The sequence below is a fragment of the Salvelinus sp. IW2-2015 genome, linkage group LG9 (assembly GCF_002910315.2).
Source record: "Salvelinus sp. IW2-2015 linkage group LG9, ASM291031v2, whole genome shotgun sequence".
Classification (NCBI taxonomy): Eukaryota; Metazoa; Chordata; class Actinopteri; order Salmoniformes; family Salmonidae; genus Salvelinus; species Salvelinus sp. IW2-2015.
This window is the reverse complement of record NC_036849.1, coordinates 18,018,065-18,086,038: the sequence shown is the minus strand read 5'-3', so window position 1 is coordinate 18,086,038 and position 67,974 is coordinate 18,018,065. Positions and strand designations below refer to the sequence as shown.

At 43.4% G+C, this 67,974-nt stretch overlaps 5 protein-coding genes and 1 pseudogene across 7 annotated transcripts; 5 read left to right on the top strand and 1 right to left on the bottom strand.

Moving 5' to 3' along the window:
- The first annotated feature begins 9,874 nt into the window (after positions 1 to 9,874).
- Positions 9,875 to 14,942, top strand: LOC111969019 (leucine-rich repeat-containing protein 74A-like). Its single transcript, XM_070445052.1, has 13 exons — positions 9,875 to 10,137; positions 10,295 to 10,470; positions 11,603 to 11,710; positions 11,938 to 12,031; positions 12,137 to 12,186; positions 12,285 to 12,366; positions 12,513 to 12,598; positions 12,701 to 12,895; positions 12,981 to 13,076; positions 13,159 to 13,302; positions 13,534 to 13,638; positions 13,798 to 13,883; positions 14,212 to 14,942. The coding sequence occupies exons 1-13, from the start codon at positions 10,029 to 10,031 to the stop codon at positions 14,825 to 14,827; spliced, it is 1,947 nt and encodes a 648-aa protein (XP_070301153.1). The 5' UTR covers positions 9,875 to 10,028; the 3' UTR covers positions 14,828 to 14,942.
- Positions 14,943 to 15,333: 391 nt separating this feature from the next.
- LOC111969018 (olfactomedin-4-like) lies at positions 15,334 to 16,982 on the top strand (annotated as a pseudogene).
- A 1,262-nt stretch (positions 16,983 to 18,244) lies between these two features.
- On the top strand, positions 18,245 to 21,931 carry LOC111968345 (olfactomedin-4-like). Its single transcript, XM_023993838.1, is given in 6 exon segments — positions 18,245 to 18,378; positions 19,899 to 20,081; positions 20,307 to 20,334; positions 20,337 to 20,518; positions 20,675 to 20,819; positions 20,936 to 21,931. Coding segments are annotated over 6 exon segments (1,386 nt in total). The 5' UTR covers positions 18,245 to 18,324; the 3' UTR covers positions 21,730 to 21,931.
- Positions 21,932 to 22,656: 725 nt separating this feature from the next.
- On the top strand, positions 22,657 to 30,301 carry rps6kl1 (ribosomal protein S6 kinase-like 1). Of its 2 annotated transcripts, XM_023994579.2 has the most exons (12): positions 22,657 to 22,745; positions 23,569 to 23,691; positions 24,066 to 24,239; positions 25,010 to 25,134; positions 25,649 to 25,741; positions 25,999 to 26,046; positions 26,737 to 26,869; positions 27,105 to 28,604; positions 28,722 to 28,811; positions 28,973 to 29,055; positions 29,488 to 29,583; positions 29,736 to 30,301. In XM_023994579.2, exons 3-12 carry the CDS (start codon positions 24,104 to 24,106, stop codon positions 29,844 to 29,846), a joined length of 2,415 nt encoding a protein of 804 aa, XP_023850347.1. In that variant the 5' UTR covers positions 22,657 to 22,745; positions 23,569 to 23,691; positions 24,066 to 24,103; the 3' UTR covers positions 29,847 to 30,301. The 2 variants fall into 2 exon arrangements, with proteins under 2 accessions (XP_023850347.1, XP_070301289.1); XM_070445188.1 differs by lacking the exons at positions 22,657 to 22,745; positions 23,569 to 23,691 and having other exon boundaries at positions 23,999 to 24,239.
- A 1,472-nt stretch (positions 30,302 to 31,773) lies between these two features.
- On the bottom strand, positions 31,774 to 45,139 carry LOC111968739 (dihydrolipoyllysine-residue succinyltransferase component of 2-oxoglutarate dehydrogenase complex, mitochondrial). Of its 2 annotated transcripts, none has more exons than XM_023994577.2 (15): positions 44,994 to 45,139; positions 43,705 to 43,738; positions 41,949 to 42,042; positions 41,767 to 41,828; positions 41,583 to 41,657; positions 41,410 to 41,465; positions 41,144 to 41,252; positions 40,741 to 40,908; positions 39,216 to 39,307; positions 38,903 to 39,000; positions 37,596 to 37,726; positions 34,205 to 34,278; positions 32,606 to 32,689; positions 32,358 to 32,525; positions 31,774 to 32,218 (listed from the first exon to the last, which is right to left on the bottom strand). In XM_023994577.2, exons 1-15 carry the CDS (start codon positions 45,054 to 45,056, stop codon positions 32,084 to 32,086), a joined length of 1,443 nt encoding a protein of 480 aa, XP_023850345.1. In that variant the 5' UTR covers positions 45,057 to 45,139; the 3' UTR covers positions 31,774 to 32,083. The 2 variants fall into 2 exon arrangements, with proteins under 2 accessions (XP_023850345.1, XP_023850346.1); XM_023994578.2 differs by having other exon boundaries at positions 41,949 to 41,988.
- Positions 45,140 to 46,312: 1,173 nt separating this feature from the next.
- LOC111968738 (prospero homeobox protein 1-like) lies at positions 46,313 to 59,052 on the top strand. The gene is made up of 5 exons (XM_023994576.3): positions 46,313 to 46,344; positions 49,098 to 50,734; positions 52,455 to 52,564; positions 53,611 to 53,805; positions 56,735 to 59,052. Exons 2-5 carry the CDS (start codon positions 49,174 to 49,176, stop codon positions 56,900 to 56,902), a joined length of 2,034 nt encoding a protein of 677 aa, XP_023850344.1. The 5' UTR covers positions 46,313 to 46,344; positions 49,098 to 49,173; the 3' UTR covers positions 56,903 to 59,052.
- Positions 59,053 to 67,974: the final 8,922 nt, after the last annotated feature.

Below are 67,974 nucleotides of genomic sequence, written 5' to 3'. Positions count from 1 at the left end.
CGGATTCAGCCGATCCTGGCTGACTGGCGACTCTGGCTGCTCATGGCTGCGGGCTGTCATGGCGGGCGGGCTGCTCGATGGCTGGCGGGCTGCTCTGGCTGGGGGCTGCTCATGGCTGGCGGGCTGCTCATGGCTGGCGGGGCGACTGCTGGGCGCTCCATGGCTGGCGGGCGACTCTGGCCGCTCAGTGCGGGCCTCTGCGCTCATGGCTGCGGGCGACTCTGGCCGCTCATGGTGGCGGGCGACTCTGGCCGCTCATGGCTGGCGGGCGACTCTGGCCGCTCATGGCTGGCGGCGACTCTGGCCGTCATGGCTGCGGGGCGGACTCTGGCCGCTCATGGCTGGCGGGCGCTCTGGCCGCTCATGGCTGGCGGGCGCTCTGGCCGCTCATGGCTGGCGGGGGCTCTGGCCGCTCATGGCTGGCGGGCGCTCTGGCCGCTCATGGCTGGCGGCGGCTCTGGCCGCTCATGGCTGGCGGGCGCTCTGGCGCTCATGGCTGGCGGGGCGCTCTGGCCGCCATGGCTGGCGGGCGCTCTGGCGCTCATGTGGCTGAGGGACTCTGGCCGCTCATGCGGCTGGCGGGCGGCTCTGGCCGCTCATGGCTGGCGGGCGGCTCTGGCCGCTCATGGCTGGCGGGCGGCTCTGGCCGCTCATGGCTGGCGGCGGCTCTGGCCGCTCATGGCTGGCGGGCGGCTCTGGACGCTCGATGCTGCGGGCGGGCTCTGGACGCTCATGGCTGGCGGGCGGCTCTGGACGCTCATTGGCTGGCGGACGGTCTGGACGTCATGCTTGTAAGGGGCTTAATACAGTTGTATTCCAGCCACTAGGGGGTACTCTGGTGAAGCCCATGGGAAATAAAGAAATATAGTTTAAGTGAATTGGGGAGAGGAAGAATAAAAAACTAAAAAACTGCTGTAAACTGCTGTTACATGTGCTGACATGATTAAAAGTGAAGTAAACTGTACCTTTCGCGTTGTAGTTTATATTATAAGCTCATTTAAAAATAAAAATAAATGTATTTCACCTTTATTTAACCAGGTAGGCTAGTTGAGAACAAGTTCTCATTTGCAACTGCGACCTGGCCAAGATAAAGCAAAGCAGTTCGACACATACAACAACACATAATTACACATGGAATAAACAAACATACAATCAATAATACAGTTGAAAAATATATATACAGCATGTGCAAATGAGGTAGGATAAGAGAGGTAAGGCAATAAATAGGCCATGGTGGCGAAGTAATTACAATATAGCAATTAAACCCTGAAATGGTAGGGTGTGCAGAAGATAAATGTGCTGGGGTGCAAAGGGGCAAGATAATTAAGTACAGTATGGGGATGAGGTAGATTGGATGTGCTATTTACAGATGAGCTATGTACAGGTGCAGTGATCTGTGAGCTGCTCTGACAGCTGGTGCTTAAAGCTAGTGAGGGAGGTAAGAGTCTCCAGCTTGAGATTTTTGCAGTTCGTTCCAGTCATTGGCAGCAGAGAACTGGTAAGGAGAGACGGCCAAAAGAAGAATTGGCTTTGGGGGTGGCCAGTGAGATATACCTGCTGGTCGGTAATCTGTTTGTTAACTTGGCTTTCAAAGACCTTAGAAAGGCAGGGTAGAATAGATATAGGTCTGTAGCAGTTTGGGTCTAGAGTGTCACCCCCTTTGAAGATGGGGATGACCGTGGCAGCTTTCCAATCTATGGGAATCTCAGACGATACGAAAGAGAAGTTGAACAGGCTAGTAATAGGGGTTGCAACAATTTCGGCTGATAATTTTAGAAAGAGAAGGTCCAGATGGTCTAGCCTGGCTGATTTGTAGGGGTCCAGATTTTGCAGCTCTTTCAGAACATCAGCTATATGGATTTGGGTGAAGGAGAAGTGGGGGAGGTTTTTGCGAGTTGCAGTGGGGAGCGCAGGGCTGTTGACCAGGGTAGGGGTAGCCAGGTGGAAAGCATGGCCAGCTGTAGAAAAATGCTTATTGAAATTCTCAATTATTGTGGATTTATTGGTGGTGACAGTGTTTCCTAGCCTCAGTGCAGTGTGCAGCTGGGAGGAGGTGCTCTTAATCTCCATGGACTTTACAGTGTCCCAGAACTTTTTTGAGTTTGTACTACAGAATGCAAATTTCCATTTGAAAAAGCTAGCCTTAGCTTTCCTAACTGCCTGTGTAGATTGGTTCCTAACTTCCCTGAAAAGTTGCATATCACGGGGGCTATTCGATGCTAATGCAGTACGCCACAGGATGTTTTTGTGCTGGTCAAGAGCAGACAGGTCTGGAGTGAACCAAGGGCTATATCTGTTCCTGGTTCTAAATTGTTTGAATGGAGCATGCTTATTTAAGATGGTGAGGAAGGCACTTTTAAAGAATAACCAGGCATCCTCTACTGACGGGATGAGGTCAATGTCATTCCAGGATACCCCGGCCAGGTCGATTAGAAAGGCCTGTTCGCTGAAGTGTTTTAGGGAGCGTTTGACAGTGATGAGGGGTGGTCGTTTGACCGCAGACCCATTACGGATGCAGGCAATGAGGCAGTGATTGCTGAGATCTTTGTTGAAAACAGCAGAGGAGTATTTGGAGGGCGAGTTAGTTAGGATGATATCTATGAGGGTGCCCGTGTTTACGGATTTGGGGTTGTACCTGGTAGGTTCATTGATAATTTGTGTGAGATTGAGGGCATCAAGCTTAGATTGTAGGATGGCCGGGGTGTTAAGCATGTCCCAGTTTAGGTCACCTAGCAGCACGAGCTCAGAAGATAGATGGTGGGCAATCAATTCACATATGGTGTCCAGGGCACAGCTGGGGGGCAGAGGGTGGTCTATAGCAAGCGGCAACGGTGAGAGACTTGTTTCTGGAAAGGTGAATTTTTAGAAGTAGAAGCTCAAATTGTTTTGGTACAGACCTGGATAGTAAGATAGAACTCTGCAGGCTATCTCTGCAGTAGATTGCAACACCGCCCCCTTTGGCAGTTTTATCTTGGCGGAAAATGTTATAGTTAGGGATGGAAATTTCAGGGGTTTTGGTGGTTGTCCTAAAAAATTCAGACACGACTAAGACATCCGGGTTGGCAGAATGTGCTAAAGCAGTGAATAAAGCAAACTTAGGGAGTAGGCTTCTAATGTTAACATACATGAAACCAAGGCTTTTACTGTTACAGAAGTCAACAAATAAGAGCACCTGGGGTGTAGGAGTGGAGCTAGGCACTGCAGGTCCTGGATTAACCATAGAAAGGGTAACAAATTTGGAGGCACTGCTGAGATTTCTTTTCATGTGAGCACCGGCCCGTATTCCTGGAACGGACAACGAGTGAGAGACATTGGGAGAGTAGCTAGCTAGCTAACGTTAGCGGGCTAACCACCAAACGGATTGTAGCTATCTTGCCATTTTCTGCATTGTCGTTGTTGCCACGTGAGTAGGACAATATGAGAGAGGGAAATGTTGTTGGATGAAATCGAAGAGTTTATTGACTTTAACTGAGTACAATTTACGGCACTTGTGTGTACTTTGTGGATTAGGAAGTGTAGATGACTGAAGTAAAAAGAAAGAGCCATCGAGCTTTGCGGCGCAAATTGATGGAAGATTACTGTGAGAAGGAGGATTTAATGGAATCAGAGGATGAGGGAATGTCTTGGCTGCTTCAACTGAAAGATGAAATCAAAGGAATATCGGACTCTGAGGATACTGTGAAAAGTCTGCCTACGAGTCCCAGCCAGTCGGTGCCAACGATACAAGTGGACAGCGAACCCAGTAGAGAGACGGGAGCTGCAGCAGAACGAAAAGAAGAGGGAGGGGCTCCTCAGCCCAGCAGAGAAGTGTTCTCAGCTCCAGAAAGGCACCCGCCACAGAGAGAGAATGGAGTGAGTGTGTCCAGTTATAAAGACTTTAAAATCCATGGACAGATAGGAGATCAGAATCAGAAAGATAAGCTCAGCTTCAGCACCCTACAACATCAGATTGAAAATGGAAGGAGAAAAGGGTACCATGAATTAGAAATGATAGAAGCAGTAATCAGAGCTGTGAGCCCAGGGCTTAAGATGGAGGGAAAAACAGACATGACACTCTACACACTAAGGCAAATCTTGAGGACACATTATGCAGAGAAGGATGCTGCTGAACTGTATCACAAGTTGACTAAAGCAACATAAGAGCCGGGAGAGTCTGCCTTGGACTTCCTAGTCCGAGTCTTTGACCTGAGACGGAAAGTGTTGTCAGCCTCAGCTAGTGCCCAATCAGGACTGAAATATGGAACAGAGTTAGTCAAGAGCCAATGCCTGCAGGCCATTGTTACAGGATTAACAAATGATAATGTCAGAGATGAGTGCATCTCCAGAATATTAACACCAGTGATGAACTGTTGCTTGAGAAAATGCTAATTGCCCAGGGCAATGAAAGCGAACGCTTGCAAAAGGCCAGGATTTCACGTAAGTTCACACCCACACGAGTGAACGCAGTACAGAGTGAAGATAACGGGGATAGCGGAGAGAAATGTGCACAGTCAGAGCCCTCACAGACCACAGCCCAAAAACAAAAGAAATACAATCCTCTCCTGAGTAAAATTGATGAGAGCAATGAAGCATTCAAAGAAGTGACCTGTCAGATAGCCTCATTAGTACAGTCAGTGCAGGGTCAGGGTGACAGTTCAGTTAGGAGTCGCTCCAACAGAAAACCAAGTCCAACCAACAGGGAGAAAAGAAAATGCTAAAGTTGTTATGAGACTGGTCAACAGACTTGCCATCATTGCTACAAATGTGGCAGTGATAGCCATTGGGCAGTAGGATGTAGGATCAGGGGCAAGGCACAGCCATCGGGAAACGCCTGGGGGTCACAACCATGGAACGGGGAGTGACCCCCGATACATCTAGTTCCATCCAGTGTTGCAGTGGCTGCAGTGCAAAGGTAGCGAGAACCTCAGAGTTTAAGTTGTGTTCATTGTGTCATAAAGCTGCCTATTGTTCCAAAGTGTGCCAACAGGATCATTGGAAACAGCACCAACCTACATGTAAGACTGACCACAACTCCCCTTGTCCCATGACACAGAGAGAGTGGGGGCCAGCTACCACAGGACATTGTAATATAGCACAGCTCATTGGTAAAACATGTCAAGTGTTGTGTTATATGGAGGGCGTAAAGACCCTAGCACTATGGAACACAGGGGCTCAGGTATCCATCTAAGTGAGGAATGGAGAAAACGTAATCTGCCACGCACACAAATTAGACCACTAATAGAACTCATGGGCAATACAGAGAAACTGGATCTGAGGGTAGCCAATGGCACTGAAATTCCTTTTCTGGGTTGGATGGACATATGTTTTAGTTTGCTTGATTCCAAAGCTGAGGTCATTGCAGGAAAACAGTTGAGGGTTCCGATATTAGTCACAAATGAAAGACTGGAGAAACCAATAATTTAATGTAATTGAAGAAATAGTTAAAACAAAAAGTAACAAGGAGCTCTCAGCGCTGATGTATACATTAAGATGCTTAGAAATTTACTTAAGCTAGGACAGGGAAAGGCAAAGACTACTCACTCTGCTTCAGCACTCAGAGTACACGGAGGAATGCTTGCTTACAGCAGGCAGACGTGACGTTATCATTCCAGGTGGACAAACCAAATTGATTCATCCCTGTATCCCAAGAGAGGTCCCCTTCAATGATGAACTTATGTTATTTGAACCGGACGTGAGAGTGATCTGTGGCCTGGACCTACAAAGTCAGGTTGTGAAAACATCAAAACGGCCATCTCGAAAAGTTGACATTGCAGTAGTGAATACTACCAAACATGACATACTTACCAAGACAAACAGTGATAGGGACATTACAGAGTAGTAGCGTGTCACCCAGTTCCTGTGCCCAGTTTAGAAAAGGTTACTGTAGCACAGGTTCAGGACAGATCCCCACCAGAGCCTGGCCCTGACAACAGTCACATGGAGTGGTGGGACCCACCTGTAGATGTTCAGCACTTGAGCCAAGAACAACAAGAATTAGTCAAACGGATGCTCAGAGAGGAATCAGCTGTTTTTCACCAAAGATGACATGGACATAGGGTGTATTGAAAATCTCAGAGTGGAGATAACATTGACTGATAACATACCAGTGGCAAAGAGATACAACGGTGTGCCACGCCCATTGTATGCTGAGGTGAAAAGCCACCTTCAGGGGCTCCTGAACAAAAACTTCATCAGGAAGTCAACTTCATCATATGCATCACCTCTGGTCGGTGTACGGAAAAAGGATGGGAGTTTAAGACTTTGTGTTGATTACAGGGGATTGAACAAGAAGACTGTTCTGGACAGGCGTCCCATACCCCGTATACAGGAAATACTTGATGGTTTGGGAGGAAACTCATGGTTTACAGTTTTAGATCAAGGAAAGGCTTTGTGGGAGAGGAGTCCAGAAAATACACTGCCTTCAGCACCGCTTGGGCCTTATATGAATGGAATAGAATTCCCTTTGGCTTATCAAACAGTCCCTCGCCTTCCAACAAAGCATGGAGGAAAGTTTAGAGGCTATAAGAGAGAGAATCTGTATACCATATTTGGATGATGTTCTTATTTTTAGTCATTTGAACAACATGTGGAAGATGTCCGTCAGGTACTCAGGCAGCAAAATAAATGGGGTATTAAACTCAGGGCTGATAAGTGTGACCTATTCAAGAATGAGGTCCGTTATTTAGGAAAAATCATTTCTGCTGAGGGTTACAGAATGGATGTTAAAGAAATTGTAGCAGTGCAAGAACTGGTAAACAGGCCACCAACAAACGTGAGAGAGCTGAGGAAACTACTGGGGTTTCTAGGGTACTATAGGGGTTATGTACAAAACTTCTCACAACATGCTAAATGTCTCTGACTTACTAGCAGTGAAGTCGGAGACCCCAGCATCCGGGAAGAGAAGGACCAAGGTAGCTATGCAGTCGGGACAGGCTCTGCCCAACCAGAAAGTTATATAGGAGGATGCTCATTAGAGAGCATTAGAGCACTTGGTGAGTATGTTGACTAATCCACCTGTGCTTGCTTACCCAGATTTCAAGGAGCCTTTTATCCTGCATGTTGATGCCTCTGAAGAGGGATTGGGAGGTGTGTTATACCAACGACAAAGTGGAAAACTGAGAGTCATTGGATATGGCTCCCGCACCCTGACTCGAGCAGAGAGAAACTATCACCTTCACTCTGGGAAACTGGAATTCTTGGCCCTCAAATGGGCAGTGACTATGCTCCCTCTGTGACAGTCTACAGTGATAATAATCCCTTGACATATGTACTAACTACAGCAAGACTCAATGCCACCGGTCATCGCTGGGTGGCGGAGCTGTCTGACTTTAATCTCACACTGAAGTATCGTCCTGGAAAGGTAAACACTGACGCAGACTTTCTGTCACGCTCTCCTTTGCATGCTGAACATTACATGGAAGACTGCACAGAGAAACACTCACTTGAGATGGTAAAAGCAACACTCAATAATGTTCAGACACAACAGAATGACTGTAACTTGGATATCCATGGTCACACTAAGGCCATCAGTGCAAGATGAGCTGTCATGGTGAGGGGGAACAGTTACACACCCACTGTCTCCACACGATCTCATGCAGGCTCAGTTAAAGGATGCCGCTGTATCAAGAATCTTGGAACTGAAAAGTCAAAGAACTAAACCTAAACCAACAGAATGTCAACAAGAGTGAAACTAAGTCAAACAGTTACTGCAAGAGTGGAACAGGCTGCATGTCTCACTAGATGGATTATTACGAAGGAAAACAGCAAAAAGAACACAAGTTATGGTACCAAGTCAGTATAGAAGACTGATTTACAAGTACTTACACAGTGAAATGGCCCAACTAGGAACAGAAAGAGTGTTGAACTTAGCACGAGAACGCTTTTATTGGCCGCGTATGCAACATGACATTGAACACTTTATCACCAAAGTGTGTAAGTGTATCAAACAAAAGAAACCCAGTMTAATAACTAGGGCCCCAATGCAACATGTACGAGCTACAGCTCCTTTCCAGATGATTTCAATTGACTATGTGCATTTGGAGAAAAGCAGAGGGGGCTACGAGTACATTTTTGTTATTTTAGATAACTTTACAAAATTTGCGCAAGCCTACCCCACCAGAAATAAGTCAGGGAAAACTTTAACAAAAAAGCTTTCCGATGATTTTTTGCCCAAAGTTTGGCTTTGTGTCAAAAATCCATCATGATCAGGGAAGACAGTTTGAAAATCAGTTATTCAGAGCCTTGCAGAACTGTACAGGAATAGCCAATTCCAGAACCTCTCCATATCATCCACATGGGAATCCGGTGGAGAGATTTAACCATACAAGGTTGTCAATGTTGCGCACACTAGATGAAGAGAAAAGGGCCAACTGGGGGTGATTATCTGAACAAGGTCATTCATGCATATAATTGTACCACCAGTGATGCTACTGGGTTCTCACTGTATTTCCTGCTCTTTGGAAGGGCTCCACTGCTACCTGTTGACCTTGTCTTTGGGTTACAGATAAAGGAACCGTAGAAATCATACCAGGATTATGCTAAGAAGTGGCAGCAACAGATGGCGGAAGTCTATAACATCGCCATTAGAAACATGGAGAAATCAACAGCAAAGGGAAAAGCCTACTACGATCAGAAGAAAATGAGTTTGGTTCTGATCTCAGGGGATCGTGTACTGGTGAGGAACATGTCAGAACGTGGGGGGCCGGGAAAGATAAGATCACACTGGGAGGACCAAATACACGTGGTGGTAACCAGGAAAGGTGATGACAGCCATGTCTGAGGTCACACCACAAGATTGGTACAGGCAGGGCCCGGATTCTGCATCGCAATATGCTCATGTCATGTAATTCCCTAACATTTGAGGAACCTGTTGAAACACCCAGTAGAGGTCTGTGGAGAAGGGGGTAAATATGGAAACAGCTGAGGGCTCAGAGACTCAATCATCTCATGATGAAGTGGACACTGATTCATTGGGGTCACCCATGACCTTGCCCCGCCGTTCAGCCCGGCAGAGGAGGCCCAGAGACATTAACCTATAACACTTTAGGGCTGCCAAGCTCTTATCAGGATACCAACTAGAGATGTTCAGATGTGTATATTTTCTCTTGTTTACCTTTACTAATCACAGTGTAATAATGTTTAGTGGGGGTTGCGTCTTTGCCCATAAAGGTAGACTGGACATGTCTAGATAGTTATATGGCTGTTAGGCCAGTTCTCAGTTGTTCTCATGACCAGTACTTACATCCTCTGTTTGTTTTGAGGCCAGTGAAATGTTTGGGGAAACATTTAGTTTTTGCAGGGGGGTGTTGTAAGGTGCTTAATACAGTTGTATTCCAGCCACTAGGGGGTACTCTGGTGAAGCCCATGGGAAATAAAGAAATATAGTTCAAGTGAATTGGGGAGAGGAAGAATAAAAAACAAAAAAAGTGCTGTAAACTGCTGTTACATGTGCTGACATGATTAAAAGTGAAGTAAACTGTACCTTTCGCGTTGTAGTTTATATTATATGCTCATAGAAAGGGTAACATTTTTGAAATGGTTAGGTAAGTGTTATGGTTTAGGATAAAAACATCCCAGGGATTCCAGGTAGAACTAACCGTGACTGCTGCAACCACCTCAGTGCCAGATTATCATTTTACTGTAGATTTCAAGATGACAGTGATAACAAATAAAACAAGTTTAACAACAAGAAAGCTGCTCATGTTGGAATATTTGTAGAAGATTGTCATGGTCTGGAACTGGGAATGCAGCATTTTGTTTGTGTGTTGTAGGTAAAAATCTACTAAAAATGATAATACTCAATAGGCCTTCTCTTAGCCCTTCCCTGTGAGTGGTGAATTCTTTATGACACACCATGGTCTCCTTAGGATTGAATTACAGTTTGGGACAACTCAGGTGGGTATTTGATTTCACTGTTGCAACAACAGTTGCTCAGCCCTCACAGATACCAGTGCATAATGTGGGAAGAGCCAAAGTCATAACGGGAAGTAAAATACAAATTCAACAAACATGTTGTAGACCTTGAGTATGTGACTGTTAGGACAGAGAAGATGTCTGTCCTATCTCTCGAGTCCCTCTGCCTAGCAGATAATGACAGTCCATCCTCTGCAGAAGACCTAGACCTGGAGGATAAGTGGGATACAGACCTGGAGATTGATGGTGAGTAGGCTATTATATTGACATTTTATGGATAATAACACATCACCTCACTGTTGTTATTACAATGTATCATTGTTTGTATTGTAAGTTGATTTGTTTGATGCATATCTCACACTGATGGTTGTCTGATAGTGACACCACTTCTTGTCATTGTTAGAGGTGAAAAAGACCAGTAAAGACACATCGACTGCTGAGATATACCTGCAGGCCTGCAAGCTGGTCGGGGTGGTTCCTGTCTCCTACTTCCTCCGGAACCTGGGCACCTCCACCATGAACCTCAACCACCACGGCCTGGGACCTCCAGGGGGCAAGGCACTAGCCATCGCTCTGGTGGTAAGTCTGGTGGACGTCTATTAACATAATATCAACTTCAAGGAATGCTCTTTATGTTCAAGGAATGCTCTTTATGTTCAAGGAACGCTCTTTATGTTCAAGGAATGCTCTTTATGTTCAAGGAACGCTCTTTATGTTCAAGGAACGCTCTTTATGTTCAAGGAACGCTCTTTATGTTTCAAGGAATGCTCTTTATGTTCAAGGAACGCTCTTTATGTTCAAGGAACGCTCTTTATGTTTCAAGGAAGCTCTTTATGTTCAAGGAAGCTCTTTTATGTTCAAGGAACGCTCTTTATGTTCGGAACGCTCTTTATGTTCAAGGAACGCTCTTTATGTTCAAGGAACTCTTTTATGTTCAAGGAACGCTCTTTATGTTCAAGGAACGCTCTTTATGTTAGGAACTCTTATGGTTCAAGGAACGCTCTTTATGTTCAAAGGAACGCTCTTTATGGTTCAAGGAACGCTCTTTAATGTTCAAGGAAACGCTCTTTATGTTCAAGAAACGCTCTTATTGTTCAAGGAACGCTCTTTATGTTCAAGGAACGCTCTTATGTTCAGGAAGTTTTGTCAAGACTGCTCTTTTATGTTCAAGGAACGCTCTTTATGTTAAGGAACGCTCTTTATGTTCAAGAACGCTCTTTATGTTCAAGGAATCTCTTTATGTTCAAGGAACGCTCTTTATGTTCAAGGAACGCTCTTATGTTCAAGGAACGTCTTTATGTTCAAGGAACGCTCTTTATGTTCAAGGAACGTCTTTATGTTCAAGGAATGCTCTTTATGTTCAAGGAACGCTCTCTCTTTATGTTCAAGGAACGCTCTCTCTTTATGTTCAAGGAACGCTCTTTATGTTCAAGGAACGCTCTTTATGTTCAAGGAACGCTCTTTATGTTCAGGAACGCTCTTTATGTTCAAGGAACGCTCTTTATGTTCAAGGAACGCTCTTTATGTTCAAGGAACGCTCTTTATATGTTCAAGGAACGCTCTTTATGTTCAAGGAACGTCTTCTATGTTCAAGGAATGCTCTTTATGTTCAAGGAACGCTCTCTCTTTATGTTCAAGGAACGCTCTTTATGTTCAAGGAACGCTCTTTATGTTCAAGGAACGCTCTTCATGTTCCAATGTTTCTTCTCAGACTGACATGCACATCACCAACCTGGAGTTGGCAGACAACTACCTGCTGGCTGAGGGAGCCAGATACCTTCTAGAGATGTTAAAGGCAAATTTCACCATTCAGCATCTGGTAAGTTTGTATGAGATGGTCTTTAGGCAGCTCTCTGTAAGAAGGTAAAGTAATTGTATCTGGTATCTCTATAACATGTTTATTCAGAAGTGGGATAAGTATGACATGATATGTCCCACAATCTTTGATTTGATTTGAATCTGCCACAAGAGGGCATAAGAGTCTTGCGGGTCATGCTTTCATGGAATTATAGCTCTGTGTTAACATGCCCACTGTTTGTCTCGTAGGATTTGTCCAACAATCACCTACAGTCTGAAGGGGCTGAGTGCATAGCAAAAATGTTGCTCGATAACATTTCCATCAAATCCATCAAACTTTCAGGTAGTACACACAGATTTGAAAATGGAAACAAAAAGAATGGTCTGTTAGATACTATATTTCTCTACTCTATTTCTGAATCTTTTTATATAAACAATTTCTTCACAGGGAATGGATTCATAGAGGACGATGCTAAAAGTTTTGCAGATGCCCTGGCAGTAAGTGAAAAGAAATTACATTCAAACATGCAGGCATATTGATGATATTACTGTCATTGGAGTCTATAGCTAGCTACTTGCAATATCTCTCCCTATAGAACAACTATAGAGTAAAGGAGCTGGACTTGAGCCACAATCAGTTCTGTGGGAGAGGTGGGGAGCATCTGGGCCAGATGTTAGGTAGAGACCATTTCACTTTATGTCTGTATCTCACATCATTACAGCTGAGCAGTCTCATGGAGTATACAGGCAAATGGAGTCATTAAGGTTAGAATCATGCACAATGTGAGTGTTTTACATCTGCTGTCACTGACATAATCCTACAGCAAACAATGAAGCTCTGGAGGTACTAGACTTGAGCTGGAACCATCTGAGAATGAAAGGAGCTGTGGCTTTCTGTGCCGGCCTCAAGGTTTGGATAAACATACTCAACCCAATTCTCACATTTAAGGTGTAAGTTCGTTAAAAAAAAGAGTAAAACAGTATGTGATCAAAATACCTACTATTCACATAGGTGAATGTGACCCTGAAACACCTGGACCTGTCCTGGAATGGCTTTGGGAATGAGGGGGCCTTGGCTTTAGGAGAGGCACTGAAATTCAACAACACTCTGGTGTACCTGGACCTCAACAACAACCGCATCACCAACGAGGGGGTGGGCATGCTGTGCAAGGGGCTGGAGGCCAACGACACTCTCAGAGCACTGATGGTAGGTGCTTGATGGACAGGGCACACACCCATTGACCTGTGTGGTATGAAACTAGTGTGACTTTCTATGTTTTGTGTCCCCGCAGCTGGCTTATAACTCTCTGACAGTGGAGGGGGCGCTGGCTCTTATTACTGTGGTCAAGAACACCCCCAAAACTGCTCTGGAGGAGATCAACATATCCGTGAGCGTTGTTGTTCTCTTCTTGATGTACAGAAGTGTTTTGGTCCCTGCATTTGAACTTAATATTTTGTGTTTGTGTGTAGAATGTGTTGGTGAATGAGAACTTTGTGCAGCTGCTGGATCTGACATGCCAGGAGCATCCCTCTCTAGAGGTGCAGTATGCAGGGGTCGGGGGCTTTATCGCTAAGAAACCACCCAAACGCCTTGACCCAATGAAAGTAATCCAGGTACTGTGGTAGGCTACTGTTACTCATAAAACTATTTTAGTCATGTAGAAAAGTAGTAATCACAAGTGATATCATTGCATACCAGTGCATTGTATTATTTTTTGTTTATGGCTAATTCTACAAACTAAGACCTATTTTATGGCTGTTTTTAAAGACAGTGCAAGATTTGAAATAGGGAGGAATTTTAAGACAAAAAACCCCGTCCCAACTGCTCTATTCTTTTCTTTGAAGGATTATCTGGATGAACGGAAGCTGCGTCTTTGGGACTTCTTTCGGAAAATCGATAAAGATGGGACAATGCGAGTGCCTGTGGCAGACTTCAGGAAGGCTGTGCAGGTCTCAAACTAATTGCTCATTCCATAGTCCCTGACATTTGCCAGGTCTGTTGAGCTAATGCATTTCCAATGCTCCAAGATGTACTTTATATTGAAGTTAGTGGCCAGCTAGCTCATAGTCTTTATTTGTTTACTCTTATGTCTTATGTAACCATTACAGCAATCCAACATCCCCTTGGATCGATACCAGATTGAGGAGTTGATTCAGAGACTGGATCGTGAAAGGACAGGGATGGTAGACTACAGGTGGGCTTTTATCATAAGAACAAACTGCCAGAGTGGGGAGACCATTATGGGTGTGTAAAGAAAACACCTAACATCAGCAATAACCTGAGAACTGAACAGAAACTTGTCATGAACTGTCTACACCTGTTTACCATACAAACAAAACATGAGCAGACCTTTATGGTCAGAGTGTTGAAGTAGGGCAGTCTTAACTATGTGTAATTGCTTGTAGTGCCATGCCAATGTTTTCCCCATTCAAAAGCTGAGAAAGTCCAGTTTACATCTGACTTGAAATTAAATGAGTTTAAGTGAATCATCACATTAAATACATTCTTTGGTTTCTCCTCAGGGGCCTGGCCGACACCAGGAAGCAGATGATGCGGGACCACCGGCGGCAGCTGCGTAAGGTGGAGTCCCGTCAGAAGAAAGAGAAGCAGAAGAGCGAGCGCATCCTGAAGACCTTCCAGAGCGCCGTGGAGGCCAACACCCCCCGCAGCTCCATGGTCATGTCCCCAGGGGGCACCAAGGAGGACTCCAGTGGCCCCCAGCACTTCTCTGCCACCCCACTCAGCTCCTGGCACCACATTGTCATGTCCAACAGCAGCCGCTACTCTGTCACAAACCTGAGCAGTGAGCACATCCACCTCCCCATGCTAGGGGGCAGCACCCACCAACGGCCCACCAGTTCCCCCACCATGCGCTCCTACTCCCAGCCCAACCTGATGGATGACTCCCAACGATACCCCCAATCCAAACCCTCCTCGGCCCAGGGGATGCTCTCTGACTCCAACCCTGATGTTGACCACACCAAGCTGAGCCCCACTGCCAACCACCTGACCAGGTCCAGTCCAGCACTGAACTCCAAGCAGCCAGACACTAAAACCAAAACCACCAATGTGAAGAAAAAGAAGAAACGCGTGGATAAAACTCCACATGAACAGAATCAAACACAATCATCAAAGTGACTAATGCTGCTGTGTCTTACTATGCAGTAACAGCTCCACTGACCCATCGTTATATATTTTTACTGGAAATATTAATAATAAGTATTAATAATTACATAGAGTCCATGTATTACACAAAACCTCAAAATAAATATTATTCCAGTATACATGGCCACGTTTCATGCAAACCTTATTCTTACCCAGCTAAATTAGATGGTATGATTATCTTTAAATGTATCGGGTTAGTTGTTGAATTGATGTGCCTTAGCTCAATACTATGACCTCTTTTATTTAAGATACCATTTAGTACCAGGGTTGGCAAAGATCCTGCTCAGACCATAGCACTTTGCATTATGTCTGGGAAAGTTGCCGAGTGTAGATGCTAAGTGCACACCCATGAATTATCTGTGAAATTCTAATACCCACCACAACATTATATGACATCCCTGCAATAAAAACATCCTGGCAGATAGAATCTGTTTGTCAAAGATCACTGACGTCTCACAGTTGTCTGACTTGTGTCTCTGATGGTGACAGTGTGGGTGTGAAGGCCTATCACTCTCTGATATACACCATAGATTCTGCAATGCGCAACGGTTCTGATGACTATATTTCCTTAACAATAGTTCAGTTTGCCTATGATATGTGACTTAGGTACTTACTGTCTATAAAATATCCTTCCCTCCAGTTTGAGACATATGAGAATAAGCTGACAGTGTGTGCAGAGAATATAGTGACCCTGACGGTGTTGATGGAGCTGATGGAGAAGAACCCTGATGCGTACAGCGAGGCCTAATGCAGGAGGTGAAGGTGCAGAACAAGCAGGTGGAGACTGGTGCAGGAGCTCCTGGGCTCCATACAGACCTCCACTACTGTCTTTGAGTCTTTGCACCAGCAGGTAACTACCCAAGACTGTTCCTAACAACTCATATGGTCATGATACAGCTATGGTCAATGACCATGTCGACTTTTCACTTGAGATATTTCTCTTTTGTAAGATTTACAACTTTTGGTCTTGTGGTTGCTCATCTGTGTTCTCTCTCAGATCTCCTCCATGCTGGTGGTCCTGACCAAGCTGGAGAGGTACGATGAGAACCTGCTGCTGGTGACCCGTCGTGACTACATCAAGATATAGCTCAAACTGGAGGAGTGTGATAGGCACCACAACCAGATCTTCAATCTTCAAAGTCAAAGACCACTTTTAAAATTATACACACCCTTGTCATAAGACTCTTGCACGTTTGATGTCACTGACTGTACCCTCTTTTCTCAGGGTCCTGGGAGCACGGAGGTATAACCACAATTAGCAAGCCCATCGTCATTCAACTGAATGCCCACTTGAATGGTGGCTACAAATTGGGGAGGGTGGGGGAATGATTCTTAGCCTGTGCATGGTTCTGAATCTCAATACTGGTACTCTGGGCAGTGCCTCAATTGTTGACATGAGCTTTTACAGAAAATACAAAAATCTTATTTTGAGAACTCCATTTAAACACCAAAGCTTGTCAAGTAGCTGGTATGGAACTGGTAACAACTTCATTGTTCGTTATAACATCCTGTATTATCAATTTAACAACCCATTTAGCCTGGCCAAACTGAATTGTACTACTATAAAATATGAGCACAGGGTGATTGCAAAGGCTAGCACCAGATTCGTATACAGTCACTCACCCAATCAGAACCTAGACTTTGCTGCTGATGAGAGTGGGCTGTGGGTGACCTATGCCACAGAGGAATCCAAGGGTAAAATGGTAATTGCTCAAATCCATAAACCATCATTTGGTATAGAGGAGTTGTGAGAAACCAGTGTGTGCAAACCATCTGCCTTCATGGCATGTGTGGTTTTCTATGCTGTCAGAACAGTTGACATTCACTGTGAGGAGATATTTTACACTTATGAATACAAGACAAAACAAGAGAACTACATGAGCATTACATTTGAGTGGTTCAAGGACAAGTGTGTCAACCTCGACTTCAACCCACTGAACAGAAACTTGACATGTACAACGATGACTATGTCAACTATCATCTCTGGTTTGACAACCAGGCCACTGTCAACACGACACAACTCTTGGTCTGATAAAAGGCCTATTGCGGCATCTCATATTGAAACTCATTATACTCAAATCAGATTTAATCTCTTTTGTAGTTGCTCTGATTATGTAGAACACCCTGTTTTATGCTCATTGATTTAAAATACATATCTGACTAAGCATTAATGTTCAAGTGTTTACTTTTGACATCTGAAATAGTACTGTCTTCAATGTATTTAAGTATTATGATTCCTTCAGTCTTTAGGCTGAATCAGCACCTATATAATGAGGTGTATTAGTACTTATATAATGATGTGTATCAGCCAAATGAAGGTCAGTTGTGGCTAATAAGCATGACTATATCTTATATAAAATACTTTAATTGTGTTTTTTCCATGCTGATAACAGTCCCTTATGCTGGTAGCAAATTCAGTTCCAAACTTAAAGTTAGAGGAAACGTAGTTTTGGGCTGTAGACTTTGTTAATCTTCATGTACTGTAGGTATCAAACAGTGTCAACAACATTAAAGCGGGGTATTGTGATACTGTATTAGGGGATAATATCTCTCAATATGCAGCACATTGTTAAGAATTAATTAACAATAACCCCCTTCATTCCTGAGTATACTTAGTCTGCTCATTATTGATATCTAACCACATAGAAAATAAAACGTGTTCAATTTAATTTGAAAGTTTACATGTGTAGACTACAGAAAAGTCTTGAAAAACCACATTTTCTTTGTTCCCTTTCTTATCTAAAAAATACTACGATAAAACTATATTGAACATAGACCCAATCCACTTTGGCCATCATTTCCTGTAAATTAAAGAATCATTTACAAAGGCCATTTATTATATTAGCAATTTATTATTATTCAAACATGCATAACAGTATTGATCGGACTATGGAACTCTGCTTGATTGAATTAACTACTAAAATGTGGTTCATGGAAAAACTATGGCAGAATCAAACACATAAACCAGTACTATACTTCTTACCAACATACAATCTAAAGTCCCATGAGGAGAAATAAAGTAATATTTGTGTGCTGGAACTTGCTAGGCTATAAAATTGGAATAAGGATGACAATTCTTTATTATACTATCATATGCTTATGTCAACATGATATCCTGCCACATTGCTGATGACTGACAGTAAGGTTACGCGGTTGATAATATCAGGTACCATCTATAACATGATGTCATCATATGCCCATATGGCCTGTTTCTCATGAACTCTATGTCCACATCATCATTGTGATCAATAAAAGGATAAGAGACAGGTTTCAGAAAATTGTATTTGAGTATTTTATCACAAGCAAACAAGGATGTCTGCATATATTGTGTCAAGAATTGAAGGGAGTCTATTACGCAACAGCAGTAACTTTGGGAAGAAGCAAGATGTTTCTGATGAGCTGATAAGAGGGTCTTTAAAAATACAGAGCGAACAGACAAGGAGACTCACCAGAACAACACTGGAGACAAGATGGCTCCATTTCTACTGCTCCTGACTTTCCTTTGCCCTGCGGTGGCTTGGCTGGTAAGGGACTTTCATTTGTGAAATCAAACTGTCCACTTAGGAAGCAACACTGATTGACAATAAATTTCACATGCTGTTGTGCAAATGGAATAGACAAAAGGTGGAAATTATAGGCAATTAGCAGACACCCCCAATAAAGGAGTGGTTCTGCAGGTGGTGACCACTTCTCAGTTCCTATGCTTCCTGGCTGATGTTTTGGTCACTTTTGAATACTGGCGGTGCGTTCACTCTAGTGGTAGCATGAGACGGAGTCTACAACCCACACAAGTGGCTCAGGTAGTGCAGCTCATCCAGGATGGCACATCAATGCGAGCTGTGGCAAGAAGGTTTGCTGTGTCTGTCAGTGTAGTGTCCAGAGCATGGAGGCGCTACCAGGAGACAGGCCAGTACATCAGGAGACGTGGAGGAGGCCGTAGGAGGGCAACAACCCAGCAGCAAGGACCACTACCCTCCGCCTTTGTGCAAGGAGGAGCACTGCCAAGAGCCTGCAAAAGACTCCAGGCAGGCCACAAATGTGCATGTGTCAGCATATGGTCTCACAAGGGGTCTGAGGATCTCATCTCGGTACCTAATGGCCAGTCAGGCTACCTCTGGCGAGCACATGGAGGGCTGTGCGGCCCCACAAAGAAATGCCACCCCCTCACCATGACTGACCCACCGCCAAACCGGGTCATTTGCTGGAGGATGTTGCAGGCAGCAGAACGTTCTCACAGGCGTCTCCAGAACTCTGTCACGTCTGTCACATGTGCTCATGTGCTCAGTGTGAACCTGCTTTCATCTGTGAAGAGCACAGGGCGCCAGTGGCGAATTTGCCAATCTTGGTGTTCTCTGGCAAATGCCAACGTCCTGCACGGTGTTTAGGCTGTAAGCACAACCCCCACCTGTGGACGTCGGGCCCTCATACCACCCTCATGGGTCTGTTTCTGACCGTTTGAGCAGACACATGCCACATTTGTGGCCTGCTGGAGGTCATTTTGCAGGACTCTGGCAGTGCTCCTCCTTGCACAAAGGCGGAGGTAGCGGTCCTGCTGCTGGGTTTTGCCCTCCTACGGCCTCCTCCACGTCTCCATGATGTACTGGCCTGTTCTCCTGGTAGCGCCTCATGCTCTGGACACTACGCTGACAGACACAGCAAACCTTGCCACAGCTCGCATTGATGTGCCATCCTGGATGAGCTGCACTACCTGGAGGCCACTTGTGTGGGTTGTAGACTCCGTCTCATGCTACCACTAGAGTGAAGACACCGCCAGCATTCAAAAGTGACCAAAAACATCAGCCAGGAAGCATAGGAAAACTGAGAAATGGTCTGTGGTCACCACCTGCAGAACCACTCCTTTATTGGGGGTGTCTTGCTAATTGCCTATAATTTCCACCTTTTGTCTATTCCATTTGCACAACAGCATGTGAAATTTATTGTCAATCAGTGTTTCTTCCTAAGTGGACAGTTTGATTTCACAGAAGTGTGATTGACTTGGAGTTACATTGTGTTGTTTAAGTGTTCCCTTTATTTTTTTGAGCAGTGTATTTTCCTCCAGCCAATGGAGGACTGGGACTCTGGCAATGTGACTGCATCTGTAGGGGAGTCGGGGAAATGCCTTTGTCATGTGTTTCTACTTGACACCACCTTCCCTGCCGACCGTGTGGAACACATGCAGAAAGTCACCAAGGATCTGATGCTGGAAGTGGGAATCCAGATAAATAAGGTACTGTACTGAACACCATGAGGTGTAAGCCCCCTGAACAGGATTACATTTATATTGCATTTACACACCGTGTTTTAGAGTGATGTTAAACGTTGCCTACTCCAGTAAATGGAACGTCTTGTAAACCTCGGAGGAGATGCATGTGTATATTTAACTGAGACCTCATTCACAGTATAGCCTACTAGATATCTTACACCGGGACTAGTACCTGTGTCTCTCTTGCAGCTGGACAGCTACAAGGGCAAGCTTGTGATTTTTTGGCTGAGCTGAGGAACCTGACTATGAGAGTTGAGATTGTGGAGAGCGGCCCTGACAAATACATCCGACTGGACTTCGAGCTTCTCAGGATCGAGCTGAGAGAGTTTGAATTGTTGGTGACACAGCTGAAGGATTCCCTCAACTCCTCCTCGCCTATGTTCGACAGCCTGTACACAGAGGTAAATGTGTGATAGATAGACAAATATATCGGAATGACTATTAATGACTGGCAGTGGCATAATAAATAAGTGACAGGCAATATGATGCAGGAGCAAGAGGAATGTTGCTGTGTGGAACAAATTACTTATTTGTCCTTTGTATACATGCATCCATAGATTCGCAACATGAGCCTGATTGTGAACCAGTTGGAGAGCTATGACAAGAGTAACCTGGAGGTGATCCGTATTGAGTTTGGAAAACTGCAGAAGAAGCTGTAGGAGTGCCAGAAGAACCAAGAAGAGGGCATAAACCCAGATATTGGTAAGGAGCCTCTGTTATGGTAGCATTGTTGACATATTGTATAATTACATCAAAGCAGTAGTTTGTGGATTTGTTTGTCATACATATTATTAATAGCTATTTATATTTCCCCCCAGGCTCCTGCAACCACAAAGGCATCGCCAGTGTAGGGAAGCCAGTGGTCAGCCAACTGAATGCAAACTTGAATGCAGGCTACAGATTTGGGGGGTGGGGGAAAGACTCAAAACCCAATTGTGGCTTTGAATCAATGTATTGGTATGGTGCCTATAGCAGTGCCTCAGTGAATACATTTTATCTTTATTCCAACTATCAAAATCTGGTTTTAAGGAATTCATTTAAACAACATACCTTACCAAATGGATGGCAGGTTACTGGCAACAATTACATTGTTCATGGTAACACCCTGTATTACCAGAAAAACAGCCCATTCAGCATGGCTAAACTGAATTTGACCATATCCAAATATGACTACAGAGTAATTGAAAAGGCCAGTGCAACGTTCTCATACAGTTTCTCAGCCAATCAGAACATGGATTTCTCAGCCGATGAGAATGGACTGTGGGTAACATGTGCCACATATGAATCCAAAGGTAAAATGGTCATTGCCAAAGTAAACGAGGATGAATTTGGTATAGAGGATGTATGGAGTACCGGTGTGTACAAATCATTGGTAGGTAATGCCTTCATGGTGTGTGGTGTTCTCTATGCTACTAGACCAGTCGATGTTCACACAGAGGAGATATTCTACTCCTATGACACCAAAACAGAGCAGGAGAACTACCTCAGCATTCCATTTGAGAAGTTCCAGGATGAAGATTTAAACCTGCACTACAACCCTATTGATCAGAAAATCTACATGTACAACAAGGGCTACTATGTGTCCTATAGTGTCAAGTTTAACAAAGACTAGATTCCCCCTCTGGTCTATCGTATCTTGACTGATGCCACTGATATGACTTTCTGATAGCATGGGGCTTCGCTGAATAGATAGATATTCATTACTTTGTCTGATACATTGACATGCATTTTAAAATCATGTCTCTTGAATTCCTGAAATAAAATAAAACTGAATCATTGAAATAACTGTATGTGTTCTATTTCGGTTCATTTGAAATTGGATTGAAAAATAAAATGTGCATTATTATCATTACTAAAAATACCCAGCCACTGTGTCAGATTCCCTCCCATTACCTAGGCAGTCCAATAAGAAAGAGTATAGGGGTGCAGTATCCCACCCCTTAATTTTCAGTCGAATTTGAGTCAATCCGTATAACTAGCACCTCAATATGACTCATCCCCAGTATGATATCAGACCCCTCCCACCCTAGCTTAGGGCTGATGGGCTGGGCCTCTCCTTTCCTCCCCTCCTTTGGCTCAGGCTGGAGCTTCCACCCGGCTCCTCTGTAAGCAAGCCCTCCCCTGGGTTTGTTCTTTGTACTCCAGTGAGAAGCTGGCTCCATCTGGTACTGAGGACCAAGTCAGAGCTGATTAGACTAACCAGGCAGGGTGAGCCCACATAGCAGCCACCCACTGCATATACAACAATGAACCAGGCACATTATTTTATTCTTACGGTTTCAGGTAATTGTTGAACAAATCCATTGAATCATTCACATTTTCATACAAAAGTACACTATAGCATACTGTAACATATTGCAAAATCTATCTGAAATTGAAAAAAAAAGGTCTGGAGATACAACAAGACAAAAATAGCACTGTCTTTTTAAATCTTGCATCTGTCAGGATGAGAGAGGGGAAGTGAAGGCCTTGTGGCTAATGGTACCCTTAGTGACATCATCGCAAGCCAATAGGCAGCCTCGCTGAGCTCTCTCCTCCTTTCCCTGAGATCCGTGAAGGGAGGGAGGCTGCTGAGGACGCAGGCTGCTACTGGAGCGGTGGGTCCAGGGCATGCTCTGATCACATCAGGTAGGTAGAATATATGTAGTGGTGTTTGTGTGTGTGTAGCAGCACTGATTTCTAGATCTATTCTAGCCTGCCTCCCCCTCTAAGGAGGGCCAGATCAGATATGCTTAAATAGCAGTGTGAGGGAGGATCAAGAGAGACTGCAGATGGCTGTTTCATGACAGTGGCTTATTATATGCTATAGCATCCCTGTCTGTCGTGTGGCGACCATGATGTGTGTATGATGCAAGCAATTATCCATTCGAGACAAACAAATGTGATTATTCCATTGTGAATCTTGCCTCTATTATCACATGATATGTTTGTCATTGGTATCAAGGATGTCGGTGCATGTATCGTGGGAATACTGCAGGAGGCTGACTGCATGTTATTTCTGTGTGGATTCTCAACGACAGACACACTAGGGTGCTGCAGTGCTACTTGGCTTGACTTCCCCTCCTCAGACTGTATGAGAGATGATAATGAATGTATGTGTGTGGGTGTGTATACAACGCTAACCCCATGTCACAATGGTACTGTAGTAAGGCATCAGCACATTTTCATAGTGCACATTTGTGGTATTCTAAGAGCTTCTCTGATTGCAATACATTAGCATTTACAAGTCCCCTGACAACAGGGATCTGCCCACAGCTTTCCTATATGTATTTAGTCTGACATGAGTGAGTGGACATCAGGCAGTTAAGCACTCTGAGTCATCGTTCGATCCTCGGCCACCCCGGCAGCACTGACAGTGTCTGTTCATTCATCACCAATAATACAGGAGCAGCACACTCATAATCACTTCCTGTGCTCTGCTGAAGTTGAACCAAACTCTCTGATTACCCAGGTTCGTATCGTCATGCTCGTCAACAAAGACTTTAACCTTCAAGTGGAGGAGGATAACCCCCCAGTGAGKCGACTGACTGCTGCCAGTGATGAGTTCCACTGCTGATAGGACCAGGGAGCAAATGTGAGACAACTTACTCCACAGGTTTATGATCTGACGCTAGCATGGAGAAGGGGAGAGAAACAGAAACAGTCTGTTATTGATCACATTACTCTCTGTCTCGTGCTTTGCTGTCATGTTTTTCTCAGACAAGTGACTAGATAAGGGATTTACTATAGCCCTGGGGAAATATTGACTCTTGGTTTTCGGCAGTTACCACCTCTGGAGATTTCATCAATCATTCACCGCCAGCATAGGGATTATTCTTAGCCAACTTCCTTTAAAGAGAGGAAAGTCTTAGCGGTGGCTAGTCGTGTTATGATCCCTCCTAGAACATACAGATCAGTGTGATTACATACAGTACACTCCTTTAACCGGGTCTGTTGTGCGGCTTCTAGGCCCGTCTGGACCTCCACAGGGTCGAGCCAGGACAGCCATGGCCAAGAGAGACTACCTGGTGGAGGCAGCCAAGCAGATCCGCATGGCTCTGGACAGGGAGGTCAGTGAAGACTATGAGGCTGCCTTCAGCTACTACAAGAACGGGGTTGACCTGCTGCTCAATGGAGTTCAAGGTACAGCGGTAAATCTACTGTACTGTATTCTGTCAACATGCAGGGTTCTGGTTATGGTGATATTGAGTAGATCAGCTAGTCAACACAGTGAGAACAAGTCACGCGGTATGAAACAGGAACATGTGGATTTGTCGGTCCATGATTCATCCATTGAAAAGCAGAATTAAATAATTGCTATGAAAAACAGGAATTCAGAAAGCCAAAGTCAGAGGAGAGATTTCCATACTGGTAAAGCATGCTGAATTTTATTCTGCTCTCTTTCCTCTGCTGTTTTAGTGAGGTAGGTAAAACAGAAGCTTTTGAATTATATGAGTCAGGGATTGACATTAAAGTCTGAAAGGCACTTGCCCATACGGCAAGTCAGGAGTATTTTTTGGTTGCCCGAAGATTATGATCACTTTGCAGGACTGGAATTCTTTGAATTCGGTAGTTCAGTAAAAAAAACAATTAAGAGCAGGCTCAGCTTCTCTGACTGGCATAATGCCATAAATTCACTTAGGATAAACAATGTGGAGGAATGAGAAAGATCAGTTTTAGGCTACTGGAACTCTTTACAGTTTGGTTGTTTTACTTTTTCTTTTTTTTATCACCTGGCCAATAGGGCAACCTCAGAGCAGGCTCAAGTTGCGCAACTGCTCAGTTCACTTGCCCCGGGCAATAGGGCAACCCTTAATGTCAATCCCTGTGAGTTGATTTCAGTTTAGTCAAGTGAGGTTTCAGTCCCTCTCTGTGTGAGGGTGAGAGAAATCTGAGGTTGGTCTGTCTTCCAGTGGACCCTAACAAGGAGCGCCGGGAGGCAGTGAAGAGGAAGACTACTCAGTATCTAAAGAGGGCAGAGGAAATCTTTATCTCCCACCTGCAGGACAACCTGGGGAAGGGGAACTCTCACTTAGGGGTAAGAAGATGACTTTTTACAGTAAACCCTCCTTCGACACAATTAACATGCCATACTACTGTGCATTCTTATGAATGGTAATCAACCTGGTCTGACCATCTGTGTTACTCAATGATACTGGGCACTCATTTTCCAGATTTTCAGTCCTGTATTGATTTAAATGTCTAGTCTGTTTATTGAAGAGTTGGTTGACATGCTATTTATATGTCCACCTCTGAATCATTTCCTTCTGGGAAAGTCTGAGTCACATCTTCAGAGCAACCAGTCTGTGCTGCTAACAGTCTCTGGAGGTTGGCTACAGAGCAGCACAACATCCCCTCTGTTACACGATCTGCCAGGGTGGCTCGCACTGGGCCGCTGGGCACTCTCTCTTCCCCTCTCTCTTATGTAACATTCTAATATATGTCCTAAGATTGTAACTAATCCCAGAGTAGAAGCACTTTCAGATGTGAATTCAACACAAACACGTGTCCACATTGCTGACATCTGTGCAGTAATCTCTTTTTATCACCAGGGTTACAGTAGTCTGAGATTCCGGCCAATCAGACACCTGAGCTCCCCAGTGGAGGATCTGGAGATGTGTAAAGTGGTGGGGATCATCGATAAGGTAGGGAGGTTTTTACACTCACTGCTCTCAACCAGTATACTTGAACTGTTTGTTCCAGCTGATGATAGTCTCTTGAACAGACATCCTGGCTGTAGTTAACCCTTTATTAGCCACGTCTTATAGATCCAGTGAACCATGATGCTTACCTTTCCAAATATGAACTTGTCCCAAAACTGTCATAACCATCTAATAACATACTACTCAATTTATTCTCAGCTTTATTTAAACTAACATAAAATGTATGTCTTCTCCCCAAGGTCCTGATTGTCCAAAGCCTGATTACCAAGGAGAAATTTGTTGTTAAAGTAAGTACTTATGCTTCAGCACTGCCAATACAGTATGTCAGGGGGGAGGGTGGCAGGGCAGAATGACAGAGTACACATGTAGTGTAGCTATCTAGCAGTGCAGGTAGCCTAGTGGTTGAGAGCGTTGGGCCAGTAACTGAAAGGTTGCTGGTTTGAATCCCCAAGCCGACTTGGTGAAAAATCTGTCTTTGTGCCCTTGAGCAAGGCACTAAACCCTAATTGCTCCTACAAGTTGCTCTGGATAAGAGTGTCTGCTAAATGTAAAATGTCTATCTGTGTAGATGCATATCCAGTGCACAGATGGCTGCTGTACTGTCTGGATCCCTGCCAGCCAGCCAGGGCAGCCCAGTTGATAGGAATATTATCAGCCTTGTCTCCATGAGTATCCTTCTCCATTGATCTGGCTAAAAGCCCTCTACTTTGACCCTCTTAGTGCAAATGCACCTCCCATCTCTGTAACCAGAGAGTTGCTATTGGAACATACTGTTGCAGGGTTGGCTACGGTGTAGGTCTCAGAAAAACTGCTATCTAGGCACTGGTAGAGCGATTTGTTTTTCGATCAATTAACAATAGACTTATTAAGACTAGCCTGAAAATAATGTGTAGTACAGTAGTGATAAGTTGTATTTTGACAAAGGTAATAACAGCATAGTAATATGTGTGTTGATCTGTTGCGCTGTGTCGTCACAGAGCCTGCCCAAGTCGAGCTGGGAGAGCCGGGACCAGCCCACTATCATCCCCCAGGGGGTCCCCTTCATGGTGAAGCTGCTGAGGTACTATGTCAGTGAGGATGCTGTGTACCTGCATCTGGAGCATGTTCAAGGTGAGCTGAACACAGGCGCTGCCTGCCAGCCCTGCAGTATGGGAGATTTAGCTGATGCTCTTATCTAGCCTATAGCCATGCAAAGGCAGTGGACCAACAGTTTTCATTTTTTGCTGATGTCTGCACTTTTCAGCCATTTTGGGTCAAGGATGCCATAGAGAGTAGAAAAGATAGCTGAATTCAAATGAAGAAAAACAACTATTGTCTGATGTGTTGACTTTTCTATGATCTGTAGGTGGGAAGCTTTTCTCCAAACTGCACAAGGTGAGGAACGACCGAGCCAAAGAGCACCCAGAATGCTCCAGTCCCAGCCAGCACAGGATCAAAATGAAGAACAGCTACACCTCCCCTACCATCAGCTCAGACTACCAGCAGAATGACAGAAAGGGCACAGAGAAAACCTCTCTCCTGGAGACGGAGAACGAGGAGAGCCCAGACACAGACTCCCCGGCATTCTGGCTCGAGGCTCAGCATCGTCTAGAAAGCTGTAGGACCCACTCCTACTGCGAGGAGACAGGCTGCCTGCAGAACAACTCCAGGTCTGCAGCGCCACACACTCCGGCGACACAGCCCTCCTTATCTAGGTCAGACACCAGTCCCCATATCCATCCAGCAGGCCTCAGTCAGTGTTTGCACTCTAAAACTCAGGACAAACCTGCTCTCTGTGGTCATCTGTGTATCGATCAGGCCCCTGATGTCACCTCTGAGCCCTCTAGGAAGGCCACTGGAACAGAAAAAATTGAATCCAGTTTGGATTTCAACATTGTGTGGAAGGCTGATCTGACTCGTAACTGTGAAAGTTCAGCCCCCTATGCAGAGACTCGTACTGACTCAGATATAGCTGCAGGTAAATCTGTACCTCAAACAACTCAGACCTCTTCTGGTGGTACAGGGTCAACATTGAACTTCAAGGATCATTCTATCAGTTTATATTCACAGAAAAGTTACGTTCCCACTACATTGCAATTACCCCTCCATAATCAAAGCCAGGTTAGTGAGAGAGCAACTTTGACCTCCAATGGCTCTCACCAAGACAGTGTTTCAGGTAGAGACCTTGAGAACACTGTGACAGACACACACCAGGGTAGAGGGAAGGAGAAGGTAAACCATCACATTACTGAGGAGAGCATGGTGAATTCAGTAACCAGGGACACAGAGACTTCCCAGCCTGGCAGAGCTGTGTGTCCCTCTACAGACAAGCTGAAGCTCATGAGGACATCCTCAGGGAACTCTCACCCCCCCTCAGTCTCTCACTGTCACAGTACTGGGACACAGCTGGGGATCCAGCCAGGCACTTCTCTGGCCCTCACAGGGGTGAAGTATCAGGTGGGGCCTCCTGGCAGAGAGCCAGTGGAGGAGGGCTGGGAGCTGCTGAGCCCTGTGAGTAAGGACCTCCCCCGAGAGAAAGGATCACTATGTTACCCCAACACCCCTGATCCCACAGGGGCCTCCCCACAGTGCCGGAAGGGGGACATGGATGCTTTCCTAAAGTCAGAGGAATCGGATGGACAGGATGAGGATCAAATCATTGAGGTGGATGGCTGGTGCCACCTACCCAAGTTCCCAGCCAAGGCCTCCAGAGGGAGAGACAGGGCCAGGCAAAGTAGCTGGGGGCTGCCTGAGCCAGAGGTGCGTCTGTTGGGGGCTCAGATCCTCCTGGCCCTGGAAAGTCTTCACCAGCAAGGTGTGGTGTGCCGAGACCTCAACCCAAAGAATATCCTGCTCACGAGCAATGGTTAGTCACCTAAATCACTTTAACTTGGTATGGGGTGTCATTGTTGGTCTGTTTTTGGCATGAGTCTTGAAAACTCAACTAACTTTGATTGTGACATAATTTCATGTTTCTCACTAGGAAAGGTCTGCCTGACATTCTTTGGCCAGTGGAGTGAAGTTCAGTCAGAAATCAACTCTAAAGCTATGGACCAGATGTACTGTGCCCCAGGTGAAAATACTCTTTATTCAATAAACTTCAGTCACATGTTACAACCGTTACACATAGGGTTCCTACCCTAGATATAAAGTGCCATCTAGTGGTAAGAATCAGACATTTAGCTTGATCCAACAATAAATCTGTGAATAACAAGTTATTTTGTTGGCCAACAGAGATTGGAGGTGTGTCCAAAATCACAGAGGCTTGTGACTGGTGGAGTCTGGGGGCATTGCTGATTGAACTTCTTACTGGAATGGTAAACAACACTCTATTGAATAATCTGTTTTCCATGGTCTCTATCTGTTTCTTTCCCTATGCTGTAGTAAATCCAAACCTGTATATATTGACACTGCTGCCCACTGGGCCTGTTGATAATGTATATCTGTTGTTGGTACCAGGGGCACAACTTTCACTGGGAACATGTCCCCCTCCCAACATTCTGAAATGGCATGTTTGTCCCCCCCCCGTTTTTATAATTGGAAAGTTATACAAAACCAGGCAACGGTGTGCTTTAGGACCATGCGGACGCCTCCGAGCGGTCGGGTAGGCTGTTTGTAGTGTTTATAAGACGGGGGGAAATATACATTTTATATATGTCCCCCCCAGTTCTAAAACCAAAGTTGCTCCTCTGGTTGGTACCATTATCAAGGCATGGTTGTTTAATGAAACTGTATGCCTGTGCCTCCAGCCCCTGTGGCAGTTCCACCCAGCCGGGGTGCATTCTCACACCCAGCTCCTGATCCCAGACCACCTGAGTACTGCAGCCGCCTCCCTGCTCACTGAGGTAAGAACTACATCCCCCTTACACACCCATGTGGCCTGTACTTTAGGTACCGTAAACATATAAACGCTAGCCTGCTATCACAGAAACACAGAGCCACAAATATTGTACAAACTCATATATTTCTGAATGAGTGACAATTATATGTTCCACAGCTGCTGCAGTTTGATGCTGGTTATCGTTTGGGCTCTGGAGGCGGTGGTGTGAGTGACATCAAGTGTCACCCCTTCTTCAATGGTGTCTCCTGGAAGGCACTGTCAAGTTAACATGCCAACAGACTACCTGTGTGTCTCTGGCCTAAATGCAGCCTGAACTGTTCTGGGCAGCCACTGCCCCCTTGTGGCTAAAATAGTTGAAGCCCCAGCTCTGGTGCTACTTCCTGAGCATCTTACTTCCCAAAGAAAGATGATAGATTGATTAGAAGTGTAATTCAGAGCAGCAGACACACAGCTAACATGTCAACCCTGCAACAACCAACCTCCATGTTTGAATGATAGAGGCTAGTGTAAACCTCACCTGTCCTTTTGACATATGGTAGGGCAAGATGTTTTAAAGATTAAAGTGTACTCTTTATCAGCTGACTTTTGGGGTACTTCTGTTATACAAATGACAAGCAATACTTCTGTTAATATACTGAACAAAAATATAAACGCAACAAAGTGTGGGTCCCATGTTTCATGAGCTGAAATAAAAGACCCCAGAAATGTTCCATAAACACAAATGTATTTCTCTCAAATTTTGTTAAATTGTTTGTTTTTTTACATTCCTGTTAGTGAGCATTTATCCTTTGCCAATATAATCCATCCACCTGACAGGTGTGGTATACCAAGAAGCATGATCATTACACAGGTGCACCTTGTGCTGGGGACAATAAAAGGCTACTCTAAAATGTGTTGCCACAGATGTCACAAGTTTTGAGGGAGCGTGCAATTGCCATGCTGACTGCAGTAATGTCCACGAGAGCTGTTGCCAGAGTATGTAATGTTAATTTCTCTTCCGTAAGCCGCCTCCAACGTCATTTTAGAGAACTTTGCAGTACAGCCAACCACGTGTAACCACACCAGTTCAGGACCTACACATTCTTCTTCACCTACGGGATTGTCTGAGTGTAGCCACCCGGACAGCTGAGGAAACTGTGGGTTTGCACAATCGAGAGCTCTATGCGAAGGAGATGTGTTGTGCTGCATGAGGCAAATGGTGGACACACCAGATACTGACTGGTTTTCTGATCCATGCTGAATTTATTTCCTTATATCAAATTTGATTTGTCACATGCGCTGACTACAACAGGTGTAGGTGAAATGCTTACTGTGAAATGCTTACTTACAAGCCCTTAACCAACAATGCAGTTCAAGAAATAAGAGTTAAGAACAAATTTACTAAATAAACTAAAGTAAGAAATGTAATAAAAAGAAACAATAACGAGGCTATATACAGGGGGTACCGAGTCAACGTGCAAGGATACAGGTTAGTCGACGTAATTTGTACATGTAGGTAGGGGTAAAGTGAACTGTAACTCTGTAAATTCTTGCATGTTGCGTTTATATTTTTGTTCAGTGATTCCATGAATATTATCCTTATCACCAAGCATGAAAAAAAATTTCATTGTCAAACAGTGACTTTTTGGAGGTTAATAAAAAAGAAGCAATGCCTCGTATTTTTGCTTGGTCATCTGTACATAGCCTTCATAACTAAACATTTACCACAGCTCAGACAGTCTACCCACTTCCTGACTTGTGCATGTGAAATTAAAACGTACTTGTGATGTGGCTTGCTTCTTTCAAACTTCTCCATTTCTTTTAGCTTCCAAGCCCTGGCAATAGCTATTTTAAACCACACCAGCCACCTGGTTTCTGAATTATTGTCATCAGTCATTTTGAGAGCATTCTGTAAAAAAGGCAAGTGTCGTTGTAAACAGTAGACAACAAAAAGGATAGTTAAGATTTTGTTTAAAATCTTTTTTTCTTTAAATATTATTATATATATTTTTTACACAACATAAAGATACTTTTCTTAGGGTGTGAATCAGATTTGTTTTTAATGCTTTAAGGACCCACTGTGATTTCAGTGTAACAACGCATAAAAACCTGTCCCATGTACCACATCTTAGCCTATAGTGTTTGCAGTCCATCTTATGATAAGTTACAATTGTTCTTTTCTCAGCAAAAATAAATGAACAATACACAACTAAGATATTTTTTTGGTCATTTATATTACAATTATTTGACAAATATTTATTGTAGGTAGAAAATGGCAAATGGTGCTTTGCGTTGTACAACACCCTCTCCATCTCCAGAGACCCGTTTTAGTGAAACCCCTGCCCCAGACATATAGAACATTTAGCATAAATTCTTTCATCATTTCAGCCCATGCAATAAGTCCAATGCACCTTTCGCTCTGTTCAAGTATCACTGTCTAGTTATTCAACAATAAACGACATCAGGAGGAAGGGTATAGCCACTGTGTGTGAAGGGTGGTTTGTTGTGACTGCCGAGAGGCTGGCTCACATGTCCAGGAGCAGCACTCTGGGGTCTTCTACCACTGCCTTGATCTTACGCAGGAAGGTGACTGCCTCTCTGCCATCGATGAGCCGATGGTCATATGTCAGAGCCACGTACATCATGGGGCGGATCTCCACCTGCAGCAGAGGAGGAGCTTCAGAGACAAACAAATACTGCTTCCTGTCCCTATACCACATCTGATAAGGAGGTCTCCTGAGATGTGAGTCTATATTATTTGGAGTAATTCAAAGTCTACAGAACAGAGCCAACACCCACCTTGCCCCCGATGGCCACTGGCCTGTCGAAGATGCCATGCATGCCAAGGATGGCAGACTGCGGAGGGTTGATGATAGGCGTGCCAAACATTGATCCAAATACGCCACCGTTGCTGATGGTGAAGGTGCCTCCATCCATGTCTTCCACGGCCAGCTCATTCTTACGGGCCTGCAAACAACATCAACTTAGAAAATGCACAACAGTCAAAACAAAGTACAGCAAAACAGCGCATATCCTTGTCCTCCTACTTTCTCCCCCAGCTCGTTGATGGTCTTCTCGATGTCAGCGAAGTTCATTCCCTCCACCCCACGGATCACAGGCACCACCAGGCCCTGGGAGACAGGACGAATGAGATATTCAGAGCTTTGGTTCATGTACACAGTTGAAGTCGGAAGTTTACATATACCTTCGCCAAATACATTTACATTTTCACAATTCCTGACATTTAATCCTAGTAAAAAGTCCTTGTCTTAGGTCAGTTAGGATCACCACTTTATTTTAAGAATGTGAAATGTCAGAATAATAGTAGAGTAGGAATTTATTTATTTCAGCTTTTATTTCTTTCATCACATTCCCAGTTGGTCAGAAGTTTACATACACTCAATTAGTATTTGGTACACACATTTTTTATAGGATTGAGGTCAGGGCTTTGTGATGGCCACTCCAATACCTTGACTTTGTTTTCCTTTAGCCATTTTGCCACAACTTTGGAATTATGCTTGGAGTTATTGTTAATTTGGAAGACCCATTTGCGACCAAGCTTTAACTTCCTGACTGATGTCTTGAGATGTTGCTTCAATATATCCACATAATATTCCTTTCTCATGATGCCATCTATTTTGTGAAATGCACCAGTCCCTCCTGCAGCAAAGCACACCCACAACATGATGCTGCTGCCCCCCCCCCCCGTTTTTCCTCTAAACATAATGATGGTCATTATGGCCAAACAGCTCTATTTTTGTTTCATCAGACCAGAGGACATTTCTCCAAAAAGTACGATCTTTGTCCCCATGTGCAGTTGCAAACCGTAGTCTGGCTTTTTTATGGCGGTTTTGGAGCAGTGGCTTCTTCCTTGCTGAGCGCCTTTCAGGTTATGTCGATATAGGACTCGTTTTACTGTGGATATGAGATACATTTGTACCAGTTTCCTCCAGCATCTTCACAAGGTCCTTTGCTGTTGTTCTGGGATTGATGTGCACTTTTCGCACCAAAGTACGTTCATCTCTAGGAGACAGAACACGTCTCCTTCCTGAGCGGTATGACGGCTGTGTGGTCCCATGGTGTTTATACTTGCGTACTAATTGTTTGTACAGATGAACGTGGTATCTTCAGGCGTTTGGAAATTGCACCCAAGGATGAACCAGACTTGTGGAGGTCTACAATTATTTATTTATTTTGATTTTCCCATGATGTCAAGCAAAGAGGCACTGAGTTTGAAGGTAGGCCTTGAAATACATCCACAAGTACACCTCCAATTGGCTGAAATGACGTCAATTAGCCTATCAGAAGCTTCTAAAGCCAACACATACTTTTCTGGAATTTTACAAGCTGTTTAAAGGCACAGTCAACTTAGTGCATGTAAACTTCTGACCCACTGGAATTGTGATAGTGAGTTATAAGTGAAATAATCGGTCTGTAAACAGTTGTTGGAAAAACTACTTGTGTCATGCACAAAGTAGATGTCCTAACCGACTTGCCAAAACTATAGTTTGTTAACAAGAAATTTGTGGGGTGGTTGAAAAACGAGTTTTAATGACTCCAACCTAAGTGTATGTAAACTTCCGACTTCAGTTGTATTAGCCCTGTTGTAAATGTGTTAACAGTGAGTAGCCAACCATAGGCATTACCTTTGGTGTTGCTACAGCCACACTGATGTCCACGTAGTCCCTGTACACAACCTCTTTGGTGGTGTCATCAATTACTAAAAAGAGAAAAGTTATGAAAATAGGGTTTCAAAGTTTAAATACTGTATTAACCTCTTAAATGTAAAGTCCCTTTATAGTCCCTATAAAATGCAGCCCTCTGAGGAATTTCAAAATCCCGATGTGGCCCTCGAGCCAAAAAGTTTGCCCACCCCTGGTCTAGAACCTTTTATCCATAATGCAAACTATTGCTACCTATCTCAGAGACGAGACACACCGAGCACGCTACATTACATTGTAAACAGATGTCATCGCTTTAGCATAAGATGTGTTCTCAAGGGGGGGAAAAAGGTCAAAACTAAGAATATCGAGCAGGAAGATAAAAAGGCAGCAGCTCTGATTAAGTATACCGACATAGAAGCTTTGAATAAAATACTGGTCGGACTCAGATCAGGGGAGCGATTTGGACGAGTATTTTGACACGGCCGACAAAGATTGCTTTCTAGAAGGATTGGATCCACTTTTAGATCTGTAAGTAAATTATTTTCATTAATTTATAATAGCTAATTTACTATATGTATTATGTTTTTTATAAGTAGTCTGCTTTTTGTGCATTGGATTTAGTTTACATAAGCCTATGTAACAATTCATTTCATGTTATATAATTCCATAGTAGTTATTGTCTGTTTCATATTAGTTCATTGTTTGCTGTTGTAAGTTTCATCCTTGTAACTTTGGAGAGGCCACTAAACTCTCATGGCCATTTTTGCTTTGTGGTTCTCACCTCTGCCTTTGTCTCCAAAATGTTACTGTTTGCATTGTGTGTGTGCTTCACACCTATGTGAGTCACTTTACAGTAATGTGGTTTTGTACATTTTGTCAACTGCAATTATTTTTGCCTTACAACAATATATCTCTTTATTTTATTTGGATGATGACATTTGGGAGCCACCAGTCAAGGTCTTCACCCCCCACTGCTATGTCAATCACCCCGTCTGATGGTTCTACATCCACTTTTCATAGACCTCTTGTAAAAGAAAATAGGACGAATGGTGCCACAAGCCCCTAACAGAATCGGTTTCCTCAAGACCAAGGTAAACGACATGACAAAGACTCCGGAGAGGGGGACCATACATTGAAACAAGCTGCTTTTTGTGAAATGGAAGGACACTAGGGAAGTAACCATGCTCACCACACAGCATAAGGCATTCAATAACAGCCATGTCTCAAGGAGGGTAAAAAAGGAAGAATGTCCCTATTCCTGTTTCTGTGAAGAACTACAATGCCAGCATGGGGGGTGTCGACCTATCTGATGCTCTGATAGGCTACTACCAGGCCCTCCACAAGACCAAAAAGTGGTATAATACTTTTTTTTAACCACTTTGTGGACATTGCTACAGTAAATGCTTTCATTCTCCACAAGCAGATGGCCAAAGCAAAAGGTCAATCCTCTCTCTCCCAGTTGGCCTTCCGAGAGCAGCTGGTGTTGGGAATGGCTGAATTGGGGGCCCAAAGCAACCTCACAACCATCACAAGACCCCCCACTCAAGGTGAGTGCCACTATCCAACACACATGCCAAAAGAAAAAAGGAAGAACTGCAAGCATTGCACAAAACACAGGGGGGTGAAATGCCAGATCTTCTTTCCGAAATGCCAGTTTGCTTTTTGTTTCCTGGCAGAGAGGGACTGCTTCAAAGACTATCGCGACATGCACAAGCTATGGTGAAAGTGAAATCTAATCATCTACACCAGGGATGTAATACGAACACCATTTGTAAATAGTTCAGCTTATTTCAAAAAAAATTTTTTAACCTTTTTTAGTGAAGGACGCGTGTGTAAGCAAGTTTGTGTTTGATAAAAAATGTTTATATTTTTTGTACGTATATCTGTTGCTTTTATATTGTTTTTGTAAACAGTTCATTTGTATGTGGGACCAATACATTGGATATGCCTAGGCTAAATGTTCAGGCACTTTGGAGAGGTTGAAAAAAACAAAAACACTTGGATATCCTCTGACACCACCACAATGTTTGAGAGAGGTTGATGTTGTAGACATGTAGTTTTTATAGTGAACAATAACTTTTAGGCACATCCAGGGTGCAAAAACAGTGCAATTACCATATTCAGACACTTTGGAGAGGTTGAAAGGACTTGAATGTACCCTGGATACCCCATAACACCACCACAATGTTTGAGTGAGGTTGATATGGTAGAAATTGTGTTTTTATACTGAACAAATAGCAGTTAGGGATTGCAAATATGTAATAGCACTGGAATTATCTAATTTACAGACATATGCCACTTTGGAGAGGTTTGGTATTTGGAATTTTATTAGGATCTCCTGCTGCTAAAGCAGCAGCTACTCTTCCCGGGGTCCACACATAATACAGAATGAACATTAATAGACAAGAACAGAACTACATCAATGTTTTAAAAGGCACACGAAGCCTACATATCAATGCATACACACAAACTATCTAGATCAAATAGGGGAGAGGCATTGTGCCGTGGGGTGTTGCTTTATCTGTTTTTTGAAACCAGGTTTTCTGTTTAATTGACCAATATGAGATGGAACGGAGTTCCACGCAACAATGGCTCTATATAATACTATATGTTTTCTTGAATTTGTTCTGGATTTGGGGACAGTGAAAAGACCCCTGGTGGCATGTCTGGTGGGGTAAAGGACACTTGGAAACGTCCCATGACCACACCTGACACCACTTACTAAAACATCTGCCCATTTCTAGTTGTTAGGTCTATCAATCCCATTTTTCCCCCTGATAGTGGCACATGTTGTGGAAGCCATCTGATGTGTTTCCAGCTCTGGGAATCAATAACGCACGTATTGCTTGTCAATGAAATATGACTTTCAACATTTAAAAAGGTTATTTTGTGTGTGATTGATCTTGTGTATTCTGAACTATGTAACTCCTATCTTCTGATCATTTCCTCACAATCTCCCAGATGTCTTCTTTCCAAATATACCAAGTTGTTGCATATCAGAATCATGTAATTACACATGAATAGCAGTTACTTTTGGGTATGTCTATTTAGGCGAAAATCTAACATTTTGCCATTACATTTAAGAGGTTAACTAATGAACTTTAAATATTGATTTAGCTTCTATGATTCACTTCCTTGAAGCATATAGTGTTTTTTCTCTGTGGGTGGGGAAACCCACAGACAATTTTAGACACTAATGGGTTAGCAGTGAAGATCAAACCTACTTGGCTATGGTTAGTTTAAATAGGCCAGAGAGGCCTAGGTGGAGTACATAGGTACACTGTGGTTCTGAAGGTTGTCTATGCAAGAGGCAAAACGTATGTTTTTTTTGCCATATTCAGATGGATGTGACTTTGGGTAAAGGAGAGCATACCTCCGTTGACGGAAGGTTGGTCCATCAGAGCGTATGCTGAAGCCTTGACAAATGCAGACATGAAACCCAGCTTGATGTTGTGTTTCTTCAGGAAAGCGTCTTTGTATGCCTTCCTCATCTCACTGATGTTGCTGTGGACAGAAACGAGACCAAGTCAGAATGCTGCTGTCCTAACCAACACCCAGTATATGTACTTATTTTCAGGAAAATGTTACGTAATTGACAATACTTAAATACATTTTTCATAGACATCTCTGATATTGATTGACAGCACAAACATGCATTACTCTCTCAATATTTTCAACCAAGCTTAAAAACCAATACATATTTTTCTGTCAAAGTTCTGCTTCTCCAGGTCATGGTGATTGAGTGCCATTGACACTGGGCTGCTAATGTTACACCATTGCTCATTTCTCTTCTGTATGATGAAAAAGGACTCTTATATCTCACTTTTTAATTGTTTGTTTTCCTGTCTCTAACCCGGTTTAAACTCTAGGGTTTCTCCGCTAACGGCATTAGCCCCTCCCAAGACACGCACTCTCCGAGAAAGGAGAGAAGAAGCGATAAAAATCTTCACTTTCCAAACCCTCTAAATCTTATTGGCCTGTCATAAAAGCCCATATCGGTTGAGGCAGCTCGTCCACTCAGAGCGCAGGTCTCTGTGGGCCCCAGTAGATGCTCTGGCCTCCTGCTCTAGCTGCTCCTTCGGCTCCAGATGAGTCCAGGCCTGGAAGTCTTCCTCCAGACCATCAATGCCAATTCAATTAAGATGCACAGAAACCCCTGAATAGCTGAAAGCTGACACCACACATTTACACAGAAAAGAAATCCTCAAAGTTTCATCTTCAGCACGGGGGGGCAAACATGAGCACTAACATTTCCTTGTAAATTAATAAAGCCTCGTTTTAACAAATCTTATCTTTGTTTTCACCAACATTAGGACCAAATATTTACATTCCATCGTTTAAGAGAGGATCAGGTTTCAAAAAGGTTTTCCTGTTGAGCAGATCCAATCTATAACCATTGTCTGTAGGCCTCAGCTTGAATAACATAGAGAAGTATAGCATTTCTTTACTTTTGACCTTACTTTATCCAGACTATTATTTTAGATACAGGATTTACATTTCCAGATAACATATATAATCCCTAATATAAAATGTATACATTAATATAAGTGAATCTGTTTCACTGAAAGTGTACTGCTAATGTTAAATATGTGGTGGATGAGTAATCATCTCCCTTAAGAAGAACTTCCTATCTAATAATGTTAATAGGGATATAGGGCAACCTATTCTGTTATTTCCTACCTCATGTCGACCTCATTAAATGTTGTCAACATAGCGCAGGTGTTCTGGGCTTCCTTCAGTCTTTGGGCGATTCTCAGACGCATACGGTTCATCTTCACCTGAGATAAAAAAGAAAATAGAAAAACTATTTTAAGAATTTCTCAAAATATATTCTCTGAAGAAAATTTTTAAAACACTGCCACAACAGCTATGCATACTAGCAGATACAGTTGATTATTATTTTTTGCTTACTATACCAACTCCACCTACGGTCTGAGCTATTGTGAATAACATGGGTGCTTTACTGCAGTATTTCGTGATTACGATCCCTCACCCTGTGCTCTGTCCTGGCTGGTATCCCCCTTCCATCTGCAACAGCGGCTGGGGCAACAGCGGCTGGGGCAGCAGTGGGTTTGATGGCTGAAACTGTGTCAGACAGACAGGGGAACAGGAGCTGTTATTACCTCGCCACCTCCATTTAGCCATTAGCAATTGTCACTGTCAACAGGCAAGGGCTAAGTGATTTATTAACGAGATGCTCGTTCTAGGTCCCAGGAAACAAAGAGATCTCCTGTTTGATCTAAACAATGAATCTTGATGGTTGTACAGTCGTCTCAAATAAAACAGTGAAGGACCACAACGTTACTCTGGACCCTGATCTATCGTCTGACGAACATTTCAAGACTTTTTCAAGGGCTGCTTTTTCCCCATCTTCGCAACATTGCAAAAATCTGAAACTTTTTGTGCAAATAAAAGCTATTCCATGCTTTTGTCACTTCTAGGTTAGACTACTGCAATTCTCTTTCTCTCAGGCTACCCAGATAAAGCACTAAATAAAATTCAGTTAGTGCTAAATACGGCTGCTAGAATCTTGACTAGAACCAAAAAATGTGATCATATTACTCCAGTGCTAGCCTCTCTACACTGGCTTCCTGTTAAGGCTAGGTCTGATTTCAAGGTTTTACTGCAAAACTAAAAAGCATTACATGGACTCGCTCCTACCAATCTCTCTGATTTGTTCCTGCCGTACATAACTACAAGGTACGCTACGGCGATCACAAGACACAGGCCTCCTTATTGTCCCTGGAATTTCTAAGCAAACAGCTGGAGGCAGGGCTTTCTCCTATAGAGCTCCATTTTTATGAAATGATCTGCCTATCTGAGAGATACAGACTCAGTCCCAACCTTTAAGTCTTTACTGAAGAATCAGCTCTTCAGTAGGTCCTATGACCTGATTTTCCTGTCATGTTTTGGGCCCCTGGGGCTCGTGCGGTGGGGAAGATTTTTGTGGGCTATAGTCAGCCTCGTCTCAGGGTAGTAATTTGGTGGTCTGCTGATAGCCCACTAGTGGTGTGGGGGCTGTGCTTTGGCAAAGTGGGTGAGGTTATACCCTGCATGGTTCGCCCTGTCCGGGGGTATCGTCAGACGGGGCCACAATGTCTACAGACCCCCGCTGTCTCAGTCTCCTGTATCTACGCTGCAATAGTCTGTGCGGGGGGACTAGGGTCTGTGCTATCTGGTGTAATTATCCTGTCTTATCTGGTGTCCTGTGTGAATGCAAGTATGCTCCCTCTAATTCTCCTCTTGTTCTCTTTTCTCTCCTCTTAACGATGTTTGAACATCTTGAAGAATGATCTGGCCTTAACGGCCATGTACTCTTATAATGTCCACCCGGCACAGCCAGAAGAGGACTGGCCACCCCTCAGAGCCTGCTTCCTCTCTAGGTTTCTGCCTTTCTAGGGAGTTTTTCCAAACGTTGCTTGCTCTTTGTGGTTTTAGGCTGGGTTTCTGTATAAGCACTTTGTGACATCTGCTGATGTAAAAAGGGCTTTATAAATGAATGTGATTGATTGATTAACCTGGTGTGGCAGAGATGGCAGTTCCTGGCACGGGTGGCACGGGGGGCATAGTGGAGGGGATGGGGCCCACTGCAGAGGGAGCAAAGGATGGAGGTGTGGCAGCAGCAGGGGGTGGAGGGCCTGCTACTGCTGCTGATGCTGGGGCCTCTGCAGCTTGGGCAGCAACAGCTGAAGAGAGAAAGTTATAAGAATGTGCATCAGGCAAGATTAACACTAAACAATAGCACATGTGTTTGCAGTGTAGATAAATATTATCTAATACCTCAGTAAACAACATCTACCATGTGTCTTGAATTGATGGAATTTAGAAGATTTTTTTTATTGGGTCCTCCAACATTAACATGCCACAATCAGATCAGAACAGTGTGCCGACCATACACCTGGTAAACTCAGTGGTACTGACCTCCTTTCCGGAGTTTGAAGAGAGCCTGTCCTCCCTCGACTTTCTCCCCATCAGGGACCAGTAGCTCCTCAATCACCCCAGCAGCAGGAGACGGCACCTGCACTGATGTCTGTGGAGCAAGACAAAGCATTGCAGACCATGCATGATACAACAAACTATCCATGGATCTGTTATTAACAAAAAACAGTCAACCGTATTAGTCTATTAATATATAAGGAGGTTGTAAAAATGGCATTTCAAACAATAGACTTCCAGAGCGGTCATACCTTGTCCGTCTCAATTTCACAAACCACCTCATCCTCTTTGACAGAGTCACCAACCACTGCAAGGAGAAGGTTACATTTAGTGTGGCTAACAGAGAAATATTTACCCGGCTGCAACAGACATCTAAATGAGCACAAAGAACAGACACAAATAAAATAAGCCTAAGTTACTTTACCTTTCTCCCACCTCACATCCCCCTCTGTGACTGACTCCGCAAACGCAGGTGTCTTTACTGTGATAACTTCATTCCCTAGAAGACCACACAATATTGACTTCATACAACTCCTGTAGGGTTATACACATTACTGCTTAGATCACAAGGGTCAAAAAAAGGGAGAAGAGTCGAAGCCGATACATACTGCAAGCTGAAGACGTCTTGAAGTATCTGATTTGGAAGACGCTGGACCTGGCTTCGCATTTCCTACAGATAAATAAAAAGTGTCAATATAGAAAGTCCAACTGCACAGTACGAGGCTAAAACACAGGTGAAGCCATGCTCTAATGAGAAGACGGAGGTCAATGGTGCATTGATAATACTTACGCTGGGTTGTTGACTGTGACACTACGGCTAGCTGACAGTCCTGGAGCAGATGACAACAGTAAATCACTCCCTTCTCGTGCAGAATCTAAAACGACTTCATACATGCAAGAGCTGGGTTGAACTACCGTGATTTACAGTGCCTTCGGAAAGTATTTAGACCCCTTGACTTTTTCCTCATTTTGTTACATTACAGCCTTGTTCTAAAATGGGTTAAATAGAATTTCTTTCTCAGCAATCTACACACAATACCCCATAATGACAACACGAAAAAAGGTTTGTAGATTATTTTGCGTATTAAACGTATTAAAAATAAAAAACATACCTTATTTACATAAGTATTCAGACCCTTTGCTATGAGACTCGAAATTGAGCTCAGGTGCATCCTGTTTCCATTGATCATCCTTGATGTTTCTACAACTTGATTGGAGTCCACCTGTGGTAAATTCAATTGATTGGACATGATTTAGAAAGGCACACACCTGACTATATAAAAAGGTCCCACAGTTGACAGTGCATGCCAGAGCAAAAATCAAGCCATGAGCTCGAAGGAATTGTCAGTAGAGCTCCGAGACAGGATTGTGTCGAGGCACAGATCTGGGGAAGGGTACCAAAAAATGTCTAGAGCATTGAAGGGTTGAAGTCCCCAAGAACACAGTGGCCTCCATCATTTTTAAAATGGAAGAAGTTTGGAACCACCAAGACTCTTCCTAGAGCTGGCTACCCAGTCAAACTGAGCAATCAGGGGAGAAGGGCCTTGGTCAGGGAGGTGACCAAAAACCCGATGGTCACTCTGACAGAGCTCTAGAAGGACAACCATCTCTGCAGTACTCCACCAATCAGGCCTTTATTGTAGAGTGGTCAGACAGAAGTCACTCCTCAGTAAAGAGCACATGACAGCCCGCTTGGAGTTTGCCAAAAGGCACCTAAGGACTCTCAGACCATGAGAAACAATATTCTCTGGTCTGATGAAACCAAGATTGAACCCTTTGGCCTGAATGCCAAGCATCACATCTGGAGGAAACCTGGTACCATCCCTACGGGGAAGCAGGTGGCGGCAGCATCATACTGTGGGGATGTTTTTCAGCGGCAAGGACTGGGAGACTAGTCAGGATCGAGAGAAAGATGAACAGAGCAAAGTACAGCGAGATTCTTGATGAAAACCTGCTCCAGAGCGCTCAGGACCTCAGACTGGGGCGAAGGTTCACCTTCCAACAGGACAACGACACTAAAAACACAGCCAAGACAACGCAGGAGTGGCTTCGGGACAAGTCTCTGAATGTCCTTGAGTGGCCTAGCCAGATCCAGGACTTGAACACGATCGAACATCTCTGGAGAGACCTGAAAATAGCTGTGCAACAACGCTCCCCATCCAACCTGACAGAGCTTGAGAGGATCTGCAGAGAGGAATGGGAGAAACTCCACAAATACAGGTGTGCCAAGCTTGTAGCATTATACCCAATAAGACTCGAGGCTGTAATCACTGCCAAAGGTGTTTCAACAAAGTACTGAGTAAAGGGTCTGAATAATTATGTAAATGTCATATTTCAGCTTTTAATTTTGTATAAATTTGCAAACATTTTTTTATTTTTTTTTATCTGTTTTTGCTTTGTCATTATGGGTTATTGTGGGTAGATTGAGGGGGGGAAACGATTTCATACATTTTTGAATAAGGCTGTAATGTAACAAAATATGGAAAAAGTCAAGGGGTCTGAAAACTTCTAAATGCACTGTACATGCGGTTTCAAAACACACTCACCTGACACAGCCTGCCGTGCCAATACATTGTTTCCCTGTCATAGAGAACATCAACCTGTTAGCTATCAATATAAAGTGTTTATTAAACAATTCTAAATAATATCCTGATGTGATGTTGTTCAGGTGGTTTACAGTACAATTCAGACATAGTTTTAAAAAGTTGGAAGTACTCAGATTGCTCATATCATATTCCCCTCTTCCAAAACAAGGGAGTGAATATGCATAAAATCAACATGTATTTGTTACCAAGGACCATGTTTTTACAACGTCCACATGCAGGGTTCCAACTTTCACTGGGGTCATGCCGCCCCCCCAGTTGTATCATTGGAATGTGACACAAAACGAGTCAACAGTTTGCTTTAGGACCATGCGGATGCCTCCAAGCAGACGGGTAGGCTGTTTGGAGTGTTAATCCGACTGGATAAAAAATATATAATTTATGTCTCACCCCAACTTCTAACGTCAAAGTTGCACCCCTGTCCACATTAACAGTCTGACAGACAAACTGGTACATACTGTTCTGTACCTCCCAAGTCAAAGGTCAGTGTAGTCGTGGTTGGGGAGGTCAACATGTGTGTGTTGGACCAATCAGTGAATTCAACACTTGGAAACAATGTAGACATAGGGTCAACTACATTATCATACTACTATAATTGAATATATGACCAAGTGAAAATAGACTGAATAGAGAGCTATCTGTGTGTGAAAGTTCAACTTCAAACCGGTCTGTTTATCTTATGCTAAGATTGGACAGTCAATAGAGGGGTGATGGAACTTTCAATAGGGAATTCGAACATCATGTGCAATGTAACGTTAATCTCAATAAAAAATGACATAGTTCAAGATATATATAACTAACTTGCTAGGCCACGTACAATAGTCTTTATCATTAACGTTACACAAATAGTTACCGGTATGTGTGCTAGCCAAAACTCTCAAATGACCTCAGATTGTTTCCAAGAGGCAAGCTAGCTAAATTAGCTATCTAAATAAACCACTGGTTGACTAACGAACAAGCTAGCGCGTAAAACCAAAATGTCAGCTAACAAATCAGATTAACGTTAGCTACATGGGAGAGACTACTTTAGAATTCAAAATAGGTTTGAACCAAACAGGGTGTCAGGCTGTCCTTGGTTTGACAATGCGAAGAAGGCCTACCATGGCCTACTGCTCGCACCGGCGGCGCCACTCTCTAGCTAGCGAGCTAACGTTAGCATTGGCAGCAGCATGGATGAATCTACGCATGCGATCACAGAAAACACTCAAGCTTGCCAGTGGTGTAATGCTTACCTGACTAATGACAGCGATAAAACGGCTAACATTCCGGGTGACACACCGGGAGTGGGATAACATGGTGGCTGAAATGACAGAAACCTGTCCGCGGAAGGGAATCTCCTTCAGCAGGCCAAGTTGGGTCGTCACTAGTTACCGCAGTCACAAAGTCATGAACCCCGCCGATTTCTAAAATGTATCTTGTGATTTCTTCAGAAACACCGGGATACATACAATAAGCATACAAACAGACAATGATAACATACAACAAATTACAGGTTATACAAATACCTTAAAAGATACACACGTACTTATTGTTTTATCAGCTTTCTTATTGAAATAATGTAGAATGGTCTTAAAGTACTGCTCGAATTCCTTATAGAAAACATGGAAGAGTGTTTTTTTATTAGTGAATTTATAAAACCATAAATATCTTGCCATAATTTCTTTACATGTAGACAATGCCAAAATAAATGCAAAACTATTTTTGGATGCTCAACACAAAAAACACAGTTAATGTGCATGTGTTTTTTGAGTTTCTTCAGGTAATGTTTCGCAGGGTAATTATTTTTTACGGCTGTGGTAACTAGTGGAAACCCAAAATTGCTAGATCCAGCGGAAGCAGTGTGGGACTGGGAGGAACCAGCTAAAGTGGGGAGTGATCAAAGGCTATCCCAAAGAGGATTCACTGTGGAAAAGCTAGTGGCATGAGTGGGAATGAATGAGCTACAATAAAATAGCTTAATGTATGTTTTATATTTACTCATCTAGGATTGGCTAAATATAATTGCATAATACGATTATACATGTGTATTTTTATGACAGTTTATTAATGTGTAATATAACTAAAAATGGTAACATGACATATGCCATTTAGCAGACGCTTTTATCCAAAGCGATTTACAGTAATGCGTATATACATTTTACGTATGGTAGGCCAATCGAATCATTGACAATGTGATTTATTCTCGTCTACACTCAATAAAGTTAGTGCCTAAAACAAACTATGAGTTCACCACAAATTGTAGCCTATATTTTTTTTCAAATTCCATAATCAGTTTTCTTGCAAATTGTACTAACTCACCGCTCTGAAATATTGGCCTATTATGCCAATACATAGATTTGTTGTAAATTAGGTTTTCATTTTTTTTTCTTCTATAAAGCAACTAATATGAGATCAACTAATTTGTATTGAGGAGTTATTTTGAATGACAATCCTTTATATGCTTGTCTCTTCACTTTCCCAGTTGTTTGAGTCAACTCCGAGGCCACGCCTCTGTTTCTGTTTGATACAATGACAGTCGCTCTCGCACTCATCTCATCTCATCACTCCGCGTATAACCCGACCCGACTCTACTCAACGTAACAGGTAAGGTTCACATGCTCTGTGTTATTTTACTTTGGGACATGCCCATGATGACAACCAAGTCTAAATAACTCAGATGCATCCGTAGTTTCAAAATTAATGGCTATGATTGTTGGTTGACCTTAGTTGATGTCAATAATGGACAGCATTGTCCACGTCCAAATAACTTCGCTGCTTATGATTTCAAAGTTGAAATCTGTACGTTTTTTTTGTTTCTATCAATAATTCAGTGAATAAAGGCAAGTTTATTTGGTATTTTACGGTGATGTTAGACTAACTTATCAAACATTTGCTGGACAAGAACTCTCAACTTATCTCATCATCAATGAGCACATATATACTACTTTTCATTACAGATACAAGCTGCACTGTAACAGTTTGTAATGCTTGTCTTGTGAAAATATATTCATATTGATTATATTGATTACAGTTTTTTGGATTGTTTCGTCATTTCTATGCAGATTGATGTATAGGCTGTTTGGTATTATGGTAGAATATCTTGCCTCGTTTAGGATTGATCAAAATTAAAGTACTTCATAATGTACCTTTCATCATGAGTTGCCTAAAGAATACGATATATTAGATAGCCTTACCTTACTATATATTAAATAGGCTAGCCTTACTAAAAGTTGCAAGGAGGGTTTCCATCAAATAAAAAAGATGAAATAATGATGAAATAATCCTTATTTAAACTGTATATCAAGTGTAGAGACTATCTGCTCTTCAGTCATATACCAGGTATACAATATGGAATGTGCTGTAAATTATGACACCTGGGATAGGTGCTGTATGTGGAATATGAATGACTTCACTGTATTTATTGAGGATGCCTCTTTTTACAACTTTTTGTTGTTGTTTTGTCCTCTCGTAAATTGTTATTGTAAAAAATGGTTCATGTTATTGGCTCGAGGCTTATGGTTATTTTGGACTTATATAAAAGTAGAGGTTTATGGTGTGAGGACTAGGTGAAATAGAAATATATAAAATGTGGATCTCTCACAAATTAGTTGTTTTGTTTTTATAGACTGAAATTCTGTCATTTGTAATTTGTGGTTAAAGGTGAAGTCGATCCATGCATGTTTTCACCAGGATACATTTTTACGAGCCAATTTAACCTATTGTTTTTACAGAGATTTTAAAACAGTGCATACATGGTCCACACATTAGAATAAAATCCATTGACTAAGAAACTACAATTTAACGCAACTGAGAGATGAAAATTTTAATCCCTTTATTTTCCTCTTAATAATATACAGGTAACTGCCAAAATAAAGTAAACACCAACATAAAGTGTCTTAATAGGGCGTTGGGCACCACGAACAGCCAGAACAGCTTCAATGCACCTTGGCATAGATTCTACAAGTGTCTGGAACTATATTGGAGGAATGCAACACCATTCTTCCATGAGAAATTCCATCATTTGGTGTTTTGTTGATGGTGGTGGAAAACGCTGTCTCAGGCGCCACTCCAGAATCTCCCATAAGTGTTCAATTGGGTTGAGATCTGGTGACTGACAAGGCCATAGCATATGGTTTACATCATCTTCATGCTCATCAAACCTTTCAGTGACCACTCATGCCCTGTGGATGGAAACATTGTCATCATATGGGGGCATAGCCATGGTAGCCAAAATAATGGCCAAAATAAGGGCCTGACCAGTATTTTTAGACATGAACCTAAGGGATGTTAATTTCTTAATTAACTCAGGAACCACACCTGTGTGGAAGAACCTGCTTTTAATGTACTTTGTATCCCTCATTTACTCAAGTGTTTCCATTATTTTGGCAGTTACCTGTACATTGAACCTTTGTGTGGTTTTTCGGAATCTTTTCTTGCCTTTCATATACTGATTAAAGAATACCTTTCATGAGTATAAAACTGCTATTCTTTTTATCATTCATATTGACTATTTCCAACCCAAGATGAAAGGGAGACACTAGTGTGCACTCCCCTGTGCCTTGAGATCTTAGAGATTTCACTTATAAATCTGAGGGTCTTCATATAATGAGCGACGGGTCATTTGATATTCCATGCTATAAATATGTAATAACAACTTTGTTAGCTGAGGTAGTCATTATAAGATCCCAGATTAAATGTCATGTTCTAAAAATGTGAGGCTATTGCATTATATTTTATATTATTTAAATAAATACAAATGTGTGGTGGTGGACATCACTACTTTAAGCTCCTAACTCAGGTGTCATAAGCATAATGGAAGGAGGAGATTATTGTTTCCCACCATGATTACATAAATTATATTCAACAGAGTTGATTGAATCTAAGTGGCATTTAGTAGAGAAATGAGGGAGAGCTGTCTACTAAAATTTAGTAGAGAAATGAGGGAGAGCTGTCTACTAACATTTAGTAGAGAAATGAGGGAGAGCTGTCTACTAACATTTAGTAGAGAAATGAGGGGAGCTGTCTACTAACATTTAGTAGAGAAATGAGGGAGACGCTGCTATCTAACATTTAGTAGAGAAATGAGGGAGAGCTGTCTACTAACATTTAGTAGAGAAATGAGGGAGAGCTGTCTACTAACATTTAGTAGCCGAAGTGTTCTGGTGCAAGTCCTCTGCTCTATGTTTTGAATGTTTAACTTGCACTTGTGCTTTCTACTTTCCCCAAAACATAACCATACGAATCAAAAATATTGTTAAGTGTGCTATACTGTTCACATATATACTGTAGTATAGATAGTGTACAGAATGAGAGATTTACGGTATATTCCTTTTTTCCCCTTACTTTTTTGAGAGCAGTCTGAGGTCCAGTCATCTCATACTGACTCACTCCAAGGTGTCCTGACACAGCTAGTAAAAAGGTTGCACAGTGAGCATGAACCTGAGCCTCCCTGACCAGAACATGCACAACCCCAGTGACGGTGGTCTGGAGGATAACAGGGCTGGGCTCATGATCCCCTGCTTCCGTAGAAACATGTACGATGAGCCTCTAATTTCATACTCCAATGGATCCATCATCTCTCACCTCCTGCGCAAAACCATCCACAATAAGAAGGCTCTGGACGAAAGCCATTTCTACCTACCCACATCGACTGTGTCCAGCTCCACAATGGCTGACTCCAGTCAGGAGGACCAGAGCAGTGTCTCGTCCAAGGACAGTGCGGCAGAGTCTGCATCCCCAGGCAGGCACCTCTCGACCAGGGTCAGCCCTGAGGAGGACAGGCCCCTGAGTGATCACCTCCAGGCCAAGCGTGCCCGTGTGGAGAACATCATCCGAGGCATGGCGGGGTCTCCCAACAGTAGGCTCCATGGGGACAGTGAAAGGGCTGAGTCAGACACCAGGGATGCTAGAGAGGCCTACAGGGAGAACAAACGTAAACAGATGCTCCCCCAGCATCAGGAGCACAGTCTCAATGCGGCAGCTCCAGCTAACAGAGGCAGCAGTAGCATCAGCAGCAGTAAGGATGAAGAGTGCCACAAGCTGAAGGTGCAGCTCCAGAGCATGCAGAGAATCCTGAGACAGCTCCAGGATAAGTTCTTACAGGTTTATAACCAGGAAGACGTTGTGCACGAAGACAGAGATGACACAGGCACAGCCAGCCCTGCTGAAAATGATGACACCACACCAAGCAAAGAGTCTGGGCTCATGTTCCGTATAAACATGGATGAGGAGTTAGAGAGGAAGCATGACAGTGGTAAAGGGGGCTGTAAGGACAGAGTGAAGACAGACAGAAGTTATCTGACACATCAAAGGGGAGGCAAGAACCTACAGGAGACTCTGAAGCATGAGCTCTCCAAAGCGGTGAGTGACAGTGTAGATAGGGTGTTCAAGAAACTCTCCTCCACGGGGCTCAACCAGTCATCTCATCAGCGCATGTGTCACACTCTGGAGCACGTCATTATGGGAGCTGAGAGGAAGAGCCAGGTACCCTGTAACCAGGAGCAATCACACACTGAGGAGCCAGTCAAACCCCAGGCTCTAGAGTACTATGAGAGAAGTGAGGCTTGCAGTCCGGAGGATCAGACCGAAGCTCTGTCTCTAGTGGTCCGTAAGCCGCCCCTGAGCCAGCTTAGCTCAGTTACCCCGACGGTGAAGAGGCCCTATCCCTTACACCAGTCTCCATTCCAGTTCAACTACAGCACACCTCTCCATGACAGTCAAATGCTGGAACACCTCCTCAAATACGGACCCAACACTAACTTCGGAGGTCTCCCATGCATGCCCCCATCCATGGACAGAACCTCACCAAACTCGGTGGACCTACCCTGGGATGCCATCGTCATGAGGTCCAAAGTCACATCCAGCCACCTGGCCCACCACCGTCACCCATCAGGCCTGGGTCCAGTGACTGTGGACAGTCTGTGTCACCCTCATGTCAAGATGGAGTGTGGGGACCTGCAGAGCATAGCAGAGAGAAACTCCTACATGTCTCTCAATATATCCTTTTACTGGCCTGAAAAATCTCTTACTCTCATAGTGTCCCAGTTAACCTCTATAATTGCATAGGATTTGATATAATTAATGGCTGTATGAATAAAATTGTATTATATTTTTTCCCACTAAGATAGCCTATAGAGCATCACATACACACTGAATCCTAAATGTTTAGTAATATTTTGTTATCTGATATATACCTTAGTATCCAGTACCTCAGTATTCAAACTCCCTGTGTTTTGCCTTCCCAGTTGAACAAAGACTTGTGGAGGTTCATTGCAGCACGAGCAATTCCAGTAAAACAGACTTCAAGGAAATGTTTCTTTTCTTTGATCTCGCTAACCACAAAGAAAATTATAGCATCTTCTTTAATCTGAGCAGAGTAATGACTTTAAGTCTAGAAAAAGACAAATAAAAAGGAATACAAGGCTTTGATAAGAATTGTCAGGAACAAAAGCCCATTTTCAAAGGCAGAGAAAGCATCAGTTTCTGTCCAGGAAACAGTGTTTTTTCGGACTTGAAAAGGTACAGAATATATTTCTCTATCATCAGCGTGATAGGGGTGTATCTGAAAGTTCAGAGCTGAGTGCCTGTGGAAAGCAGAAGTGCCTCCCTAGCAGAACACTTGTCTTCTTGAGCATACATACACAGCCATAAAAAAAAATATAGATTTATAAAGTACACGAATGAGTACATTTTATAAATAATGTTTTTGCAAAATAAGAGACAAGCAATCCAAGAAATATAATCCAGTGAGAATATTTTCAGCCACACCACTCTGCATTTTATTATAATGAATTCTATGATTATGATAACTATAATGATAATTATTAATATAATAACATTATCATAAGCAGCGTAATAATAATTATGTCCATAATCACTATTACAGAAAACAAATTTGGATCATTTAAAAAAGAATGTGGGATAATTTTTCAAAAATCTAATATGTTATAGAGACATCACAGGTAAACTGTTGTAAGGCAGCTCCTGTGTGATATTTATTTAAGCTACTGAACAACTCAAAGTTATGTGAAGATCCTTAACAGCTCCGAAGTGGTCATTGTCCTTGGTTGTAGGTATCTGGAGAAGAATATTATCATCTCCCTCTCAAGATATGTTTTATCTTTACTGTGTAAAGAGCTATGGTTCTCTTTGAACAATTTCTCATCAATCTTTCATTCCAACTTCCTTATGTCAAAGTAGGATTCCCTATTAAATGTATGGTGTGCTGTGACCTGCTGAAAACTATTACCTAAGGCGTGGCTTTGGGCTACAGAGAGAAAGGCCTCTAAAGATCTAGATGCATAGAAAAGTTGCGTTGAAATATGAGATATTTTATTTGTTACATGATGTATTTAATTTAATAAGACTAAATTGTTCCTCCCAAACTACTATTCTTTTAAAGTTCAGAGGGATGATGTAAAATATAATTTATGAAAATACCAATGCAGTGACAAAAAATTATTTTTAAATGTTAAACATTTGATTAGTTTAATACAATGAAATAGCTGCAACAGAGCCGCAGTCACTAATTAAATCCCTAATCTAATGAATATTGTTGTAGGGTCATTATTGACTTCCTGGTTACCGCAGAGCTGTTATTTAGTGTCATCCATTTTAACTGGAGACAGAAGCAACCTAGTATTCTAGCCCATTAACACTTTGAACATTGTATTTGAACTGTATTGTGATTGACTGAAAGTACTTAACACATTGACACATCCAGCAAGGCCTAACCCCCAACCATCTGAAGAAAGCTAAGCTGATGTTCTTCTACACCCGTTACCCCAGCTCCAACGTGCTGAAAACCTTCTTTCCAGATGTCAAGGTAAGCAATCACATTATTATTTAACATGATAGTATTCACTGTTAGAATTAATAGTTTGTTCTACGTTCACCATATTTGCCTATAGAATACTTATGGATGTATTTTTGGGACAGAATGAGAAGTGGGTTGGAGGAAGGAAACAAAAGAATACACGGTTTAGAAAAACAAAGCTGTTAAGCCAGTAGCATGTCCTGGGGCATAGGCCAGGGAGATAGAGAGGCATTATTTATTTTAAAAGCCACTCCAGTCAGCAAATGGAGTGACAAAAGCCTCTGTAATAAAGCCACTGTCATTTGGCGTCAACACAGGGCAGGTTTTTAAAATGCAGGCAGGCAGACTGTGAGGCGAGCTCTGGGCCTAACCACGATATACCATATGTCTGTGTGCCCTGTATGTCTCCTCTCCTTCCACCATGGCTGGGACATGTTCTACTGGAGCCTGTCCGTGTCTGGCCCAGGCCTCCTCACTACTCTGTCTGACCCCTAAGGTCATGGGGGAGACCTGCAGCCAGCAGCCCACTGCGTCTCCTCCTTGCCCACGACCCTGTGGTGGGAAGTGGCACTGAACAAAAGACAGTTCTAATCCTGGTGTCTGTATCAATCCTATCAGGCAGAGTCATTGAGAGGGAAGCTTCCTTCTGTCCTGACACTGCTCTGCGGCTTTCTCACCGTCCGAAAACACCAGAGAAAAGAAACGCCTGCCCAGCCCTTGGGTGTTTTTCTTTCTTCTTCTCTGGATGAAAAGATAGAATAAGAAGGCTAATGTCAAGACTGAGTTTAGAAATACATGGCTTTGACAGATGTTTTTTTCATTCAGTAAGTTGGTGGCAAAAGATCAGAGTAATTAACATTGAATAAAATGACAGACCAAGGCAAAACATACAATCCATACATTTATTATCTTGTGGAAGGTTTTACGAGTCAATAATGAAAAATAAATATTACCGTTTTTTTCCAAACATCTTGATATCAAGTTTATCATGATTTGGTTGATAATGACAAAATCAGGCCATCTTCTCAAACTTGTTGTTGACCTTGTGTCCCCAGTTCAATCGCTGCATCACCTCTCAGCTCATCAAATGGTTCAGTAACTTCCGGGAGTTTTACTACATCCAGATGGAGAAGTTTGCCCGCCAGGCCATAGTGGACGGCGTCACGGACGTGAAAGACATGTCCATCAGCAGAGACTCTGAGCTGTTCAGAGCCCTCAACATGCACTACAACAAAGCCAATGACTTCCAGGTAAGTCAAAATACTTGTATCTTACCATATGGTCAGCTCCTCCCCTGGAATCCAATGTAACTATATACTGTATATAAGCTTGTCAATGTTTTTCCATGACTTTTAAATCATTAGATATTACATTAACACCCTCCCTTTCCAAAGTAAATTGAGTGAATTATGTTTATGTATGGGAACAGTGTGTTCATTTTGCTTTCATCAGCACTCCTCAGTTTATACAGCCAATTCTGTGTTTTTTGTCCTGAGAGAAACAATTGGAAACTACAATTTGTATTAAAGTGAGCTAAACAATACAGTTGTTTTGGCATGAATGTGATATATTGTGTGTGTGATGTAATATAAATGTAATACACCTTCATTAGCATATCAGAGAACTCCTCACAGAAACATGGGTGTTAAATGTTCCTGGTCTGGTCAGCTACCTCCTACCTCTGTGGTTCTGGTCTGGTCTGGTCAGCTACCTCCTACCTCTGTGGTTCTGGTCTGGTCAGCTATCTCCTACCTCTGTGGTTCTGGTCTGGTCAGCTATCTTCCCTTTTTCCCCTCCCCCCCTCCCTCCCTTGTCCCTCCCCCCCCCTTTTCCTCTCTTTTTCCTCCCCTCCCTTTTATTTCCCCCTTTTTCCCCTTCCCTGTTCCTTTCCCCTTTCCCTTTCCCTCCCCTTTTTTCCCCCCTCCCCCTTTTTTTTTTTTTTTCCCCCCCTTCCCCTTTCTTTTTCTTTTTCCCCCCCCCCCTCCCCCCTCCCCCTCCCTCCCCCTCTCCCTCTTCCCCCACCCCCCCCTTTTTCCCTTTTCTTTCCCCCGTACGCTGTGATTCTGGTCTGGTCAGCTATCTCCTACCTCTGTGGTTCTGGTCTGGTCAGCTATCTCCTACCTCTGTGGTTCTGGTCTGGTCAGCTATCTCCTACTCTGTGTTTCTGGTCTGGTCAGCTATCTCCTACCTCTGTTTTCTGGTCTGGTCAGCTTTCTCCTACCTCTGTGGTTCTGGTCTGGTCAGCTATCTCCTACCTCTGTGGTTCTGGTCTGGTCAGCTATCTCCTACCTCTGTGTTCTGGTCTGGTCAGCATCTCCTACCTCTGTGTTCTGGTCTGGTCAGCTATCTCCTACCTCTGTGATTCTGTCTGGTCAGCTATCTCCTACCTCTGTGTTCTGGTCTGGTCAGCTACTCCTACCTCTGTGATTCTGGTCTGGTCAGCTATCTCCTACCTCTGTGGTTCTGGTCTGGTCAGCTATCTCCTACCTCTGTGATTCTGGTCTGGTCAGCTATCTCCTACCTCTGTGGTTCTGGTCTGGTCAGCTATCTCCTACCTCTGTGGTTCTGGTCTGGGCAGCTAACTCCTACCTCTGTGGTTCTGGTCTGGTCAGCTAACTCCTACCTCTGTGGTTCTGGTCTGGTCAGCTAACTCCTACCTCTGTGATTCTGGTCTGGTCAGCTATCTCCTACCTCTGTTGCTGGTCTGGTCAGCTATCTCCTACCTCTGTGATTCTGGTCTGGTCAGCTATTCCTACCGTCTGTGATTCTGGTCTGGTCAGCTATCTCCTACCTCTGTGATTCTGGTCTGGTCAGCTATCTCCTACCTCTGTGGTTCTGGTCTGGTCAGCTATCTCCTACCTCTGTGGTTGCGGCCACGTATGACCGTGTCCTTGCCCTGACCCATGTGTCACTCTGCACCTGTGGCTTCACAGCCATTATCTAAACTCTAGAGCGATGCGTTATCAAACTGTGGGAAGAGGAAGCCGCATGAATCCCACTAAAACAACTCGGGATTAGAGGACCAGTATGCCTGAGCGAGGCTCAGATTGCTACTGATGCAGAATGCTGAGAAAGACGCTGTAAATTCCGAGGGAGAAAGCTGTTTGGTGGGAAAGAGCAGAGACCATTTTCTTTACCTTGGGACCAATACATTCCTTTCCCAGGGATGCTTTCTGTTGGGAGATGAGGGCAAAGAAAAATAAGTTATGCCAACAACTTGACTGTTAGCTGGTCTATGGGAAATAATTGCACCGGATAGGTCCTTGTCCCAACATCCAAGCCTCGATCTGATGATCTTTGTTGAGAGCAGAGTGAAATTCCTGGGAAGGCTTGGTGCTTTCGTTCTTTCCGAACAGTTAAGTTTAAGGCTGCAAAGTCAAAGCAGAATCCCACCACAGACGACTAATGATTCGGAACGGACAGAGAGGACAGAGAACAAGGAGCTGTCCGTTTTTGAAAAACATGCTGGTAGGTCTGGGTTCCACAGTGTTGGTTCAGAGTGTAATGAAGACGATGGGAGACAGAGCTGGTTTTAAGCGCAGGGCGCAGCAGGTGTTTATTAGCAAAGGACCACAGGAAGAGGCAGGTAGCTTTGTCCAGGGACAGGCAGAAAGTCATACACAGGGACTCCAAAACAATGACAGTACAGGCAGGGAAAAGGCTAATAACGTAGTCCGGGAGATCAGGCAAGAGGTTGACAACAGGAAATCTGATAGGCAAAAGTACAGGCAAGGAATAGGCAAAAAGTCGTCGTTAGTGAGGATGGCCAAAAAACTACGATACACGGGAGGACTAATAAAGAAATAAACAGAGCTCCGAATAGAATGTGTATCAAAACAAAAAATACCTCACAATGATGGGGTGCAAAGAACTTAACTAAATAGTGTGTGTAAATGACATACAGGTGTGTGAACAGGTGATCAGAATTAAGGGGATTGGGATCTGGAGAGTGAGCTGCGTTCAGGGGATCTACGTGTTTGAGAGTGTGAGTTGGAAGCAGACGTTACACAGAGCACTAGTAATGTAAATCAATGAGACAACACACTTACCATCTACTGAAGTGGTTTGCCACTCACAACATCTAAGCTGTTGGCTTAGATTTTTGTTGCTACCAGTGCAGGTGATTATGATGATACTTGACTTTGAGCACAACATTGTGTTTGATCCCTCTACCAACAGGTTCCTGAGAGATTCCTTGAGGTTTCTAAAATTACTCTTCAGGAGTTTTTCAATGCCATTTCAACTGCTAAAGATTCTGACCCCTCTTGGAAGAAGGCAATCTACAAGGTCATCTGTAAGCTGGACAGTGATGTCCCAGATGAGTTCAAATCATCCACCTGCCTATAGACAGAGCAAGCAAAAGCCATGCTCAAGGAAGGAAGGACATTTTGAAGTCATGCAATGACAATAAATTCAGATTTGAACCCGTTGCCAATGAATTGGATTTTAGTGAGGAAATTCTGGAAAAAAACATGTTGTAAATGACGTATTTTACACTGCAGGAACCTACTTATGGCACACTATTTACCGTCTCAGTAAACACATTATCACACTGCTTCAGCTCTCTCCTATGAGTTTTTTGGTAGCACATACTTGACACCAAGGTCATAACCATGTCATAATATCTCATAACAGCTGATTATGACACCTACATAAGAGGGTCACAACCCACATTTATTCAAAATATTTTTTTCCCTGACAAGAAGTTTCCTTTCATTTGAAAGTTTGTTTCTTCAATATTTTGTTGTTGTTATGAATTCTTTAGTCATATTTTTTTTCATCATATTTTAAATAACTTGTAGAAAATACACTTTATGACACTGTCATGAAGCATTATGACCATCCTGTGTCACTTTACTTGGACTAAGAAAATACACTTTATGACACTGGCAAGAAGCATTATGACCATCATAATCATATAAGGCAGATAGGCCTATCACGTACATGACCTTATATCAGCCATCAGTCATCTGCTCCTGAAATCTGCTCCTGCATTCAACCCAGTCATCAGCAACAAAGCATTGGGGTAGGTGCATGTCTGACATCAATGTTTGTGCAATTACAATGATAATTCAATATGTTACATTTATAAATAAATATATACACTGCTCAAAAAAATAAAGGGAACACTAAAATAACACATCCTAGATCTGAATGAATGAAATATTCTTATTAAATACTTTTTTCTTTACATAGTTGAATGTGCTGACAACAAAATCACACAAAAATTATCAATGGAAATCAAATTTATCAACCCATGGAGGTCTGGATTTGGAGTCACACTCAAAATTAAAGTGGAAAACCACACTACAGGCTGATCCAACTTTGATGTAATGTCCTTAAAACAAGTCAAAATGAGGCTCAGTAGTGTGTGTGGCCTCCACGTGCCTGTATGACCTCCCTACAACGCCTGGGCATGCTCATGATGAGGTGTCGGATGGTCTCCTGAGGGATCTCCTCCCAGACCTGGACTAAAGCATCCGCCAACTCCTGGACAGTCTGTGGTGCAACGTGGCGTTGGTGGATGGAGCGAGACATGATGTCCCAGATGTGCTCAATTGGATTCAGGTCTGGGGAACGGGCGGGCCAGTCCATAGCATCAATGCCTTCCTCTTGCAGGAACTGCTGACACACTCCAGCCACATGAGGTCTAGCATTGTCTTGCATTAGGAGGAACCCAGGGCCAACCGCACCAGCATATGGTCTCACAAGGGGTCTGAGGATCTCATCTCGGTACCTAATGGCAGTCAGGCTACCTCTGGCGAGCACATGGAGGGCTGTGCGGCCCCCCAAAGAAATGCCACCCCACACCATGACTGACCCACCGCCAAACCGGTCATGCTGGAGGATGTTGCAGGCAGCAGAACGTTCTCCACGGCGTCTCCAGACTCTGTCACGTCTGTCACATGTGCTCAGTGTGAACCTGCTTTCATCTGTGAAGAGCACAGGGCGCCAGTGGCGAATTTTCCAATCTTGGTGTTCTCTGGCAAATGCCAAACGTCCTGCACGGTGTTGGGCTGTAAGCACAACCCCCACCTGTGGACGTCGGGCCCTCATACCACCCTCATGGAGTCTGTTCCTGACCGTTTGAGCAGACACTTGCACATTTGTGGCCTGCTGGAGGTCGTTTTGCAGGGCTCTGGCAGTGCTCCTCCTGCTCCTCCTTGCACAAAAGCGGAGGTAGCGGTCCTGCTGCTGGGTTGTTGCCCTCCTACGGCCTCCTCCACGTCTCCTGATGTACTGGCCTGTCTCCTGGTAGAGCCTCCATGCTCTGGACACTATGCTGACAGACACAGCAAATCTTCTTGCCACAGCTCGCATTGATGTGCCATCCTGGATGAGCTGCACTACCTGAGCCACTTGTGTGGGTTGTAGACTCCGTCTCATGCTACCACTAGAGTGAAAGCACCGCCAGCATTCAAAAGTGACCAAAACATCAGCCAGGAAGCATAGGAACTGAGAAGTGGTCTGTGGTCACCACCTGCAGAACCACTCCTTTATTGGGGGTGTCTTGCTAATTGCCTATAATTTCCACCTTTTGTCTATTCCATTTGCACAACAGCATGTGAAATTTATTGTCAATCAGTGTTGCTTCCTAAGTGGACAGTTTGATTTCACAGAAGTGTGATTGACTTGGAGTTACATTGTGTTGTTTAAGTGTTCCCTTTATTTTTTTGAGCAGTGTATATATATATAACAAAAACATACTGTTGACACATAGGCTATGGTGTTATGGAATTTTTTACCTTGTGTAATAGGCTTTGTGGGTTTTGACACTATTATGTAGGTGTCATAACCAGCCATAAAATAACGCAATATGTGTCACAATAGGTTGAAATATGTGTCATGACAGTGTTATGACCATATTATAACAGGTTATGACAAGTTATGTCAGCTGTTATGACATATTATGACATGGTTATGACCGTGGGTGTCAAGTAAAGTGTTACTGAGTTTTTTTAAAGACTTTGCTGAGAGAAGATAGTATTACTGTGTCGTTGTGTTTCCATGTGGATTCAATTAATACAATATGTAGTTGCATGTTTGTAGATTTACTGATATTTAAAGGCAGTGTTTCAGTACTATAGTGTACTTGCTAGGTCTGGTAGACTTACCAGTGTTAAGAAATTTGTACTTTTTATACATATTTTACTTATGCTTCCTCAATGGACATGGGATTTAATTGTCTCTATAGGTGAGAGAAAGATTGATTCGTATCAAGTGTTTTATGTAAATGTAAATACGCTACAATTACGTTTGGATACTCTAAAGTGTTTAAGACCAAATAAATAACCTAATAACATGTCAATATTGCAAATGACCAGAAACTTACATGTACAAAAAAAAGCTGTTTAGATGTTTGTGTGCCTATTGCTATAGTCTATGGCCTACTGTCATCTTACTTCCATAGACACCATATTTTGAGTGGTTATTTGATAGTCCAGTTGATAGATTAAAGCTGCACTTAACTTCATCTCGTGACGTCTTGTTTTGTTATAACTGATTGTAAGTTGCTCTGGGTGAGAGTGTCTACTAAAATGACTTAAATGTAAACAAGCACAATTTTATTTTATTGAATTATTTCACAATTAGTTTCAGGCATTACCAAACATTTATTAAATATCATTTACATTTTAAGTTCTAATGTTTGTAACAACCCAGTATTCTGCCTCAATTCTGAGCCACTAAGGTGCCTCTAATCCATGTCATAAAAGACAGCTGTTTGAAGTCCTACAAACTATGTTGCTCACATTGTTCACTGAAGCCAATACAAGTCAACTTTCTAAGGCCTGCATTCATTCTGCGGGCAGCGCGGATGCGAACAACTGCCATGTCTTAAAAACAGACACAATGCATTCCCTCCTAATGAGTAATGCCCAATGTGACCTCATATCAGAGTTGTGCCACCAAAGCAAAATTCCACAAACCCGTTGACTTTTTCTTCCAGGCACCGGCCCGCTCAAAGCGTGTTAGTCACTTTAAAAACACACACGCTCACACACACTGTGACACCACAACTATGAATGGTGTGGTTCCTCTCCCTGTTATCTGATAGAGAGCCGTCTGCTGTTAGCTCAATGCAAGCCTTTCAACTTCAAACCTGCCATGACATTCAGCCATGATGATTGATTAGAAATCTATCAAAAGACTATCACTACAATACCCTTAAATGTACGAATAAACATGCTCTAGCTACAGCTTTGTCTTCTTATTAACATACATGAATAGGAATTTAAAGAATCCAAAAGGAGTTTGCATAGATTGAGAATTGAAGCTTTTATTAAAGTAAACTGTTTCATGTTAATGTGTTCAATTATTTTGACAATTGACAAAACAAACATTTCATTGAAAAACCTGCTAAGCACCCAAGCACCAATTGCATCTGAAATGACAACATTAAAGAAATTAAAACATTTGTTTTATTAGCTTCATGAGGAGGAGTGGGGAATACAAACTGAGGTAATCATTTAATAGATCATCTTCCCCCATAAATTGACTTAAAATGTCAACTAAATTTAAAAGCCACCGGTTGAACCAAAGTGCTTAGTTTAAGTCAATTTGTTTTTAAATTTTCAGTACAAGACTTGGTAATGTCTGATATGATCAAATAAAACAAAGAGAATTGTCTCAAATGTCCAACTGCCCCCAGGGTTTACAATGCTAAAGCTCCCATTGTGACAACATAGAAATAGGAAGGTAAATAGGTCAATCGAACTCGACCAAAACAATGGAATTGCCATGGAAACGCGTGGGGGAAAGGGCTGTGGGGAAAAGATCCTGAATCATCTCATTGCCCCCCAGCAAAATTTGACTACAGTGGCTTGCGAAAGTATTCACCCCATTTGCATTTTTCCTATTTTGTTGACTTATAACCTGGAATTAAAATAGATTTTTGGGGGGTTTGTATCATTTGATTTACACAACATGTAAATATTTTTTACTGTGAAACAAACAAGAAATAAGACAACAAAAAAAAAAATTCAGCGTGCATTACTATTCACCCCCCCAAAGTCAATACTTTGTAGAGCCACCTTTTGCAGCAATTACAGCTGCAAGTCTCTTGGGGTATGTCTCTATAAGCTTGGCACATCTAGCCACTGGGACTTTTGCCCATTGTTCAAGGCAAAACTTCTCCAGCTCCTTCAAATTGGATGGGTACAGCAATCTTTAAGTCATACCGCAGATTCTCAATTGGATTGAGGTCTGGGCTTTGACTAGGCCATTCCAAGACATTTAAATGTTTCCCCTTAAACCACTCGAGTGTTGCTTTAGCAATATGCTTCGGGTCATTGTCCTGCTGGAAGGTGAACCTCCGCCCCAGTCTGAAATCTCTTGAAGACTGAAACAGGTTTCCCTCAAGGATTTCCCTGTATTTAGCGCCATCCATCATTCCTTCAATTCTGACCAGTTTCCCAGTACCCTGCCGATGAAAAACATACCCACGGCATGATGCTGCCACCACCATGCTTCAATGTGGGGATGTTGTTCTCGGGGTGATGAGCGGTGTTTGGCTTGCACCAGACATAGCATTTCTCCTTGACTAAATTTTAGTCTTATCTATCTAGAGTACCTTCTTGTCACAACTTCTGCTGAAGTCGGGTCCTCTCCTTGTTCGGGCGACACTCGGCGTCGCTGGTCTTCTAGCCATCGTCGATCGACTTTTCACTTTCCATTTGTTTTGTCTTGTTTTTCCACATACCTGGTTTCAATTCCCTCATTTACTTGTTGTGTATTTAACCCTCTGTTCCCCCATGTCTTTGTGTGGGATTGTTTATTGTAGTGCTTGTGCACGTTCCCCGTGAGCGCACGACAGGTTATTTTTGTGCCCATTTATCTTGTTGTTCTGGATGCCGTTGGTTTTGCTTAATAAATCTCTTATTACCCAGTTCTGCTCTCCTGCACCTGACTTCTCTGCCGCCAATTACGCACCCCGCTACACTTCTCCATATGTTTGGGGAGTCTCCCACATGCATTTTGGCGAATACCAAACGTGTTTGCTTATTCTTTTCATTAAGCAATGGCTTTTTTTCTGGCCACTCTTCCATAAAGCCCAGCTCTGTGGACTGTACGGGTTAAAGTGGTCCTATGGACAGATACTCCAATCTCTGCTGTGGAGCTTTGCAGCTCTTTCAGGGTTATCTTTGGTCCCTTTGTTGCATCTCTGATTAATGCCCTCCTTGCCTGGTCCATAGGTTTTGGTGGGCGGCCCACTCTTGGCAGGTTTGTTGTGGTGACATGTTCTTTCCATTTTTTAAATAATGGATTTAATGGTGCTCCGTGAGATGTTCGAAGTTTCGTATATTTTTTATAACCCAACCTTGATCTGTACTTCTCCACAACTTTGTCCCTGACATGTTTGGAGAGCTCCTTGGTCTTCATGGTGCCACTTGCTTGTTGGTGCCCCTTGCTGAGTGGTGTTGCAGACTCTGGGGCCTTTCAGAACAGGTGTATATATACTGAGATCATGTGACAGATCATGTGACACTTAGATTGCACACAGGTGGACTTTATTTCACTAATTATGTGACTTCTGAAAGTAATTGGTTGCACCAGAATCCAAGATGGTGTAGCAGTCAGACGTCTGTTTTTGTCTTGTCCCTTCCTGTCTCGTGTATATATCGTTTTCTTCGTATATATTTCACATATATTTTCAATCTCAATTTCCATCTACGGACTGAACATACTCTGCAACCCACCTCACCCAATGTGGTACGGATCTGATATTTTTATACATTAGAACTGGAACCCCCACCAGAAGCTAGCCAGCGAACTAGCTACTAGCTACTAGTCAGTTAGTCACTGCTAGCGGTCATCACCATTAACTCGGACATCAGCCAGCCTCAGCCCGGTCAATTCCTGCCAGTCTGCACAGCGCGTTATCAACCCAGAGCATATCGTACTGCTTTTTCTCAACCACATCTCCGGATTCCTACCGCAAGCTCTGAACCTTTACACCGGATCATCACAGCTAGCTGGCTGCTATCCGAGTGGCTATTCCTGGCTAATGTCTCTGTCCTGAAGCAAGCACCAGATAGCCTGGAGCTAGCCTGGAGCTAGGCCCATCTCCCAGCTAGCCGAAGAGGTCCATCAGCCAATTCTTGGGCTACAATGCCTCGTTTGCCAATTGGCCTGGACCATTTACTGTCGACACGGCGCACCGCCGATCCATCACGACTGGTCTGCCAACATAACCGTCCAAGGTGGTTTCAACAGGCTCTTCCGTTGCGACGTCCCCGGATGCCCATCTGCTAGCCCCGGCCCGCTAGCTGTCTGAATCGCCCTGTCTCCAGCTCACCTAGCGTAGTAGCACTACTGAATTAGCTCCCTGACTCATGTATTGCTACTCACTGGATCCTATGATCACTCGGCTACACATGCCTCTCCCTAATGTCAATATGCCTTGTCTATTGCTGTTTTTGTTAGTGATTATTGTCTTATTTCACTGTAGAGCCTCCAGCCCTGCCCAATATGCCTCAACTAGCCCTTCTGTTCCACCCCCCACACATGCAGTGACCTCACCTGGCTTAACTGGTGCTTCTAGAGACAAAACCTCTCTCATCGTCACTCAATGCCTAGGTTTACCGCCGCTGTACTCACATCCTACCATACCCTTATCTGTACATTATGCCTTGAATCTATTCTTCCGCGCCCAGAAATCTGTTCCTTTTACTCTCTGTTCCGAACGCACTAGACGACCAGTTCTTATAGCCTTTAGCCGTACCCTTATCCTACTCCTCCTCTGTTCCTCTGGTGATGTAGCGGTTAACCCAGGCTCTGCAGCCCCCTGCACCACTCCCATTCCCCAGGCGCTCTCATTTGTTGACTTCTGTAACCGTAAAAGCCTTGGTTTCATGCATGTTAACATTAGAAGCTTCCTCCCTAAGTTTGTTTTATTCACTGCTTTAGCACACTCTGCCAACCCGGATATCCTAGCCGTGTCTGAATCCTGGCTTAGGAAGGCCACCAAAAATCCTGAAATTTCCATCCCTAACTATAACATTTTCCGACAAGATAGAACTGCCAAAGGGTGCGGAGTTGCAATCTACTGCAGAGATAGCCTGCAGAGTTCGATCTTACTATCCAGGTCTGTGCCCAAACAATTCGTGCTTCTACTTTAAAAAATCCACATTTCCAGAAACAAGTCTCTCACCGTTGCTCCTTGTTATAGACCCCCTTCAGCCCCCAGCTGTGCCTTGGACACCATATGTGAATCTTCAGAGATCAAACTGTTAGGTGACCTAAACTAGGACATGCCCCGGCCGTCCTACAATCTAAACTAGATGCCCTCAATCTCACACAAATTATCAAGGAACCTTCCAGGTACAACCCCAAATCCGTAACCATGGGCACCCTCTTAGATATCATCCTGACCAACTTGCCCTCTAAATACAACTCTGCTGTCTTCAACCACGATTTCAGCGATCACTGCCTCATTGCCTGCGTGCGTAATGGGTCCGCGGTCAAACGATCATCCCTCATCACTGTCAAACGCTCCCTAAAACACTTCAGCGAGCAGGCCTTTTTAATCGACCTGGCCTGGGTATCGAGGAAGGATATTGACCTCATCCCGTCAGTAGAGGATGCCTGGTTGCTCTTTAAAAGTGCTTTCCTCACCATCTTAAATAAGCATGCCCCATTCAAAAAATGTTGAACTAAGAACAGATATAGCCCTTGGCTCACCCCAGACTTGACTGCCCTTGACCAGCACAAAAACATCCTGTGGCGTTCCGCATTAGTATCAAATAGCCCCCGCGATATGCAACTTTTCAGGGAAGTCAGGAACCAATATACTCAGTCAGTTAGGAAAGCTAAGGCTAGCTTTTTCAAACAGAAAAAATTTGCATCCTGTACCACTAATTCCAAAAAGTTTGGGACACTGTAAAGTCCATGGAGAATAAGAGCTCCTCCTCCCAGCTGTCCACTGCACTGAGGCTAGGAACCCTGTCACCACTGATAAATCTACTATAATCATAATTTCAATAAATAATTTTCTACGGCAAGCCATGCTTTCCACCTGGCTAACCCTACCCCGGCCAACACCCCAGCACCCCCTGCAGCAACTTGCCCAAGCCCCCCCCCCCCCCCCCCCCCCCCGCTTCTCCTTAACCCAAATCCAGAAAGCGGATGTTTAGAAAGAGCTGCAAAAACTGGATCTCTACAAATCAGCTGGGTTAGACAATCTGGACCCCTCTTTCTAAAATGATCTGCCGAAATTGTTGCAACCCCTATTACTAGCTTGTTCAACCTCTCTTTCGTAATGTCTGAGATCCCCAAAGATTGGAAAGCTGCCGCAGTCATCCCCCTCTTCAAAGGGGGAGACACTCTAGACCCAAACTGTTATAGACCTATATCCATCCAGCCCTTCGAATGCCAAGTTAACAAACAGATCACCGACCATTTCGAATCCCACCGTACCTTCTCCACTATGCAATCTGGTTTCCGAGCTGGTCATGGGTGCACCTCAGCCACGCTCAAGGTCCTAAACGACATCATAAATGCTATTGATAAAAGATGGTACTGTACAGCCATCTTCATTGACCTGGCCAAGGCTTTCGACTCTGTCAATCATCGCATTCTTATCAGCAGACTCAACATCCTTGGTTTCTCAAATGACTGCCTCGCCTGGTTCACCAACTACTTCTCAGATAGAGTTCAGTGTGTCAAATCGGAGGGCCTGTTGTCTGGACCTCTGGCAGTCTCTATGGGGGTGCCACAGGATTCAATTCTCGGGCCGACTCTTCTCTGTATATATCAATGACGTCGATCTTGCTGCTGGTGATTCTCTGATCCACCTCTACGCAGACGACACCATTCTGTACACATCTGGCCCTTCTTTGACCACTGTGCTGACAAACCTCCAAATTAGCTTCAATACCATATAACACTCCTTCCGTGGCCTCCAACTGCTTTTAAATGCTAGTAAAACTAAATACATGCTCTTCAAACGATCGCTGCCTGCACCTGCCCGCCCGTCCAGCATCACTACTCTGGACGGTTCTGACTTAGAATATGTGTACAACTAAAAATACCTAGGTGTCTGGTTAGACTGTAAACTCTCCTTCCAGACTCACATTAAGCATCTCCAATCCAACATTAAATCTAGAATCGGCTTCCTATTTTGCAACAAAGCCTCCTTCACTCATGCTGCCAAACATACCCTCGTAAAACTGACTATCCTACCGATCCTTGACTCCACGATGTCATTTACAAAATAGCCTCCAACACTCTAATCCACAAACTGGATGTAGTATATCACAGTGCCATCCATTTTGTCACCAAAGCCCCATATACTACCCACCACTGCGACCTGTATGATTTCGTTGGCTGGTCCTCACTACATATTCGTCGCCAAACCCACTGGCTCCAGGTCATCTATAAGTCTTTGCTAGGTAAAGCCCCGCCTTATCTCAGCTCACTGGTCCCCATAGCAACACCCACCCGTAGCACGCGCTCCAGCAGGTATATTTCACTGGTCATCCCCAAAGCCAACACTTCCTTTGGCCGCTTTTCCTTACAGTTCTCTGCTGCCAATGACTGGAACGAATTGCAAAAATCACTGAAGCTGGAGTCTTATATCTCCCTTTCTAACTCTAAGCATCAGCTGTCAGAGCAGCTTACCGATCACTGTATCTCTACACAGCCAATCTGTAAATAGCACACCCAACTACCTCATCCCCATATTGTTATTTATCCTCTTGCTCTTTTGCACTCCAGTATCTCTACCTGCACATCATCATCTACACGTCTATCACTCCAGTGTTAATGCTAAATTGAAATTATTTCGCCTATATGACCTATTTATTGCCTTACCTCCCTCCTCTTCTACATTTACACACACTGTACCTAGATTTTTCTATTGTGTTTTTGACTGTACGTCTGTTTATGTGTAACTCTGTGTTGTTTTTTTTGTCACACTGCTTTGCTTTATCTTGGCCAGGTCGCAGTTGTAAATGAGAACTTGTTCTCAACTGGCCTACCCGGTTAAATAAATGTGAAATAAATAAATAAAACTAATTTCGGTGCTTCACAGCAAAGGGGGTGAATACATATGCACACTTTTTTTAATATTTCGAAACAGGTAATATTTAGCATTTCACTTCACCAATTTGGACTATTTTGTGTATGTCCGTTTGTCACGCCCTGACCCTAGATTGCTTTGTATGTTTCTATTTTTTGTTTGGTCAGTGTGTGATGTGGGTGGGCATTCTATGTTTGTATGTCTAGGTTTTGTATTTCTATGTTTTGGCCTCGTATGGTTCCCAATCAGAGGCAGCTGTCTATCGTTGTCTCTGATTGAGAACCATACTTAGGTAGCCTGTTTTCCCACTGGTAGTTGTGGGTGGTTATTTTCTGTTTAGTGTTTGTTGCACCTGTCAGAACTGTTCCGGTTATTCCTTTTGTTATTTTGTATTCAGTGT

What these genes read in the sequence shown, in the direction of transcription:
- LOC111969019 (XM_070445052.1), top strand. Translation starts at nt 10,029, where the DNA reads ATGTCTGTCCTATCTCTCGAGTCCCTCTGCCTAGCAGATAATGACAGT. An exon ending in GTTTTGCAGATGCCCTGGCA is followed by an intron (nt 12,187 to 12,284) that starts GTAAGTGAAAAG and finishes CTCTCCCTATAG; the next exon opens with AACAACTATAGAGTAAAGGA. An exon ending in GCATCTGGGCCAGATGTTAG is followed by an intron (nt 12,367 to 12,512) that starts GTAGAGACCATT and finishes ATAATCCTACAG; the next exon opens with CAAACAATGAAGCTCTGGAG.
- rps6kl1 (XM_023994579.2), top strand. Translation starts at nt 24,104, where the DNA reads ATGGCCAAGAGAGACTACCTGGTGGAGGCAGCCAAGCAGATCCGCATG. An exon ending in TATCCTGCTCACGAGCAATG is followed by an intron (nt 28,605 to 28,721) that starts GTTAGTCACCTA and finishes GTTTCTCACTAG; the next exon opens with GAAAGGTCTGCCTGACATTC. An exon ending in TTGAACTTCTTACTGGAATG is followed by an intron (nt 29,056 to 29,487) that starts GTAAACAACACT and finishes CTGTGCCTCCAG; the next exon opens with CCCCTGTGGCAGTTCCACCC.
- LOC111968739 (XM_023994577.2), bottom strand. Translation starts at nt 45,056, where the DNA reads ATGTTATCCCACTCCCGGTGTGTCACCCGGAATGTTAGCCGTTTTATC. An exon ending in CAGCCAGGACAGAGCACAGG is followed by an intron (nt 39,001 to 39,215) that starts GTGAGGGATCGT and finishes TTTTTATCTCAG; the next exon opens with GTGAAGATGAACCGTATGCG. An exon ending in TTTAATGAGGTCGACATGAG is followed by an intron (nt 37,727 to 38,902) that starts GTAGGAAATAAC and finishes TTCTGTCCACAG; the next exon opens with CAACATCAGTGAGATGAGGA.
- LOC111968738 (XM_023994576.3), top strand. Translation starts at nt 49,174, where the DNA reads ATGAACCTGAGCCTCCCTGACCAGAACATGCACAACCCCAGTGACGGT. An exon ending in AAACTCCTACATGTCTCTCA is followed by an intron (nt 50,735 to 52,454) that starts ATATATCCTTTT and finishes TAACACATTGAC; the next exon opens with ACATCCAGCAAGGCCTAACC. An exon ending in CCTTCTTTCCAGATGTCAAG is followed by an intron (nt 52,565 to 53,610) that starts GTAAGCAATCAC and finishes TTGTGTCCCCAG; the next exon opens with TTCAATCGCTGCATCACCTC.